Here is a 72089-nt window from a genome sequence, read left to right on the forward strand (position 1 = left end):
CCAGCAGTGCAATTGTGGGGTAGTAGGGTAACACACAGTTTTCCAGAGTGGCTGTACCAGCTCACATTCCCGAAACAGTGCAAGAGGGTTCCCCTTTCTCCACATCCTCTCCAACATTTGTTGTTTCCTGCCTTGTTAATTTTCCCATTCTCACTGGTGTGAGGTGGTATCTCATTGTGGTTTTGATTTGTATTTCCCTGATGGCCAGTTCTACAGAGCATTGTCTCATGTGCTTCTTGGCCATGTCTATGTCTTCCTCTGTGAGATTTCTGTTCATGTTTTTTTGCCCACTTCATGATTCGATTGTTTGTTTATTTGCTGATGAGTTTAATAAATTCTTCAGAGATCTTGTATACTAGGCCTTTATCTGATACGTCATTTACAAATATCTTCTTCCATTCTGTAGGTTGTCTTTGAGTTTTGTTGACGGTATCATTTGCTGTGAAAAAAGCTTCTTATCTTGATGAAGTCCCAATAGTTCATTTTTGCTTTCGGTTTTCTTGCCTTCATGGATGTATCTTGCAAGATGTTACTGTGGCCAAGTTCAAAAAGGGTGTTTCCTGTGTTCTCCTCTAGGACTTTGATGGAATCTTGTCTCACATGTAGATTTTTCATCCATTTTGAGACTATCTTTGTGTATGGTGCAAGAGAGTGGTCTAGTTTCATTCTTCTGAATGTGGATGTCCAATTTTCTCAGCACCATTTATTGAAGAGACTGTCTTTTTTCCAGTGGATAGTCTTTCCTGCTTTGTTGAATATTAGTTGACCATAAAGTTGAGGGTCCACTTCTGCATTCTCTATTCTGTTCCATTGATCGAGGGGTCCCTTTTTGTGCCAGGACCACACTGTCTTGATGACCACAGTTTTGTAGTACAACCTGAAATTTGGCAGTGTGATGCCCCCAGCTATGGTTTTCTTTTTTAATATTTCCCTGGCTATTTGGGGTCTTTTCTGATTCTACACAAATCTTAAAATAATTTGTTCCAACTCACTGAGGATTGTCCATGGTATTTTGTTAGGGATCGCATTAAACGTGTAAATTGCCCTGGGTAGCATTGACATTGTCACAATATTAATTATTCTAATCCATGAGCATGGAATATTTTTCCATCTCTTTGTGTCTTCCTCAATTTCTTTAGAAGCGTTCCATAGTTTTTAGGGTATAGATCCTTTACCTCTTTGGTTAGGTTTATTCCTACATATCTGATGCTTTAGGGTGCAATTGTAAATGGGATTGACTCCTTAATTTATCTTTCTTAAGTCTCATTGTTAGTGTATGGAAATGCCAGTGACTTCTACGCATTGATTTTTGTATCCTGCCACACTGCCAAATTGCTGTATGAGTTCTAGCAATCTTGGGGTGGAGTCTTTTGGGTTTTCTATGTACAATATCATGTCATCGGCGAAGAGGGAGAGTTTGACTTCCTCTTTGCCAATTTGAATGCCTTTTATTTCTTTTTCTTGCCTGATTGCTGAGGCTAGGCCTTCTAGTACTATGTTGAATAGCAGTGGTGAGAGTAGACATCCCTGTGGTGTTCCTGATCTTAGGGGAAAGGCTCCCAGTGTTTCTCCATTGAGAATGTTATTTGCTGTGGGTTTTCTGTAGATAGCTTTTAAGATGATGAGTGAGGTTCCCTCTATCCCTACACTCTGAAGAGTTTTGATCAGGAATGGATGCTGTATTTTGTCAAATGCTTTCTCTGCATCTATTGAGAAGATACTATGGTTCTTGTTTTACTCTTGCTGATATGATGAATCACATTGATTGTTTTAGGAGTGTTGAACCAGCCTTGCATCCCAGGCATAAATCCTACTTGGTCATGGTGAATAATCTTCTTAACGTATTGTTGTATCCTATTGGCTAGTATCTTATTGAGAATTTTTGTATCCATGTTCATCAGGGATATTGGTCTATAATTCTCCTTTTTGGTGGGGTCTTTGTCTGGTTTTGGAATTAAGGTGATGCTGGCCTCATAGAACGAGTTTGGAAGTATTCTATCTCTTTCTATCTTTCTGAACAGCTTTAGTAGAATAGGTATGGTTTCTTCTTTAAACTTTGATTGATTCCCCCTGGGAAGCCATCTGGCCCTGGACTTTTGTGTCTTGAGAGGTTTTTGATGACTGCTTCAATTTCCTCCCTGATTATTGTCCTGTTTAGGTTTCCTATTTCTTCCTGTTCCTGTTTTGGTAGTTTGTGGTTTTCAGAAATGCATCCATTTATTCTTGATTGCTAAGTTATTGGCATATAGCTGCTCATAATATGTTTTTAAAATCGTTTGTATTTCCTTGGTATTGGTGTTGATCTCTCCTTTCTCATTCATAATTTTATTAATTTGAGTCTTCTCTCTCTTCTTTTTAATAAGGCTGGCTAATGGTTTATCTATCTTATTAATTCTTTCAAAGAACCAACTCCTGGTTTTGTTCATCTGTTCCAAACTTCTTCTGGTCTCTATTTCATTGAGATCTGCTTGAATCCTTATTAACTCACTTCTGCTGGGTATAGGATCTATTTGCTGTTTTTTTCTCTAGCTCCTTTAGGTGCAAGGTTAGCTTTTGTATTTGAGTTCTTTCCAGTTTTTGGATGGATGCTTGTATTCTGATGTATTTCCCCCTCAGGACTGCTTTTGCTGCATCCCAAAGATTTTGAATGGTTGTATCTTCATTCTCATTAGTTTCCATGAATCTTTTTAATTCTTCCTTAATTTCCTGGTTGACCCTTTCATCTTTGAGCAGGATGGTCCTTAACCTCCATGTGTTTGAAATCCTTCCAAACTTCTTCTTGTGATTTCAATTCTAGTTTCAAAGCATTATGGTCTGAAAATATTCAGGGGATGATCCCAATCTTTTGGTATTGGTTAAGACCCGATTTGTGACCCGATTTGTGGTCTATCCTGGAGAAAGTTCCATGTGCACTTGAGAAGAATGTGTATTCAGTTGCATTTGGAAGTAAAGTTCTGTAGATATCTGTGAAATCCATCTGGTCTAATGTATCATTTAAAGCTCTTGTTTCTTTGGGAATGTTGTGCTTAGAATACCAATCCATTGTTGAAAGCGCTACATTGAAGTAAACAAGTATAAGTGTATTATTATCTAAGTATGTCTTAACTTTGGTTATTAATTGATTGATATATTTGGCAGCTCCCACATATGGGGCATATATATTGCTGATTGTTAAGTCCTCTTCTTGGATAGATCCTTTAAATATGATTTAGTGTCCCTCTTCATCTCTCACTACAGTCCTCGGGATAAACTTTAGTTTATCTGATATAAGGATGGCTACCCCTGCTTTCTTTTGAGGACCATTTGAATGGTAAATGGTTCTCCAACCTTTTATTTTCAGGCTGTAGGTGTCCTTCTGTCTAAAATGAGTCTCTTGTAGACAGCAAATAGATGGGTCCTGCATTTTTATCCAGTCTGAAACCCTGCGCCTTTTGATGGGGTCATTAAGCCCATTCACGTTCAGAGTTACTATTGAAAGATATGAGTTTAGTGTCATCATGATACCTATTCAGTCCCTGTTTTTGTGGATTGTTCCATTGGACTTCCTCTTAAAGAGGAATTTTAAGAGTCCCCCTTAAAATTTCTTGCAGAGCTCGTTTGGTGGTCACATATTCTTTCAGTTTCTGCCTATCTTGGAAGCTCTTTATCTCTCCTTCTATTCTGAATGAGAGCCTTGCTGGATAAAGTATTCTTGGCTGCATGTTCTTCTCATTTAGGACCCTGAATATATCCTGCCATCCCTTCCTGGCCTGCCAGGTCTCTGTGGAGAGGTCTACTGTTAATCTAATATTTCTCCCCATAAATGTTAGAGATTTCTTGTTTTTTGCTGCTTTAAGGATCTTCTGTTTATCTTTGGAATTTACAAGCTTCACTATTAAATGTCGAGGTGCTGAGCGGTTTTCATTTATTTGAGGGGGGATCTCTCTATCTTCTGGATCTGAATGCCTGTTTCCCTTCCCAGATTAGGAAAGTTTTCAGCTATGATTTGTTCAAATACATATTCTGGACCTCTGTCCCTTTTGGCACCCTCGGGACCCCCAATTAAACATAGATTTTTCCTTCTGAGTCTGTCATTTATTTCCCTTAACCTATCCTCATGATCTTTTTATTGTTTTTCTCTTTTTTCCTGTTTCCCTCTGCCATCAACTTGTCTTCTATGTCACTCACTGGTTCTTCTACCTCGTTAACCCTTGTCTTTAGGAACTCTAGTTTGGATTGCATCTCATTTAATTGATTTTTGATTTCTGCCTGATTAGATCTAAATTCTGCAGTCATGAAGTCTCTTGAGTCCTTTATGCTTTTTTCTAGAGCCACTAGTACCTTTATAATAGTGTTTCTAAATTGGCTTTCTGACATTGAATTGTAATCCAAATTTTGTAACTCTGTGGGAGAGGGGCCTGTTTCTGATTCTTTCTTTTGAGGTGAGGTTTTCCTTCTAGTCATTTTGCCCAGTGTAGAGTGGCCAAAAACAAGTTGTATTGGGAAAAGTAGAAAAAGAGAGAAGAGAAAGAAGAAACGTAAAAGCAAAAGAAAAAAGGAAAAAAAGAGAATAGAAAAATAGAAAAAAAGGGGGGGAGCAAACAGAAATCAAAAAACATAAAACAAGAGGGAGTATCCTCTGATTCTGTATACTGTAAATCCCTCGACTTCCCCTGGAACTTTCCAGTGCTGCTTGGTCAATAATTTGTTTTTCCCCTGTCCGTCTAGCTGGTCTTCTGTGGGAGGGGCCTGCTGTGCTGATTTTCAGGTGTTAGCACTTGGGAGAGCTGCTCAGCCCCCTGCCTGGTGCAGGGCTCAGTGAAAGTTGTTTAACCCGTTTATTCTGTGAGGCCACAGTGAGGCTCAGTGGGGTTTCTTTATCCTGTGAGGTCCCAGGAGGAACAACAACAGTAGCAGCTGGAGTCAGCTCCTGCAGTAACTGAGGAGCTCTCAGTCTGCAGGGGACTGTATGCTCCAGGGGCGGGGGTAGCTGATCTGCTCAGCTCGGGGCCGCCTGGTGGCAGAAGTGTCCTTGCTGTACTGTGCCCTCCTGGCTTCTGTCTGTCCTGGGGGAGCGCTGGATCTTGGGCTGTGTCCCCGGCGCCCTGTGCTCCCGGGCCTACACTTTGGAGTCACGCTCCTGGCCGTGAGGCCCCCTCCACACTGAGTCTCTGCCGGAGCCGCTTCCGAGCTGCTCCCGGGTCCAGTGGGGCGCGCTGCAGCCCTTTAGGGAGCTTGGCCGCAGGGTGTGGCACGCTCTCCCTGGGGCGCAAGTGCTCAGTTAGTTTCCCAGGGAGACTGAGGGCATCCCCGCCCCTCCTGGGATCCTACTCTAACTTCCTCCCTGCGCCTTTCCCTCTGGGAAGGTTGGTGAAGCTCCTGCTTCTCCTGGACCTGGCTCTCCTCCTGTCCTGAGGGCACTCGCCCCAGGGCCTTAGCCCAGCTCCTGAGGGAGGGGGCCCTCCCCTTTGGATGCCTTTTGTTTCTTTATTTCTTTCTTCCCCCGTCTTCCTACCTTGAGAGAAGCGTGAATTCTTCTCACTGTGGCATTCTAGCTGTTCTCTCTTTAAATCTCAAGCCGAATTTGTAGGTTTTCAGGATGTTTTGAAGTTTAGCTAGGTAATTTGGTGGTGACGGGTGACTTGGGAACCCTACTCTTCCGCCATCTTGCCCTGCCTCCCTATCAAACGTTTAAATAAGACCATACCTATTCTACTAAAGCTGTTCAGAAAGATAGAAAGATATGGAATACTTCCAAACTCATTCTATGAGGCCAGCATCACGTTAATTCCAAAACCAGACAAATACCCCACCAAAAAGGAGAATTAGAGACCAATATCCCTGATGAACAGAGATGCAAAAATTCTCAAAAAGATACTAGCCAATAGGATCCAAAAATACATTAAAAGATTATTCACCATGACTAAGTGGGATTTATCCCCAGTATGCAAGGCTGGTTCAACACTCATAAAGCAATCAATGTGATTGATCATATCAAGAAGGAAAAAAACAAGAACCATAGGATCCTCTCAATAGATGCAGAGAAAGAATTTGACAAAATACAGCATCCATTCCTGATCAAAGCTATTCAGAGTGTAGGGATAGAGGGAACATTCCTCAACATCTTAAAAGCCATCTACGAAAAGCCCACAGCAAATATCATTCTCAATGGGGAAGCACTGGGAGCCTTTCCCCTCAGATCAGGAACAAGACAGGGATGTCCACTCTCACCACTGCTATTCAACATAGTACTAGAAGGCCTAGTCTCAGCAATCAGGCAAGAAAAAGAAATAAAAGGCATTCAAATTGGCAAAGAAGAAGTCAAACTCTCCCTCTTCACAGATTTCATGATACTGTACATAGAAAACCCAAAAGACTCCACCCCAAGATTGCTAGAACTCATACAGCAATTTGGCAGTGTGGCAGGATACAAAATCAATGTCCAGAAGTCAGTGGCATTTCTATACACTAACAATGAGACTGAAGAAAGACAAATTAAGGAGTCAATCCCATTTACAATTGCACCCAAAAGCATAAGATACCTAGGAATAAACCTAACCAAAGAAGTCAAGGATCTATACCCTAAAAACTACAGAACTCTTCTGAACAAAATTGAGAAAGACACAAAAAGATGGAAAAATATTCCATGTTCATGGATTGGAAGAATTAATATTGTGACAATGTCAATGCTACCCAGGGCAATTTACACATTTAATGTAACCCCTATCAAAATACCATGGACAATCTTCAGAGATTTGGATCAAATTATTTTAAGATTTGTGTGGAATCAGATAAGACCCCGAATAGCCAGGGAAATATTAAAAAAGAAAACCATATCTGGGGGCATGACAATGCCAGATTTCAGGTTGTACTACAAAGCTGTGGTCATCAACACAGGGTGGTACTGGCACAAAAACAGACACATAGATCAATGGAATAGAACAGAGAATGCAGAAGTGGACCCTCAACTTTATGGTCAACTAATATTCGATAAAGGAGGAAAGACTATCCATTGGAAGAAAGACAGTCTCTTCAATAAATGGTGCTGGGAAAATTAGACATCCACATGCAGAAGAATGAAACTAGACCACTCTCTTTCACCATACACAAAGATAAACCCCAAATGGATGAAAGATCTAAATGTGAGACAAGATTCCATCAAAATCCTAGAGGAGAACACAGGCAACACCCTTTTGGAACTCAGCCACAGTAACTTCTGTAACTTCTTGCAAGATACATCCACGAAGGCAAAATAAACAAAAGCAAAAATGAACTATTGGGACTTCATCAAGATAAGAAGCGTTTGCACAGCAAAGGATACAGTCCACAAAACTCAAAGACAACCTACAGAATGGGAGAAGATATTTGCAAATGGCGTATCAGATAAAGGGTTAGTTTCCAAGATCTATAAAGAACTTATTAAACTCAACACCAAAGAAACAAACAATCCAATCATGAAATGGGCAAAAGACATGAAGAGAAATCTCACAGAGGAAGACATAGACATGGCCATTATGCGCATGAGAAAATGCTCTGCATCACTTGCCATCAGAGAAATACAAATCAAAACCACAATGAGATACCACCTGACACCAGTGAGAATGGGGAAAATTAACAAGGCAGGAAACCACAAATGTTGGAGAGGATGCAGAGAAAAGGGAACCCTCTTACACTGTTGGTGGGAATGTGAACTGGTGCAGCCACTCTGAGAAACTGTGTGGAGGTTCCTCAAAGAGGTAAGTATAGACCTGCCCTATGACCCAGCAATTGCACTGTTGGGGATTTACCCCAAAGATACAGATGCAATGAAGCGCCGGGACACCTGCACCCCGATGTTTATAGCAGTGATGTCCACAATAGCCAAACTGTGGAAGGACAGCCAAACTGTCCATCAAAAGATGAATGGATAAAGAAGATGTGGTCTATGTATACAATGGGATATTATTCAGCCATTAGAAATGACAAATACCCACCATTTGCTTCGACATGACTGGAACTGGAGGGTATTATGCTGAGTGAAATAAGTCAATCAGTGAAGGACAAACATTATATGGTCTCATTCATTTGGGGAATATAAAAAATAGTGAAAGGGAATAAAGGGGAAAGGAGAGAAAATGAGTGGGAAATATCAGAGAGGGTGATAGAACATGATGGACTCATAACTCTGGGAAATGAACAAGGGGTGGTGGAAAGGGAGGTGGGCGGGTGGTGTGGGTGACTGGGTGATGGGCACTGCGGGGGGCACTTGATGGGATGAGCACTGGGTGTTATGCTATATGTTGGCTAATTGAACTCTAATAAAAAAAAAAAAGAAAGCCAAAAAAAAGTTTATTTTCCTTCCTGTCATCATATTTTCAGAAGCTCTTTGGGACACATTGATGCTGTTTAGGACAATGTAGTTTAGGTTAAAGTCATCTCAGAAGCAGAAGCGAGGAAGTGGGATGGGAAGAAGACTAACACTTTAAGGGCCTATTTCTGGTCTCACATCATATTTAGAATTTTGACGTATTCTTTCTTTAGCTACTTACAACTGTTTTGTAAGTGAGGTATCAGTATTTCAGTATTCCCTGTCATAGCTCATTTCTCCCCCAAGCATGTTCTACTATTGGTCATAGAGGCTAAATACATTTTCCAAGGTCACATGCTTGGTAAGAGACACCATGGTTATTCTAATCCAAGGCTATTAGACTCCACAGTTTGGTTCTATCCTGAATCTATGCATACGGGGTGGATAATAACATTTACTTTATTTACTCTAGAACAGGTTTTCTCAAACTCCTCAGTATTGATGTTGTGGGTTGAGAGCTCTTTGTTGTGAGAGCTGTTCTATGCATTGTGGGATTTTTAGCCTCTACCCACAAGATTTCAGTAGCACTCCCTGTTGTGACTATCAAAAATGTCTCCAGGCATTTCTACCTTCTCCTGATGTGGGAAACAAAATCACCACCATTTGAGAACCACTATTCTAGATATATATTTCTGACAGATAGTTGAATACATGGATCTGTAGTCTAGGAGAATGTTCTGAGATGAAGATATAGTTTGTGGCCTTGTAGCACCTGGCAGGTAATAGATGTCCCATAAATCTTTGTTAAGTAAATGCAGATGGCTTAGAGAATTTAGAGACATCAGATCTTTTTCCATCTTTATATCAATTCAACAAACTGAAGTAGGATCATTCTTATAAACTTCATCAAAATCTGCATTTTCAACTTTCATTGCTTAGGTTTTTCTTCCCTTTGTAAAAAAGGAATACATTTGAAGTGGTAGAACATATAGACACTGGTTACACTACCACCAGATATAGCCAGAGGCAAAAGTAGTTTCAATATCAAGATGGCTAAATAAAAAGAATGAAGGTCCATTGTAGTCTACATTTCTGTGCCAGATATCTTGCTAAGTACTTCAATGACATTGACGTATTTGATCTTCACAACAGCCCTTTAAGATTTTTACCATTTATAAAAAAAAAGATTTTTACCATTTATAAATCAGAAATTCAAGGTACAGAGAGTTTCAGAAACTGGTTGTGTTTTACAAGTGAGTAACAGAGGCAAGACCCTAACCAGGACCATGTGGTATCAAAGCCCACTGCTACTAACCATGAAAGTATCCTACCATGTAACAAGTATCTCTAGAGCCTACCTAAGGCCTAGAAATCATGAATTTTTGTTTAATTGAATTAAACTTAGTATAGTAATTGAATTAAGAATTTCAGTTAAACTGCAGCATAACTCTTAAAATAATTCCTTAGACTTACATGAAAAAATATTTCCCCTCTTTAAACTCAACATATTTTTCTGGATGAGGATGGCTTTATTCTATGACCCCAAACTAGCTGGGAGAAGGCTGATCCTCTTCAACAGGTAAGGCCACACAGAGTGAGGTCACTAATGCAAGGTCATCCCAAAGTAATTAAGTGCAGTCTGCCACCAGGACCCAGGAAGATTTGGCTGATATTGCAGGGTCCTGTCCAAAATACACAAAAAGTAGCTTTTGATCCCATGTAATTCCTCATCTTTCAAGGGTTCAAAGGACAAGTGCTCCTCTGAAGTTATTTGCAGGGGGACATAAGGGAGGATGACAGCACGTGGAACAAGATAAAATAGGGTGATGTTTTTCTTCCTTTCCCCCAATTCCTCCAGGGGAGGAGAGTAGAAAACAGCATGTTTCCAGGGTTCTCTCTCTTTGCTCTCTTTCCTTTGCCCCCATGCTTTGTGATAGTAGAAGGTTATAGACAGAAGTCAGGAATATGAGGTGCCCTGAAAGGGGCACAGAAAGATGGATGAATGAGAATGGCAAATCAGGAAACCGAAGCACTGGATCCCATGCTCTGCATGTTGATTTATTCACCAAGCTCTCAGTCTCCATCTGTTTCTGTTTATGGTGTCATCACTCTACCACATAGGAATGAAGTGCACACATGACAAAAAATATCTATTTCCAAGGGAGGCTAACAGGGGTGAAGTGACTGATCCATGAGACATGAACATCACAGAGTTATTATTTTTTCTGGCATTGGGACCTAGGGAGATCTCCTGTCTCTCTTGCTCCAGTGTGCTGTCTAGCAGACAAAGTATTAAGCTTTGATCTTGCCCATCAGGAGCTCAACGGAAACATTCTTATGTAAAACAAGAGGGTAGGATAAGGGACCAGGAAAACACAGGGATGGGGTGGGTGGTGACTTCAGTCTCTTATCCTAAACTCCATGTATGGGGTAGAGGACTCAATCAAATGAAAATGTAAATCATCTTATTCCCTTCTCCCAACCCCATCAAGTCATTCATTGTACCACATAGAAATGACACTGATTCACAGTTAAAATAGAAACGTGCATGTATTTTTCTTGTTTTCTCTATATTCTCCAGATCATGCTGCCCCTCAAATATACTCACACCTGTAGGTCACAATCTCCAGCCTCCGCTGCTTCCAGTAGGGTAAAACTCTCAAGATTCCTGACTCAGCTGATCCACCCTCAGAAATAATGAGTCCCTCTTCTTTTTCCCTTCCAATGTACCACTCAGCTTCTGTCTTCCCAGGCCCACTGAGGCTGGAAGGAAAAGGGGCCGAAGCCCCAAGTCAAGAAGTGACCACCGCTCTGCCCCTACTGGAACATAGGAAGGCACTAAATGCTTCCTGGTGAGCATTTTTCTGAGCTCAGTGGGCCAATTCAGAAGAGCAGGGAGGTGGCAGAATCCACCTGTAGGAGAAGGCGGTTTCTGGGCAAGAACTAGAAATCACAGGTTCTGTTCAGTCCAGCAGTTTTAGACATGAAAAGAGTTAGTTGTAGAGTAAGGTGGTTCATGGGGTAAATTGTTTTTCTAAGAATTAATTTAAGGTCTCCTCGTAAAGTGAGAGGAGCTGTCTTTATTGAGGGCTGGGCAAAGGGCTTCTGAGAAATTATTCCTGCTCCCTGTGAACAGTTGGGGAAGTGGATTGGAAAGAGGGCCCTTGAATGAAGTCTCTCCTCAAGGGTTCTGAGGCAAGAGGAACCTTCAGCACAATCTGCCCAAAGCAAGAGTAAGGATTTGTGGTAAATCCCAGAAGGAGATCACAACATGTGGTAAAGCAGAGGCTGGACACTTTTGATGAAAGCTACAGCACTTCTCTTGCCTCCTGATGTGCTGGTGGAAAAGAATCACAACTATTTTTTCAGTACAAAATGAGGAACACTAAATAAATCAGCCAGCAAACAAAGTTCTTAGGAAAATTAGCAGTAGCTCCTCCACCCAAGGCTGAACTGAAAGCCCAGAGTCTGAGGAGTAGGTCTGAATGCTAGGGTAATAATGGAGGTTTCAGAGTAAACACCATAGGCAGGTAATAATGAAGCCACCCTGTTGCCAGGCCAACAGACATTGAACTCTGGTCAGACTCCCTTTAAACCTCTGGCCGAAATCACCCGTCACTGTGAATTTACACTGAGTGAAGGAGGAGACAACAACGTTAAGGTCTTATGGCCGTGGGAAGGTTCCTCTTCCAATACAAAATGAATTCCTCAATGTTGGCAAAGTGAAGATAGGGCCCTCATTGAGTGAAAAATCCATCCATCACAATGGGTGGTTGGTCAGATATGATTCCCTATCACTGCTTCATGTTGCAGCTAATTCTCTCCCTTCTGCTCCTCATCACATTAGTGTCACGCATGGCCTTTCACGTTTGGAAACAACTTCGGACAACTTAACTCCAGGAGACGCAGCCTCTTTAAGATGAAAGATTCTCAAACTTAGTTGTCATCTGCAGCTCTCAGAAGAAAAGAACAAAGAACACGCTAAAGGGGAGCAGAATATGTAGTTCATCAACATCGCCTTTTGGTATTAAATAGCTGGCTCTGGCTTTGCTCACGAAACCATGGGTCTCCACGCCATTTGACATAAGAGCAGAGAACATAAAGAAACAGCAAATTTGTCTCTGTCTCTGCATATTTTTGTCGTTATATACCTAAGAGTTTCTCATTCTGTACTGCTGTTGTAAGTAACTTTTACTGTGTAAATACTCTACGGTGTGACAGGAATTGTGTTATCTGCTTTTCTGGCATCATCTAATCCTCACCACAAGCCTATGAGGTAGGTTCCACTTTTATGCCTGCTTTACCCAAGAGGAAATAGAGGCTGGAGGGGTTTGTCCACAGCACAGCTGGCAAGGATGGGACTCATACCCAGATCATATGACCCCAAGACACACATTACCAATCCATAGGATATTTCCTGGCAGGTAGAGAGTGTGACAGTTTTCTGTAATGCCTGGGTGTACATCTTGGGGACAAGGGATGATTTCTCTGGCTGCCTCAATTTTCCCTTAGCTTAACATGAACTCCTTTGGGGCTGTAGCCTGGTACAGAGTCAACACAACCAAGCCTCTTAGAATTTCATTATTAACCTCGTGACATATACAGAACAAATGAATCCTTTACGTGTCAGTAAATAATGTTTTATTTTATTTTATTTTATTTTATTTATTTTATTTTTTTATTTTATTTTTTAAGATGTTCTCTGGAGCACATTCTTTTGCAAGTTCTTGTAGGAGTTATTTAAACGATAACACAATGTAAATTCATTCATATTTTCTTCATATGCAATCATGTCACCTACAAATAGGGACAATTTTCTTTCTTCCTCTATTTCTTCTTTTCCAATTGCATGCTTTTCATTTCATTTTCTTGCCTTCCTGCAATGGCTAGAACTTCCAGCACTAAGTTGAATAAGAGTGAAGAGAGCAGACATTCTTGTCTTTCTGCCTATTTTAGGAAAATGACATTAGATATTTCACCATTAAGTACAGTCTTATCCATAGGAATTTGTCAGTATTCTGTATAAAGTGGAGGAAGTTTTCCTCTATTCCTGAGAATTTTTATCATGAAATGGTTTGAATTTTGTCACAAAATGCTTTTTTGTGTCAACTGAAAGAATAGTTTTTTTTTTTTACTTTGTGGATTACATTGGTTGATTTTTTAATGTTGAATCAGCTTTGCATCTAGGAATAAACCCCACCTGGTCCTAGTGTGTGTACACCTCTAGACACCACACATTTTTATATACTATATTCTCATGTTTATTACTCAGTTCAAAATATTTTATAATTTCTTTTGTGAGGTATTCATTGACCCATGAATTATTTATAATTATGTTGTTTAAATTTCAAATTTTAGAGGATTTCCTGATATTTTTCTGTTATTTATTAAATTAATTCAGTGGCCAACAGTGACTGCACTCTATGATTTTAATCCTCTTATATTTTTTGAAACTTGTTTACTTTAAAAATGGTTGAATGTTATTTAATGTTCCATGTTCAATTATAAATAATATTTTTTCTGCTGTTGGCTGAATGGTTCTACAAATTTCAATTAGTCAAGTTGATAGTGTTATCCAGGGTTTTTTTTTTAATTGATAGGGTTTTTTATTATTATTCATGAGAGACACAGAGAGAGAGGCAGAGACATAGGCAGAGGGAGAAGCAGGCTCCATGCAGGGAGCCCAATGTGGGACTTGATCCGGGGACCCCAGGATCACGACCTGAGCCAAAGGCAGGTGCTCAACCACTGAGCCACCCAGGTACCCCTAATTGATTGGTTTTTTTGAGAGCAGTTTTAGATTTACAGAAACAGTAAATTGAAAGTATAGAGAGTACCCATATACACCCTACCCACCCCCAAGATTCCCCTATTATTAACATCTTGCATTAGCATGGTACATTTGTTAGAATTGATGATCTGATACTAATACATTATTATTAGCTAAAGTCCATAGTTTATATTAGGTTTCACTCTTTGTATTGTACATTCTATGAGTTTTGACAAATGTATAATGTCATGGGTCCACATTATGGATACAGAATAGTTTCACTGTCCTAAAAATCCCATGCTCTACCTTTCCAACCTTGTTTTCTTTCCCCTGAATCCCTAGCAACCACTGATGTCTTTACTGTCACCATAATTTTGCCTTTTCCAAAATGTCATATCTTTGGAATCCTATACTATGGACCCTTTCCAAATTGGCTTCTATCACTTAACAATATGCATTAAAGTATCTTCCATGTCTTTTGTGTCTTAATAGCTCATGTGTTTTTATTACTGAATAATATTCCATTTATGGATTAACCACATTTTTTTTATTCATTCACCTATTGAAGGATATCTTGGTTGTTTCCATGTTTTGGCAATTATAAGCTACTATAAACATTTGTGTACAAATTTTTGTGTGCTAATGTTCAGGTTTTTATATCCTTATCTTTTTTTTAAATTTACTTGCTCTAGCAATTATTGAGAGAGGAGCATTGAAAGCCACAACCATAATAGCAGATTTGTCCATTCTATTTTCTGTATTACCAGGATTTGCTTTAAGCATTTTGAAACAATTTATTGAGTGCAACATATTTAGGGTATCTATGAACTTTTGATAAATTAATTTTTCTGTCATAAAAATGACAGAATGATTGTTTTTCTGTAGTAATATTGCTTGTTCTGAAGTATACTTAGTCTAAATGAGTATAACCACTCTGCCTTTCTTATGATTATGGTTTTCTTTGGAATATAATTTTCTACCCTTTGAGTCTCTTCACATTTTTCCTCTTTTCCTGCCTTCATTTGAATTACTTAAACATTTTTTAAAGATTTTATTTATTTATTCATGAGAGACACAAAGAGAAAGAGAGGCAGAGACACAGGCAGAGGGAGAAGCAGGCCCCGGGCAGAGAGCCTGATGTGGGACTCGATCCCTGGACTCCAGGACCATGCCCTGGGCCGAAGGCAGGCACTGAACTGCTGAGCCACCCAGGGATCCCCAACTTAAATATTTTTTAAACAATATCTTATCTCCTCTATTGGCTTGTTACTACAGTTTTATTTTTACTAGTTTCTCTGTTGTCTAAATACTGTATTTCTAACATATTACTATCTACTTCCAAATAATAATTTAGCATTTCATTTATAAATGTAAGAATCTTATAATAAACATACTGTTTTCTTCCCCTTTATTGTGTTATTTTTGTCATATATTTTACTGTTGAAAAAAAATATATATATCAATTCCATACTCTATTTATACTATTTTAGTTTTTTAAATGATCTTTTAAAATATTGCAAATACAGAAAAAATATATTGACGTCCATATATATGTATTTGGTGTTATTTAGTCCTTTGCACATATTCAAGGTTCTATCTGGCATTATTTTCCTTCAGACTTAAGTATATTAAAAAATATATATTTCTTTGGGCACCTGGGTGGCTCAGTGTCTGCCTTTGGTTCAGGTCATGATCCCAGGGTCCTGGGATCAAGTCCCACATCAGGCTCCATGTGGGGTTGAGGATCTCCTGTGGGGAGCCTGATTCTCCCTCTGCCTATCTCTGTGTCTCATGAATAAATAAATATTTTTTTAAAAAATTTCTTGTATTGCTGGTTTACAGGCAACAAAGTGTTTTAAGGTTTTGTTGAATACTGAAGCATTTGATCATTATTTTGAAGGGTGTTTACACAGAATATCTAATTCTAGTTTGACAGTGCGTATTTTTAGTACTTAATTATCTTTCCATTGTTTACTCTGGCTGGCACTGTTTCTGATAAGTAATCTACATGTGGTGATTTTTATCTTTGTTTTCCTTTACATTTTGTGTCATATTTCTCCAGCTTCTTTCAAGATTTTCTCTTTATTACTACTTTTCAGATATTTTGTCATTACATGCTTTGGTGTGGTCTTTTTTAAAGATTTTATTTATTTATTCATGAGGGACACTGAGAGAGGCAGAGACATAGGCAGAGGGAGAAGCAGGCTCCAATGCAGGGAGCCTGATGTGGGACTCCATCCCAGGACTCTGGGATCATGCCCTGAGCCAAAGGCAGACGCTCAACTGCTGAGCCACCCAGGCATCTCAGGTGTGGTCTTATTTTTATTTGTGTTTTCCTATGTAGTTTCAGAGGACTTCTTGAATCTTTGAATTCTTCATTTTCCTCAAATTTGAAAAGTTTCCACCATTAGTCTCTTCAAATATATTTTCTGTTCCCTAATTACAGATATATTAGAAACCTTGATATTGTTCCCTTGAAGCTCTTGATTTTTTTCTATTGCTATGCTGCTGACACAATGATTTTTTCTTCTGTGGTGTGTAATATGCTGTTAATCTGAATGAACAAAAATTTTATTCAGAAACTATATTTTTTAACCTCTAAAAGCTTCACTTGATATCTTTTATATCTGCCATTTCACTCCTCATTATACTAATATTTCCTTTAAATCCTTGGACATATTTATAATAGCTGTTTCTATTGACTATTTTTTCTCAATTATTGGTCATATTTTCCTACCACTTGTGTATTGCTACTAATTTTTTATTAGATACTGGACATTGTACATTTTATGTGTTGACTAACAGAATTGTTTTGTTCATTTAAAAGGTGCTAAAAAATAAAATAAAATAAAATAAAATAAAATAAAATAAAATAAACGGTGCTGGATTTCACTCTGGTAGGCAGATCACCTTAATTGTAGGTTTTACTTTATTATATTATTACTAATATAGATACAATTTGTATAATATACTTTCAACATTCCTTAAATTTACCTTTTCTCTGTTCTTACATTCAATATGAATCTTACATAACCATCTTATAGGTTTGCTTTTACTTAGAATAGCGAGGGACAGAGTGGAGATTTATGTACCAGTACTGACAAGTTCCAACACCTGGACTCTTGGAACCTGAGCTAAATTGTTTCCCTAATACTGCAAATCCTCTCTCATCTCAGTCTCTGTGTTCTTCTTGGCTGATCCCATGCACTTCCACAGTTGTCGCTACAATCTTAACGATGAGGACAACCAATTCTACATCTCTAGCCCAGTATGCTCTTTGGACCTGTGGATGTTTACCTAGTTCCCCTGAATGTCCCAAGGGTACCTCAATGTAAACATGTCCAAACTGTTCCACCGTTAATCAAAATTAACACTGCTTCTCTGCCCCAGGCTTCCTGCTCAATGATGTTCAAGCCCCAGTGCTGGCTCAGTCACAGGTGACCCTTTACTTTCTACTTTTTAAATTTCTCCAATAGATATTCAAGTTTGACTTAAGAGAAAAATCCAGTTATTGTTTTAAAAACAAGTTAGGAGGGATCCCTGGGTGGCGCAGCGGTTTGGCGCCTGCCTTTGGCCCAGGGCGTGATCCTGGAGACCCAGGATCGAATCCCACATCAGGCTCCCAGTGCATGGAGCCTGCTTCTCCCTCTGCCTGTGTCTCTGTCTCTCTCTCTCTCTCCCTCTCTCTGTGTGACTGTCATAAATAATTAAAAAAAAAACAAGTTAGGAGATATTCTTTCCACATAATTCCTATTCATTTTGAAAGTGTGTATGGATCGAAAACATTGAAGGGATGTACCTGCCTTTTTTCTCTCTCATAAAATACACATCCATACAACAAATATCTTTCTTCTATCTTTTAGCTTTTCTTTGTATTTTTACTTCTTCATAGTTTCTCTTCCCTCCTAATTTCGTCTTTCTCATAAAAGATGGATTTACTAAACTGATCTCTCTAGTCCTTAATATCAGAGACTGCATTTTTTTCCTTTGTACCTTTCCTTGTTGGTTTCCAACATCAATTGCCTGAATATCTCCATTATGCCCAGTTTTATTCAATGTAAGAGAAAATAGTTACTTTTAGAGAAAACAATAGGATTAGGATTTGCCACCAAAATCGTTAGAAAATAACATAATTTTTAAATTATATTTCAGAAGATAGGTTAACTGCCTCCAGTTGTTCCAATCATCATTTTAATGGATTTATTATTTGTTTTATTAAGAGGCTGAGAGCACTGATTCTGGAGCCAAACCATTTTGGCTATCTCCAGGTTTTACAAATTACTAGCTATAAAATCTCAGGTAATTTGCTTCACCTCCATGTGCCTTCATTCCCTCCTATATAAAGTGGGGACATTGATGGTATAGCCTTCACAGGTTTCTTTTGGGGAATAAACTTATTAGCACCAATAGCTTAGAACACTGTCTGGAATATGGTGCACACTAAAAGTATGAGTACTGTTACTATTATCATTATTTTCTGCATACTCCAAAATAACATGAGGACATATATATTCAGAATTCTCTTAAGGCAGTAAGATGGAAGTGTATAAAATATTAAAATAACAAACCTGACATCGAAGTAACATAAATATCATTTTATTATTTGTTGTTGTTTAAAAATTTTTTTATTGCCAGGATATTTTTTTCTTCTGTCTTATTTTGTTTGTTTTCTTTTCTTTTCTAAAAAATTCTTTTTATTGGAGTTCAATTCGCCAACATATAGCATAACACCCAGCGCTCATCCCATCAAGTGCCCCCCTCAGTGCCCGTCACCCAGTCACCCCAACCACCTGCCCACCTCCCAAACACCACCCCTTTTTCTATCCCGGAGTTAGGAGTCTCTCATGTTCTGTCACCCTTTCTGATATTTCCCACTCAATTTCTCTCCTTTCCCCTTTCCTCCCTTTTACTATGTTTTATATTCCCCAAATGAATGAGACCATATAATGTTTCTCCTTCTCAGATTGACTTATTTCACTCAGCATAATACCCCTCCAGGTCAATTCCACATCGAAGCAAATGGTGGGCATTTGTCATTTCTAATGGCTGAGTAATATTCCATTGTATACATAGACCACATCTTCTTCACCCATTCATCTTTTGATGGACACCGAGGCTCCTTCCACAGGTTGGCTATTGTGGACGTTGCTGCTATAAACATTGGGGTGCAGGTGTCCTGGCGTTTCATTGCATCTGTATCTTTGGGGTAAATCCCCAGCAGTGCAATTGCTGGGTCGGAGGGTAGACCTATTTATAACTCTTTGAGGAACCTCCACACAGTTTTCCAGAGTGGCTGTACCAGTTCACATTCTCACCAACAGTGCAAGAGGGTGCCCCTTTCTCCACATCCTCTCCAACGTTGTTTGTTTCCTGCCTTGTTCATTTTCCCCATTCTCACTGGTGTGAGGTGGTGTCTCATTGCAGTTTTGATTTGTATTCCCCTGATGGCCAGTAATGCGGAGCATTTTCTCATGTGCTTGTTGGCTATGTCTATGTCTTCCTCTGTGGATTTCTGTTCATGTTTTTGCCCATTTCATGATTGGATTGTTTGTTTCTTTGCTGTTGAGTTGAATAAGTTCTTTATAGATCTTGGATACTAGCCCTTTATCTGATAGGTCATTTGCAAATATCTTCTCCCATTCTGTAGGTAGTCTTTTAGTTTTGTGAATTGTTTATTTTGCTGTGAAGAAGCTTCTTATCTTGATGAAGTCTCAATAGTTCTTTTTTGCTTTTGTTTCTTTTGCCTTCATGGATGTATCTTACAAGAAGTCACTGTGGCCAAGTTCAAAAAGGCTGTTGCCTGTGTTTTCCTCTAGGATTTTGATGGAATCTTGTCTCACATTTAGATCTTTCATCCATTTTGAGTTTATCTTTGTGTATGGTGTAAGAGAACGGTCTACTTTCATTCTTCTGCATGTGGCTATCCAATTTTCCCAGCACCATTTACTGAAGAGACTGCCTTTTTTCCAGTGGATAGTCTTTCCTCCTTTGTCGAATATTAGTTGACCATAAAGTTGAGGGTCCACTTCTGCATTCTCTATTCTGTTCTATTGATCGAGGGGTCTGTTTTTGTGCCAGTACCACACTGTCTTGATGACCACAGCTTTGTAGTACAATCTGAAATCTGGCATTGTGATGCCCCCAGCTATGGTTTTCTTTTTTAATATTTCCCTGGCTATTCTGTGTCTTTGCTGATTCCACACGAATCTTAAGATGATTTGTTCCAACTCTCTGAAGAAACTCCATGGTTTTTTGATAGGGATTGCATTAAATGTGTAAATTGCCCTGGGTAGCTTTGACATTTTCACAATATTAATTCTTCCAATCCATGAGTATGGAATATTTTTCCATCTCTTTGTGTCTTCCTCAATTTCTTTCAGAAGTGTTCTGTAGTTTTTAGGGACTAGATCCTTTACCTCTTTGGTTAAGTTTATTCCTATGTATCTGATGCTTTTGGGTTCAATTGTAAATGGGATTGGCTCCTTAATTTCTCTTTCTTCAGTCCCATTGTTAGTGTATAAACATGCCACTGAGTTCTGGGCATTGTTTTGTATCCTGCCACACTGCCAAATTGCTGTATGAGTTCTAGCAATCTTGGGGTGGAATCTTTTGGGTTGTCTATGTACAGTATCATGTCATCTGTGAAGAGGGAGAGTTTGACTTCTTCTTTGCCAATTTGAATGCCTTTTATTTCTTTTTCTTGCCTGATTGCTGAGACTAGGCCTTCTAGTACTATGTTGAATAGCAGTGGTGAGAGTGGACATCCCTGTCTTGTTCCTATTCTTAGGGAAAAGGCTCCCAGTGTTTCCTCATTGAGAATGATATTTGCTGTGGGCTTCTCGTAGATGGCTTTTAAGATGTTGAGGAATATTCCCTTTATCCCTACACTCTGAACAGTTTTTATCAGGAATAGATGCTGTATTTTGTCTAATGCTTTCTCTGGATCTATTGACAGTATTTTATGGTTCTTGTTTTTTCCCCTGCTGAAATGATGAATCACATTGATTTCTTTACGAGTGTAGAACCAGCCTTGCATCCAGGGGATAAATCCCACTTGGTCATGATGAATAAACTTCTTAATGTATTGTTGGATCCTATTGGCTAGTATCTTGTTGAGAATTTTTGCATCCATGTTCATCAGGGATATTGGTCTATAATTCTTCTTTTTGGTGGGGTCTTTGGTTTTGGAATTAAGGTGATGCTGGCCTCATAGAACGAGTTTGGAAGTATTCCATCTCTTTCTATCCTTCTGAACAGCTTTAGTAGAATAGGTATGGTTTCTTCTTTAAATGTTTGATAGAAAAAAAAAATGTTTGATAGAATTCCCCTGGGAAGCCGTCTGTCCCTGGCGTTTTGTGTCTTGGGAGGTTTTTGATGACTGCTTCAATTACTCCCTGGTTATTGTCCTGTTCAGGTTTTCTCTTTCTTCCTGTTCCAGTTTTGGTAGTTTGTGATTTTCCAGAAATGTGTCCGTTTCATCTAGATTGCCTAATTTATTGGCGTAAGCTACTTATAATAAGTATATAAGATCGTTTATATTTCCTTGGTATTGGTGTTGATCTCTCCTTACTCATTCATGATTTTTATTGATTTGAGTCTTTTCTCTCTTCTTTTTGATAAGACTGGCTAATGGTTTTTCTATCTTATTAATTCTTTCAAAGAACCAACTCCTAGTTTTGTTGATCTGTTCCACAGTTCTTCTGGTCTCGATTTCATTGACTTCTGCTAGAATCTTTTTTAACTCTCTTCTTCTGCTGGGTGTAGGATATATTTGCTGTTTTTCTCCAGCTCCATTAGGTACAAGGTTAGCTTTTGTATTTGAGTTCTTTCCAGTTTTTGGATGGATGTTTGCATTGCGATGTATTTCCCCCTAAGGACTGCTTTTGCTGCATCCCAAAGATTTTGAACGGTGTACTTCAATCTCATTAGTTTCCATGAATCTTTTTAATTCTTTCCTAATTTCCTGGTTGACCCTTTCATCTTTTAGCAGGATGGTCCTTAACCTCCACATGCTTGAAATCCTTCCAAACTTCTTCTTGTGATTTAGTTCTAATTTAAAAGCATTATGGTCTGAAAATATTCAGGGGACGATCCCAATCTTTTGGTATCAGTTCAGACCTGATTTATGACCCAGTATGTGGTCTATTCTGGAAAAAGTTCCATGTGCACTTGAGAAGAATGTGTATTCAGTTGCATTTGGGTGTAAAGTTCTGTAAATATCTGTGAAATCCATCTGGTCCAGTGTATCATTTAAAGCTCATGTTTCATTGGAGATGTTGTGCTTAGAATACCTGTCGATTGTATCAAGTGGTACATTCAAGTCACCAAGTATATATGTATTATTATCTAAGTATGTCTTAACTTTGGTTATTAATTGATTGATATACTTGGCTGCTCCCACATTCGGGTCATAAATATTGATGATTGTTAAGTCCTCTTGTTGGATAGATCCTTTAAGTATGATACAGTGTCCCTCTTCATCTCTTACTACAGTCTTTGGGATAGACTTTAATTTATCTGATGAGGATTGCTACCCCTGCTTTCTATTGAGGACCATTTGAATGTCAAATGCTTCTTCCTTTTTCATTTTCAGGTTGGAGGTGTCCTGAGATCTAAAATGAGTCTTTTAGACAGTAAATAGATGGGTCCTGCTTTTTAAATCCAGTCTGAAACCGTGCATCTTTTGATGGGATCATGAAGTCCATTCGTGTTCGGAGTTACTATTGAAATATATGAATTTAGTGTCATCATAATACCTATTCAGTCCGTTTTTGTGGATTATTTCTTTGGGCTTCCTCTTTCTTTTACAGGACCCCCCTTATTATTTCTTGCTGAGCTGGTTTGGTGGTCACATATTCTTTCACTTCCTGCCTATCTTGGTAGCTCTTTATCTCTCCTTCTATTCTGAATGACAGCCTTGCTGGATAAAGTATTCTTGGCTGCATGTTCTTCTCATTGAAGCCCCTGAATATATCCTGCCAGCCCTTTCTGGCCTCCCAGGTCTCTGTGGAGAGTTCTGGTGTTATCCTAATGCTTCTCCCTATAAAAGAGATTTCTTGTCTCTTGCTGCTTTAGGGATCTTCTCTTTAAGTTTGGAATTTGCAAGTTTCACTATTAAATGTCGAGGTGTGGAGCGGTTTTTATTGATTTTAGGGGGGGATCTCTTTATCTCCTGGATCTGAATGCCTGTTTCCCTTCCCAAGTTAGGGAAGCTCTCAGCTATGATTTGTTCAAATACATATTCTGGACCTCTGTCCCTTTCTGCGCCCTTGGGAACCCCAATTAAACGTAGATTTTTCCTTCTGAGGCTGTCATTTATTTCCCTTAATATATCCTCATGATCTTTTAATTGTTTTTCTCTTTTTTTTTCAGTTTCCCTCTTTGTCATCAACTTGTCTCCTATGTCATTCACTTGTTCTTTTACCTCATTAACCCTCGTCGTTAGGACCTCCAGTTTGGATTGCATCTCATTTAATTGATTTTTAATTTGGCCTGATTAGATCTAAATTCTGCAGTCATGAAATCCCTTGAATCCTTTATGCTTTTTTCCAGAGCCACCAGTAGCTTTACAATTGTGCTTCTGAATTGACTTTCTGACATTGAATTGTAATCCAAATTTTCTAACTCTGTGGGAGAGAGGACTGTTTCTGATTCTTTCTTTTGAGGTGATTTTTTTCCTTCTAGTCTTTTTACTCATTGCAGAGTGGCCAAAAACAAGTTGCACTGGAAAAAAGGAGAAAAAGAGAGAAAAAAGGAAGAAGAAAAAGAAAAAATGTGGGGGGAAACAGAAAACAAAAACAAGGGCGAGTATCCTCTGATTTTATATACTGTATATCCCTCCACTTCCCCTGGAACTTTTTCAGTGTTGCTTGGTCAATAACTTGCTTTTCCCCTGTCCTTCTAGCTGGCCTTCTGGGGGAGGGGCCTACTGTGCTGATTCTCAGGTGTGTGCACCTGGGGGAGCTGCCCAGCCCCATGCCAGCTGTACAGCTCAGTGCGAGTTGTTTATCCTGTGAGGCCCCTGCTCAGTCCCAGGTACAAGGTGACACCAGGAGGAACAACAACAGTGGCGGCGGCCAGCTCTCCAGCTCTAGAGTCAGCTCCCGCAGTAACTACCGCAGTTCTCAGTCCGCAGGGGCCTGGATGCACTGGAGGGTGGGGTCACCTATCTGCACAGCTTGGAGCCGCATGGCAGCAGGAGTGTCCTCACTGTCCTGGGCTCTCCCAGCCTCCGCCTGTCCTGGGTGGAGCGCTGGATCTCAGGCTGCATCCCCCAGTGCCCTGGGCTGCGGGGCCTGCGCCACTGGAATTGTGCTCCTGGGGCTGCGCAGCCCCCTCCTTGTGGAGCCGCCGCCTGAGCCGCCACCCGAGCTGCTCCTGGGGCCCCACAGCGCACACGCTGCAGCCCTTTAGGGAGCTCAGCCGAGGTGTTTGGTGCGCTCTCCCCCGGGGAGCAGGTCCTCTGTTAGTGCCCCTGGGAACCTGAGGGCATCCCTGCCCCTCCTGGAATCCTGCTCGAACTCCCTGTGAGGGCCTTTCCATCTGGGAAGATTGGTAAAGCTCCTGCTTCTCCAGGACTGGGCTTTCTTGTCCTGGGGGCACTTGCCGAGGGGCCTTAGCCCAGCTCCTCGCGGGGGGCCCCTCCCACTTGGATGCTTTTTTATTTATTATTTTTCCCCATCTTCCTACCTTGATAGAAGCGCAAACTCTTCTCACTGTAGCATTCCAGCTGTTCTCTCTTTAAATCTCAGGCCGAATTCGTAGGTTTTCAGGATGACTTGAAAGTTATCTAGGTAAGTTGGTGGGGACAGGTGACTTGGGGACCCTACTCTTCTGCCATCTTGTCCCGCCCCTCTGTTTTCTTTTTAAACAACTATAAATTCAGGCTTAGGGAAGCTTGCTTTGTCTTGGAAAAAAAAAACAGTAACAAGAAAGCTGTTCTATCATTTGTTAACCTGATCTCATTTTAAGAGAGAAATGGTAGTCATCTTGCAAGAGTAAAATTTATACCATGAACGATGCAGGTCTAAGTCTGGTGGCAATAAAAGGAGACAATAGCATTGTTGACAAAATTATAATCTGCTGGTGGCATTTGCGGAAAAGAAGCCCTTGCAAATTTCTAAAGAACAGTAAACTCTGTTAGGAAATTCTAAAGTGTCTTACAGGCCAAAAAGGGAATGAGGTTAGTAAAATGCCTCAACAGAGTTTGAATAAAATACTGGATTAGAGAGTTACTGGAACTTGATTATGTAAAAATAGGGTGGTAGGTTGGGTCATGCTTACAATGTTCTTAAGTTCAAATAAACTACTGTGACAATACACCACTTCACAGGTCACACGCTTTTCCAGGGCTGTTCTTTCCTTTCCTTCAGTAGGTGCTGGCAGAAGGTGTGCTCAGTCGCTTTCCAATATAGATGCCTAGCCCCAAAGCCAAAACATGAGAGAGGAAGAGAGACGGAATGAACACCTTAAGGAATTCTGTGGAAAAAATATCCCCTTTCTTCATGGCTCCACTTTTCCTCATGCTTAAAGAGACAGAGTGTTTGGGGTGTCTGAAGTGGAATTCCTTAGGTGGAATGTTTTCATGTCTCCTGGACCAGTCGGACACCCAGTCTACACTTTTCTTCAAAGCATCAACTTCTTTCTCTCCTTCTGCAGCTGCTTCTTCTGAGAGCTATGGTCCCTGCTAGTGTGCATCTCCACATCAAACATAATCTGCCCATCTTCTTGAGGGGAAGGGCTGTCACAGTGAGAACTGGCTCTTGAGCTACTCTGTCCTGATTCATACTGTGCATCCAAAAGAATCTTCTCCATGTCTCCATTGTGGATAGAGGATGAAGAAGGTACATGTTCTAGCCCCCCATTTTTCCCATTGCCATAATCATTTCCATTGCTGATGTTCATGGGTAGCTCCACCCAGGAACTGTTGAGCCCAGCTGGCGGGGGGCAAAGGCTGTTCACCTTCCTCGCAGTTGTTGTTGTTGTGCGGGGGCAGCGGCTGCTCTACTAAATGAGACAACATTGTCAGGCTACTGAAGGAGCTGCAGCCGCCGCAGGACCGTCTCTGGTTCTCGGGCAGCAACACCTAAAAATCATTTTCAATCACACAACCATTCCCAAATGCCATCAGTGATAAATTCCTTTGTATTTTCTATTTGTATATGCACATTCCCATATATATTTATACACTTTACTTTCTTGATTATCATTGCTTGATCAACATTTAACATACCCCATTGATTGAAATGCTTTTTTGAGATAAGAATAAAATCCATTACATAAAATCTACACATCTATTTCATGATGTATCCCACTGTGAGTAATGTTGAAAGCTTTTTAAAAATAGAGCTTAATATAGAATCAGACAATTTAGGTCACATTACATACACATTGCTAGGATCTCTGACATTTTGGTGTATTCCCTTGTAGTCTTTTTCTAGCCATGTTTGTATCAATATAATTTTATTTCTATTCTACTACTGGTGGTTCTTCAGTCTTATTGTGCTTTAGAATCCATCAGTGGAGCACGATAATAAGGTATGTTTGGGGGCCCAGTTGAAAGTGTGTTTGACTGTGGAAGGAGGCTCGGTGTCCATCGAAAGATGAATGGATAAAGAAGATGTGGTCTATATATAAAATGGAATATTCCTCAGCCATTAGAAACGACAAATACCCACCATTTGCTTCAACATGGATGGAACTAGATGGTATTATGCTGAGTGAAATAAGTCAATCGGAGAAGGACAAACATTGTATGGTCTCATTCATTTGGGGAATATAAAAAATAGTGAAAGGGAATAAAGGGGAAGGGAGAGAAAATGGTAGGAAATATCAGTGAGGGAGACAGAACATGAGAGACACCTAACTCTGGGAAACGAACAAGGGGTGTTGGAAAGGGAGGTGGGTGGGGGGTTGGGGTGACTGGGTGATGGTCACTGAGGGGGGACTTGACAGGATGAGCACTGGGTGTTATGCTATATGTTGGAAAATTGAACTCCAATAAAAAATTTTTTAAGAAAAAGAGTGTTTGATTCATGGAATCTGGGGAAGGGGTGCCTATGTCTGTCTGCATTGTTAGCAAAAGAGACAGGAGATCCTGAAACAATATGTCTGTGTGGCATGCTTCAGAAATCACGAGTACATTCTGACAAGGAATCCCCCTAGACCAAAACTTCAGTCAGACTCCTCTGAACCTTCTTTCTACTAGGCCTTCTCCTTGGTCCTGGTCTTGGCCTGCAAAGCTGTTTTAACAAGTAATTCTGGTTAGCCAAGTGATCTAGAATCTCCTCAACATTAATATCAAATTAAGCTTGATATCTAATCAAGTTCCTCTTTCCCCCCGATACCTAATCAAACTCTTCTTCATAATTTTCCATTCTCTTTCTCATCCTTCCCATTGGCCATAAATTCCCAGCTGTCCTTGTATTTGGTACTGAGTTGAATCTCTCCTCTCTATGCAATAGTCTTGATCCCTATTGCAATAATCTTAAGTCCTCCTTGCTGTTTTTTAACAATTATCTGATGCAAATTTTCTTTTACAATATGATGCAAAATTTTTGTTCATGTTTTAAATTGCTGTGTCATCCTGCCCTTACTACACTCCTTGAGAAATGCAAGTCTTTGCCTCCAGAGAAATGAAGTGAATGAAGAGAATGAAGTTCTTTAGTCAAGGGTAGAACTGAGTTAGGGGAATGAGGATCTCCAGAGTCATAATGGCCACATTAAACATCTATTCAAGACATACCAGGATTTCTACTCCTGACTAAGATAGAGTAACAGAGACTAGAACTACCTTCCAATCTGAAACAAGTAAAAAACTGGATAAAATCTATGAAACAACTATTCTCAAAACAGTGGACATTGGGCAACAAGATCTGTGATCCCTGAGATACTGAGAACATATGAGGTTATTCTTATGATTGTCCAAGCCTACTTCCTGAAGAAAGTTTTCAGGCCACAGTGCAAGGAGTGAAAGTCCAGGGAGACCCCAGTGGTATTCCATAGATTAAGATATGAAGTTAGGAACTAGGGAGGCCAAGGCTATTAGAATTTGCAGGGCAGAGTTATCAAAAACAAAAGATCTCACAAACAAAGAATTTTCATGATCTCCTTAGTGTCCTCTTTGAACAATTATCTAAGTAGTCTATGGCCATACAACCCTATACACATCCAATTTCATCTGAATAATTATCTGAGTACTAGTCATTAAATGCCTGTAAGAAAACTATCACACACCAAGAAGAGAACCACTCTAAAAGGATTAAAAGGAACAATTTAAGGACACATATGTTTAGTAATAATGTATGTTCCTAATAGCCAGACTTGAAGACCTCGTAATTCATGGGACATCAGAGTACTCAGAAGGATTTTTTTCTCATTAGTGGAGTACAATTAACCCTAAACTGCACACTATTCTGATCCAGCCTTACAAAGTTTAAAATCGGGAACCTAAAATATCAAACTGTTTACATGTAATTTAACTGTGTCTCAGAATAAAAACCAATATATTTACAGGGACCCCAAAATATCTAGCACTCAAAAGTTAAAATTAACAATGTCTGGCATCCAAAAATTCCCAGGCATGCAAAGAAGCAGGAAAATCTAAACCACCATGAGGAGAAAAACCAATCAAAACTGACCAAGAACATCCATATGCAGAAGAATGAAACTAGACCATTCTCTTACACCATACACAGAGATAAACTCAAACTGGATGAAAGATCTAAATGTGAGACAAGATTCCATCAAAATCCTAGAGGAGAACACAGGCAATACCCTTTTTGAACTTGGCCACAGCAACTTCTTGCAAGATACATCCATGAAGGCAAGAGAAACAAAAGCAAAAATAAAGTATTGGGACTTCATCAAGATAAAAAGTTTCTGCACAACAGAAGAAACAGTCAACAAAACTAAAAGACAACCTACAGAATGGGAGAAGATGTTTGCAAATGATGTATCAGATAAAGGGCTAGTATCCAAGATCTATAAAGAACTTATTCAACTCAACAGCAAAGAAACAAACAATCCATTCATGAAATGGGCAAAAGACATGAACAGAAATGCCACAGAGGAAGACACAGACATGGCCAACAAGCACATGAGAAAATGTTCCGCATCACTTGCCATCAGGGAAATACAAATCAAAACCACAATGAGATACCACCTCACTCCAGTGAGAATGGGGAAAAATAACAAGACAGAAATCAACAAATGTTGGAGAGGATGTGGAGAAAGGGGCACCCTCTTGCACTGTTGGTGGGAATGTGAACTGGTGCAGCCCCCCTGGAAAACTGTGTGGAGGTTCCTCAAAGAGTTCAAAATAGAACTGCCCTATGATCAAGCAGTTGCACTGCTAGGGATTTACCCCAAAGATACAGATGCAGTGAAACGCCAGGACACCTGCAGCCCGATGTTTCTAGCAGCAATGTCCACAATAGGCAACCTGTGGAAGGAGCCTCGGTGTCCATCAAAAGATGAGTGGATAAAGAGGATGTGGTCTATATATACAATGGAATATTACTCAGCCATTAGAAACGACAAATACCCACCATTTGCTTCAACGTGGATGGACCTGGAAGGTATTATGCTGAGTGAAATAAGTCAATCGGAAAAGGACAAACATTATATGGTCTCATTCATTTGGAGAATATAAAAACTGGTGAAAGGTAATAAAGGGGAAAGGAGAAAAAATGAGTGAAAATATCAGTGAGGGTGACAAAACATGAGAGAACCTAACTGGAAATGAACATGGGGTAGTGAAAGGGGAGGTGGGCGGGGGGTTGGGGTGACTGAGTGATGAGCACTGAGGGGGGCACATGGTGGGATGAGCACTGGGTGTTATGCTATATGTTGGCAAATTGGGCTCCAATAAAAAAAATTAAAAAACAAAAACAAAAAAACTGACCAAGATATGAAAAATATGGTAAAATTAGACAAGGATATTAAAAAAGATATTATAACTGAACTGTATATGTTCAAGAAGCTGCAGGGTGCCTAGGTGGCTCAGCTGATTAAGTGTCTTTTGCTCAGGTCATGATCTCAAGGTCCTGGGATCAAGCCCCAACTCAGGTTCCCTGCTCAGTGGGTAATCTGCTTTTCCCTCTCCCTCTGCCCCTCCACTCATGCTCTCTCTCTCTCAAATAAACAAATAAATAAAATCTTTTTTTAAAAGCTTGAGGAAAGACTGAACATGTTTAGTAGACATATGGAATATAAAAATATATGCTAGACCCACAATGAACATACAGAGATTAAAAACTATAATGTCCGAAATGAAAAACATATTAGACAGTGTTAATGGCATATGAGACATTGCAGAAAAAAAGATTAGTGAACATCAAGTCATGGCAATAGAAGTAATTCAAAATGAAATATTGAAAGAATAAAAGACTGAAAAAATGAACAGAGCATTACCAAGTTATTGGACAACAACATTAATGATTTCTTAAATGGAAATGGTCTAACCCCTCTAATCACATGCAAGAGATCACAATGGATAAAAAGCAAGATTCAGGCCCTAATATCTGAATATTATGGATAAGAGAGGGCTGCTTACACACACACAAAACCACAAACACACACTGGAATAAAAAAGGCCTTTTTGTTAAAAATATAGAACATACCGGGGATCCCTGGGTGGCTCAGCGGTTTAGCGCCTGCCTTTGGCCCAGGGCGCGATCCTGGAGTCCCGGGATTGAGTCCCGCGTCGGGCTCCTGGCATGGAGCCTGCTTCTCCCTCCTCCTGTGTCTCTGCCTCCCTCTCTCTCTCTCTCTCTCTCTCTCTGTCTAAAATAAATAAATAAATAAATAAATAAATAAATAAATAAATAAATAAATCTTTAAAAAAATATATAGAACATACCATGGTCTAAGCATCACTAAGATAGTACTCACGTAAACTAGTACTCTAAATCAAGAAGAAGAATGGGATCCCTAGGTGGCGCAGCGGTTTGGCGCCTGCCTTTGGCCTAGGGCGTGATCCTGGAGACCCAGGATCGAATCCCACATCGGGCTCCCGGTGCATGGAGCCTGCTTCTCCCTCTGCCTGTGTCTCTGCCTCTCTCTCTCTCTCTCTGTGACTATCATAAATAAATAAAAATTAAAAAAAAAAACACTAAATCAAGAAGAAAGTCTTCATGGACACCTCTGTAGGAGACAAGCTGGGATACTGGCACACTGAGGTGTCCAGAAATATCTGCAGTGATATGGCAGGGTGAGCGGGGGTTGAGGGGATGTGGTGAGCCCCAGCAGAGGAAAGGAGTTGGCTTCTAGCATACAGTTTGGATGCTACTTCCAGCAACCAGTAGGATTCTGAAAGACTTGTATCCTTCATACGCTGGTAAATATAAGCAGCAGTTAAACACAGCTCACATGCTCTTTACCTCTCCCGGTTCTCACAGCAGCCCTGGAAATTATTATCTCCATTTTACCAATGAACAAAATAAAATGAGCTGAGGCACTGTCATGGTAATAACTACTAAGTTTGTATTACTAGCTAAATAATTGAGAATTTGAAATTTATTATTGTTTGTTGCTTTTTCAATAAATTTTCATTAAGTGCTTTACTGTCTTTGACACAGTTTTAAAAATCAAATCTTAATATAATTAGAAATTAAATAATACTTATTAAATTAGAAGAAATAGCTAAAAACTTAAAATTATAAAAATAAGTTTATAATTTATACCCATGTGATCTCATTAAAGGAAACAGGGTATTGAAAATAAGATTTAAAAAAAAAAAAAAAAAAAAAAAAAAAAAAAAAAAGAAAATAAGATTTAAATTTTTCCTTAATGCATTTTCTCTTCTGTTCCAAAGCAACAACAACAAAATCCACTTTAGAATGTATATTTTACAATCCAAAACACAATAAAGCTCTTTTCATTTGTGGGAATATGATTATTTTTTAATTGGCATACATCCGAGGATTTTTCTTCATGTGAAATTCACTAAACCGAAAATATTTTCTTCAAGCTTTGCAAGGGAAAGAATAAATCACTGAACAGGCAAATTGTAACTTTTCAAACAATGTTTGGGAGAAAATTTAAAATACAAATAAATATTAAGATTTTTTAATTGATAGGGATGTCATACTTATTTGGTTATGTATATCACTTAGAATGCATCACAACTTGTTACACATGACATAGTAACTATATTACATGCAATCTGCTTGAAAATTTTTAAATAGTCTAATCAAAATCAGCACATTTATTATAAGATATATGTCAAGAAAGGAGACAAAATAGACATGAGATTTAGTCCATTTCATTCATGTATGCTAGTCCTTTTACTACTTATGGGACTTTTGAGTTTCATAGATAAATAGTTCTGTCCTGTTTTATTAAACCTTTTCACTTAATGATCCCAGATTTGCCAACTGAGAGTGGACCGCTAAACTGTGATGACTTATTTTCAGTTTGGAAAGCGGGATCTAATTTAAAGTTGGTCAAATGTGATCCAATCAGTTTTGATGAGTGAAGAACGATAAAAAAAAAAGAAACATAAAAAGCTAAATGTGTCTCATTGGAGGGCTTTGAAAGAGGAAGTATTCCTCCTAGGAGGCTGTGAGACTGGCTTTATCATGACTAAATATAATAGTAAAAAAAACTTATAACTATTTTGTTTGGATAATTGACTTATGGTTTTGCTTATATTCTTCCTTATATTTTCTGCATAATATAATGTGTGTATAATGTGTATCATGACCTTGTATTACATAAATTATAGTAGTACATTTTTATTTTTATTTTTATTTTTATTTATTTTTTTTTTAGTAGTACATTTTTAAATGTTCCTCATAGAAACCTTTAAAATGTGAGAGTGCAAGAAATAAACCACCCACAAAGATCCAGTAATTGTTCTTACATTATTTAAGATAAATTACCATTAAGAAATTTAATGTTAATAATTAAGTTAACAAAATAATAATTAAATGATTGTTTTTAATATTTGCTCTAATATGCACCACACTAGACATTGAGCTCCGGGGTAATTAAGACAAAATCATTAGTGTAAAAGGGCACAGCCTTGCATAGAACTAATAATGACCTAACTTGACCTAACTCATTTAATAACTCATAATAATTATTATAAATTTATTAATAATAGATTCATGGTAATGCATTAACTTAATAGGATATTTGGAAAGGTAAAAAGCAGTACTAGTTTATAGATATTGATTGTTTAATACAATTTGATCTTGGCAAGGTATATTAATTGTATTATCAAATAAGCAAGGTAATTTAGATCACACTGTTTGTAAAATGATGTAATCACTGTATTTCTCCATGCCTATGTTGTCATAACTCAGATGCATCAGAGTCACCTGAGGAACTGTCAAACTAGAAGTTCCTGATCAGGTGATTCAAAAGGTGATAATGAGGGTTGAAAGTGGGAAAGGCACCCAAGTATCAGCATTGTTAACATTTTCCCTAGGTAATTACAATGCAAGTAAGGGGTCTGTGTCTATATAAGGTTTTTTAAAAGAAATTACAGATTTTGGAGGTGCCCAGGTGGCTCAGTCGGTTAAATGACAAACTCTTTAGTTTCATGTTGGGTCATGATCTCATGGTCTTGAGATCAAGCCCCGCATTGGGCTCCACACTATGTGCAGAGTCAGCCTGAGATTCTCTCCCTCCCTCTCCACCTCTCCTCCTGGCTCACTCTCTCTCTCTCTCTCAAATAAATAAATAGAATCTTTTTTAAAAAAGAAGAAATTACAGATTTGGGGTTAGAGACTTTACTTACCATATTCCTTTGGAAATTAATACTTTCCAAGTTAGTAGCTACTTGCCCTAGTACACTTAAGGACAGTCAGTTAGCAACAATATTAAGATGGGTTCATAACTCCATTATAGTTAACCAATCAAAATGAGTTATCTACTATGTCAGGCACTGCACTGGAAACTGAGCTCCAAGATGATTAAGACAAAATTGTCATAAGGACATATACTGGGAGTGCCTGGGTGGCTCAGTTGGTTAAGCTTCTACCTTCTGCTCAGGTCATGATCCAGGCTCCTGGGATTAAGCCCTATGTCATTCCCTGCCCAGCAGGAGAGTCTGCTTTTCCCTCTCTGCCTCTTCCCTCCACTTGTGCACTCTCTCTCAAATAAGTAAATAAAATCTGAAAAGAAGGACATATACTCACATAAAAATTACATCAAATATTTAATACAGTTTTTAAGAACTTACAAAGCAATTTCATGTTTCAGGTATGGAAGGGATAAAAATGGGAGTGTTTCAGCTTTAAAATTTGTCCCAATATAATTTAGACATCTTCTGGGTAAGTCTGTTAAACTGGTTGGGTAGGCCTGCCCAGACTCTCTTTTGAGAAAATAGCCCCAAAGGGTAAAGACACAGGCAAAACAAAGCTTTCAGCCTATTTGCGTTTTGGAGGTTTGAAGTAGTGCAATTCTAGACACACCAGGGTGAGACATCTAGATATGTCTCCTAAGCTAGACCCCAGTGCATTTGTGTGAGTTCTTTGGAGAAGAGGGGCACAAAAATAATACCAAAAAGGGCTATTTTGTTAGGAACCAACAAAAGACAAAGAACCATGTGAATGGTACTCACTTGGATAAATATAACTTTAAAGTGGGGAGAAAGATCTGCTCCAGACTTCTACAGGAGTCAAACCGGACAGGGTTTAGCTCACTAGGGACTCAAGAGAAATCAATGCACTTTTCTTACCTTGAGGACAGAATCAGAACCCAGAAGGGAAAGTACACCTGACACGGCAATAATCAGGGGAGAAGTACTGCAAATATCAGAGGAATGACAAGGTGGAAGCCATCTATTTTTGCCCTTTGGGCTTGTCAGCATGGTGAAAACTCCCTTTAGTCCTTCCCAAGTACCTGACAGACCTGGATAGGAGGCAGCCCAACAGTTTCACACCTCATCTATTCCACTCAGCTGCCCTGGAAGGCAAGCATTATTCCTCCTCACAGGAAAGAAGATTGACTCTTAAAAGCAATGTACCTGTAACAAACGGAGGGTTTATTCATCCAGTTAAAACTGGAAAATTCTTAAAGTTGACTCTTAAAGTTTGTTGAACCAGTATTATATACCTATACTATATTTACACTCCTTGAAAAACTGTTTTTGCTACTAAAACTTCAGATAATAAAAAGAAAAAAGTTACATAGTATTCAACTACAGAGAAACGTGACCCAATTAACACCCTGGAGCATCTGATTTCTGATTTTTTGAGGGGGGGTCATATTATACATATGCTTTTAAATGAGACAATAATAAATGTATAGATTGCTTTTTAATTGCTTTATTAACTTTACACTTTTCCATGCAATTGGGTGACTCTACTGTTGACAGAAACTTAGACTGAGTGCCAAGGCAATCCCCATTTGGAATCTGGTAATACAGAACCCACCTGACACATGGAAATTACATGCGGTTCACAGCAAATGGATCAGTAAAGGTTATCAGGAAAAGGCAAGGAAAAAAAAAAACAATGTGAGTCACAGTATTAATCTCATGGAAAATGGCAGGAGTCAAGGCATAAGGCAAAATTCATCATGATGATCATGGTGATTAGAGAGCTCCCCCATCAGGATACGCAGGCAATTCCTCAACTGCAGCTCCCTAAGTTTTCTCCTGATTTCCCTCATCTCCTCCATGAACATTTCCATATCATCCCCATCTCCACCCATCCCATCATTGACCTGCCTATTGGGGATGGCCCATCGGAAATTAGGAGCAAGTCGACGAGCCTGTCCCCGTCTATTATTTCCTGCAGGTTGGTGGCCTTCTCCCCCTCCCAAAGGGCGGTCTTCCTCTCCATTCTGCATGGGTTGCTCCATTTCTTCGTTTTCCTGGTGGATATTTGCCATGAGATTTTTTTTCCTGGTTGGTTTTCTTTGAACACAAATAAGACAAAGGCAAGGAGAGAGACTGAAAGCTTGGTGTACTGAGCAGCAGGCTCCAGAGATCTGGTACCTAACGTTTAAAAAAAAAAAAATTCCCACCTTAGGAGCTTCAGGCGTCCTCTAGGGGGCCTCCGAATCGAGCCCCTCCCTCCCGCTCTCTCCTTTACCCTCCCTCCCCCAAAGCCCACCATTTTTCCTTTCCCAGGATTCTTTCCCCAAGCTCCGCAGGCACCAAAATGGAGGTGGGGGACAGGGGATGACGTACATGGGAGGAGTCACAAACTCGGCTCTGCACCCGACCCCCACTCTGTCCCCCGCACCGACCTGGGCCTATCCTTGCTGTCTCCTCCTTCTCCCGATTCTCGCCGTGTGGGCGTCGCTGCGACAGTTGACACCTAGGCTCGCAGTCCTGCAAAGGGCCAGCGTGGAGGGAGGGGGGGTGTTGCGAAGCGTTTGGCGCCGACCTGCCACCACCTGGTTCCTTCCGGGTCCCGGGCCCCCCTGGCCGCCCCCTTAAACCCCATCTCCGGCTCTCAACCCTAGCGTCCCCCCACCCCGCCCGGAAGGTTCACTATTTTCCTGCAGGTACTCGGGGGTGATTTCCAGTTGCTCTTAGTTGCTCTGCTGCCCACCCAGCCGCCCCAGCACCCCCACCCCAGGGGGCCACTACGGATGTTCCCAAGAATGCCGGGGGTGGAGAAAGCTGCTGCGCTGATCCAATGAGCCAGCTTCGAAAGTAGGCGGACCGCTGCCGCCCTGGCCTCGCGCACCGGCCCCGGAGCCCTTACCTGCTCCGCTTTCCTCGGGCCTGACGCCAGCCCGCGGGGCGCAGGACACCGGGGAGCAGGTACCCAGACGGGAGTGACGACTGCACCGAAGGCTGCGTCGCTCTGCAGCTCCACGTCACGTGAGCGCCTCACGTCACCATGGAGCTCGCCCCCCAAATCTAGCTGCTTGTGCGGCGCGCCTACCCGCCCCCACGCCTCGCCTCACGCACAGGCGTAGGCAACCCCCTTAGCCGGTTTCTGCACTGAGCCCCAGCGCGCACCGCCGTGTCACTCAGCTTGGTCCTCTACAATTTGAGGCCCGAAAAACGCCTCACCTCCCAGCGGAGGGAGTGTAAACTTCTCAGGAAGGTAACTTCTCAGGTTACCCGGGAGGGTCTGCAATACCCTTCATCCCTCCCACTCCCGCCCCAGGCCTTGAGTTTGAGTTGTTTCGCTTTCTCTTCCTTTCTCGCTGGCCGCACCCCCTCTTTCCCTCATCCACCCTCAGGTGCGCCACCACCGTTGCCCATTGCGTCCCCTGAATTCAGATCCTTCCAGGAAATTTAGAATGAAGGCTGGGGTGGGAAGGGAGCAGGAGTCCTATTAGAGAGGCAAGGAGACAGAGTGAATTCTTCCAAAGAATTTCTCTTTCATTTCCTTTTTTAAAAAAAACCAGCATGCCTCAAAAAATTAAAAATTGCGAGATTTCACTTTTGAAAGAAATGCTTCATCTTGCGGGATGAAAAAGCCTCATTTTTAAAAATTATGCTCGTATCACACAAAATATCTTCTCTGAGTTCCACATGACATTAATATCGCTTTTGAAACACATATCTTGTTTCAAATTTCTATTTTGAAAAAAAAGAGGCATCTTTATGAACATAGTTGGTATTTTCAAAATGATCTGTAAAGTAAATCTTTAGGGAGAAGTCCAGTTGTCAGATATTGGCCTTTTAATGTAAATTTGCGATGTTTTTGATACCATAGTCTTTGAAGAAAAGGAGCCTTTTTACACCCTGCTTTCCTTTACAAACTTTCAAAAACCTCCCCTAACAAATATCTTCGTAGAATGATCACAAGTATACCATATGCAGACGTTAGTTCCAAAGCCATCTGCCTTTTGATGTAAATGTTTCAAAAAATAATAGAAATAAACAGGGTGTATATGAAGCAACTAAACTTGAGACTGAAATTCACCTGGAGTGTAAATGTTCCTGTCTCCACTTTAAAGTAACTAAACAGATTTTATCATAGTTAGAAAACAGATGTCTTTAGGAAAGCGGCATTCATAATAAAAAAAAATTTAGTAAGCGTTGGTTGTGATAAAGGAACCAGAAGAGTTATATGCACTGAAGCAAGACAGGCCAGACAAATGCTTACTGCCTCTGGTTTGGGTTCCAAACTCCTGTGTAATCTCCTACCCTGCTAAATTAGCTGGGACATTGAATAAATGAAGAATATATGCCTAGTGCATACATAGTTTGAGCTTTTTATGCTTTGAAGATATTTTGAGGTATAGCTTGTTAAAAAACAAAATTCAGCCAAGTAAATTTGAAGATTTAATTGAATTTATTAAATGATCCATGAATCAAGAAGCATCCCATCTAGCAAGTGGAGGAGAACTCCACAAAGACTACAGGAAAGGAAAGGTTTTTAAGGGCAGGACAAGGAAGTCATAAACAGAAAAAAAAGGATTATTTCACCTGTAGTTACCTTCATTTGGAGACATGAGGGTTCGTACATGGATTACCTGATTTTGCTTTGGTGGAATGCAGAGGGTTCATGTGACAGAATTACCTTACTGATGCTGACTAGTTAAAGGTTACATTCCTAGGTGGTCAAAACTGCAGTTAGGTTAGATATTAACTTGGTTTGCTACTAACTTGGGGCCTTAACCAAAGTGATGCCATTTGGGGCCTGTGGTTTTCTTTTTAACAAGTTCCAAAAGCTCAATCACACCCAAAATTGTCTTTTAAAGGAGTAGTGATTCTTGAATTCTGTTTCACAGTTTGCAACTCTTCATGCAGATAGTTCTATTAATGACACTGGCTGCAAGGATGCTTATTGAAAGCATGAGCTGTGGTATCAGGCATATCTGGGTTTAAATCATATCTGCTACATACTTGAAGTGTGGCTTTGGGTCAATTACTTTTCAAGGTCTTTGTGCTTCCTCTGTGAAACAGGGATTGTAGAAGTAAATTACATATATTAAGTACTTACCACAGAACCTAATAAATTTTCAATAAAAGCTGGCTCTTTTTTTACCATTATTAGATGGTTTCTAACAAGATTTGAAGAATAGGCAGAGCATAATTCTTTCCTTAGCTGAATCCACTTTTCTTTAAAATCCATGAGGGCCCAAAACATATCTGCTTTATTCTACTTTGCAGACCCAATGACTTATAAAGTTCCTTGTACAAAGTGGGTGATTAGTGAATATTTGTTGACTGAATGCATCCACTAGTAAGGCTAACTAGTTGCTTTTCATTCAGTAGGCTGTATTGCTCTAAGCTTTTATAGCAATACAAAAAAAGCTTTTATGAAAATTAAGAATTACATAGAAAGAATCCCTTGAAAGTAGGAAAGCACTATGATTTAACTATTGGATATAAAGTTTAGCAAGAGGATTTTTATTTTTCACAGTGGCTGAATGCTTTGCTGTTGTCTTTTTGACCCATCTTGACTAAGTCTTTTGTTTGAAACTACCAAATTTTCTTGGATAAAAACATCCATTTGTATATTTCTCCTGATCAGATATATAGGCAGTTGGTTGTAATGAAGTGGTGCTTTAAAGATAGGGGGAAAATGTCCTGGAAATGATGTTATCTTTAGTAAGATGTTGTGACTTGTTGGTTGAGATCTTTTCTTGTCCTTGGAGTTGTCTGAGCAGTTTGAGATAGGTAGCAACCTGTTGAGAACAAAATTTAAAATTTCCCAAGGCTGAATTAGAAAGACATAAGAGTCCTAGTTTGGGACTCATGTGCCCCCAAGGACAGAGAGAGGATGAACTAGTTAGGTGACTCTTACCCCAAATGATAGAAGAATAGTGTGGTACTAGGAAAGAGGAGACTAGGTTCACATTTTGGGAAGTGCAGTGTTTGTAGAAAGAACCCATCCCTTCTCATTATCTCCTGTAATTATGGTAGATGGTGGCACTTGATTGATTCCCTTCCCCAAAGCCAAGAGAGTGGGATCCCAAAAGAATTGTGCATCGAGTTTAGGGATATCTACAAGACGGTAAGTCTTCCTTCTCATTTCTCTGCTCGATATCTGCTTTACCACTGGGATTTTGAGCTGCCTGCAAGCTATAGGACCCCGGAAAAAACATTTTTTAAAGATTTTATTTGTTTATTTGAGAGACAGAGAGAGAGCACAGGAGCAGGAGGGAGAGGCAGAGGGAGAGGGAAATGCAGACTCCCAGCTGAGCAGGAAGCCCATGCAGGGCTCAAGGCTGGATCCCAGGATCCTGGTATCATGACCTAAGCCAAAGGCAGAAGCATAACTATCTGAGCCACCCAGGGGCCCCCCTGGAAAGAATATTTTATTTTATTTTTTTAATAATAAAATTATTTTTTATTGGTGTTCAACTTGCCAACATACAGAATAACACCCAGTGCTCATCCCGTCAAGTGCCCCCCTCAGTGCCCGTCACCCATTCACCCCCACCCCCCGCCCTCCTCCCCTTCCACCACCCCTAGTTCGTTTCTCAGAGTTAGGAGTCTTTATGTTCTGTCTCCCTTTCTGATATTTCCCCCTACCCATTTCTGGAAAGAATATTTTAGAGACATGATGGGTATGGCCAGGTGGAAAAGGGCTAGGATTGAACCCCTACCTAAATTCTCAATTCTGGAGAGGCATGAGAAATAAATCCTACCATGCCTAGAGGCTCTGGAGCTGGAACTGGGGAGGGGAGTTATTGAGATACATCCTTACCAGAAACTGTTATAGAGTAGGGCAAAGAGACCTAGGAATCAAAGGAACGCCTTGTGAAGGTTACCAGCTAGGAGTCACATGCAAGATATGGCCTAATTTTCCAAGGTGCCAATCCTTATCAGCAAGCTCTATGGGAATTAAATTTGAGCTCAGTGATGATTAATCATACAATGACAGCAGTCTTACACTAGGTAGTCCGATAAAGAATTATTTTTGTATCCCCATCCTCCAAGCTCTGAAACCATCTGAGTAAACACAAGGAAGGAAGGTGTGATGGTTAATTTTATGTGTCAGCTAAGCCACAGGGTGCCAATATATCTGGTTAAACATTATTTATGGGTCTGTGTGTGTGTGAGGGTGATTCTTGAAGAGGTTAGTATTTGAATTGATGAACTGAGTAAAACAGATGGCCCTCCCTAATGTGGGTCAGCATCAGCTAATCCAGTGAGGGTCTGAATAGAACAAAAAGGCAGAGGAAAGATTAAATTTGCTCTCTGTCTGAATGCTTGAACTGTGGCATTGATCTTCTGCCCTTGGTATTCCTGATTCTTAGAACTTCTAACTCAGACTGGCATCTACACATCAGCTCTACAGATCTCAGACCTTTGAACTACACCATTGGCTTTTCTGACTGTCCAGCTTGCAAACAGCATACTGTAGGACTTCACAGCCTCTGTAATTATAGGAGTCAAGACCTTATAATCAATCAACCAATCTCTCTATTTATAGATATAAATGTAGATAGATATATAGAAAATATAGATATAGATCTCCTAGAGGTGTGAGGAGGATTCTAAATTACAAGTGAGATTCGCATTTTAAAATACTTAGAACCAAATTTTTAACAGCCCAATAGAGACTATTTTATTAAACAAAATTGACTTAAAAAGTTGAGGAACAGGATTGAGGTGTAGTTAAAGAAGCCCAGTATTGTTAGGAGGCAGTTCAGGCCCAAAGTTGCCAAATATTTCTTTTCTTTTTCAAGAGATATCAGAAATCCAAAAATTTTTGTGATTTTCCCCCAAAAAACTGAGCTGCCAAGTTAAAACTCTGCATTTGTTTTCTCACCTTTTCTCATACTTGTGCAATTCCATTTGGCTGACTTGATAACACATTGGCTTCATGACTATTGTGTGCCTGTGGCTATCACCTACAGCCTTACATGTAGCCCTTCCAAGTTTCTATTGATAGATAACAACTCTCCCAAAATTCACTGATGTAAACTACAACTGATATTTATACTCACAGATTCTGTGAGTCGGAAATTCAGAAAGTACATATCAGGGACTACTCTTCTCTGCTGCAGGACATCTGCAGCCTCAGCTAGGGTGGCTTGGCTCAGGGTACCTTGAAAGGCTGTAGATGACTCAAACAGCTGGATCCTGGAACATCTGAGACTGAGATGGCTTAAGGACAGGTTCATGTGGGACTATCAACCAAAGTTCCCATATATAGCCTATCCAACATGGCCATTTAAGGGCTTTTAAACCAAATCTTCCCCCATAAATAAGGTAGAAGCTACATGGCCTTTTATGACCTAAACCTGAAAGTCACATAGGCTCAATTCTATATTCCACTGGTCAAAACAATCATATCGGGGATCCCTGGGTGGCGCAGCGGTTTGGCGCCTGCCTTTGGCCCAGGGCGTGATCCTGGAGACCCGGGATCGAATCCCACGTCGGGCTCCCGGTGCATGGAGCCTGCTTCTCCCTCTGTCTGTGTCTCTGCCTCTCTCTCTCTCTCTCTGTGACTATCATAAATAAATAAAAATTAAAAAACAAACAAAACAAAAAAAACAATCATATCTTCTTCTAAGATTAAAGGGGAGAGACTATAGATTCCAACTTTTGTTGGAAGGAATGCCAAATAATTGGTAGGCATGTTTTAAAACCATCACACACCTTACTGGTATGTGCCTCTAACCATCCCTTTCTTACCCTCCAGCTAGACAAGGCAGTCAATACGTCAAGTGACACTTATTTGATTACAATTATTAAGTACAAAATAATTTTTGAGTAGGACCTAGAATGGAATTTCCACAGCCTTGTTCCACCTATATTTTTTTGACTTTAAGATTTCTAAGAAATTAATTTTTACTAGAAAAAAGTTTAGGATATTTGTCTACAATTATCCACCTGTGTACTGATTGATTGGATACTAATGGGCAAAGTCACCAGAAAAGATTGGAAATAGAATAAACCGTGAGGCCAAAAGAACAGATTAGAAGGCTTATAGAACATTAGGTTTTATAGTCATGTATTCTATGATTTTGCCTAATTTTGGATTTACAGAGAATGATTTATTAGTATCACCAGTAGTCCTAAGCTTTCACAGATCACGTATTGTCAAAACTCGAACAACCGTGGGGTACCTGGGTGGCTCCATCGGTTAAGTGTCTGCCTTCAGCTCAGGTCATGATCTCAGGGTCCTGGGATGGAGCCCTGAGCCCTGCATTGGGCTCTCTGCTCAGCAGGGAGTCTGCTTCTCCCTCTCCCTCTGCATCTCCCTCATTCTTTCTCTCTCTCTCTCTTTCTGCTCTCTCTTTCTCTCAAATAAGTAAGTAAAACCTTTAAAAAAAACTGAGAACAGCCTTAGAATTATTTTCATTCAAGAGGCTATTTTAGAAACTGGGAAACAAAAAAATTAAGAGGCTTGCCTAGTATACCAAAAAGATAATGGCAGAACTAGAAATAGAGCCACCTATGCTTTCTTGGCTAATACTATTTATTTGTTTGTGTGTATATATATAAACCTTGTATGTTTATATATATTATATATAAAATAAAGGAAATACACTAATATTTTATTTATAATTGCTTTTGGCTTTTGTGGTGATGGATGATAAGCCAAAATCATAAATCTAATTTATGATTATCCACATTTTCCAAGTATTCTACAATAAATTAAGAGAATAAGCAAGAATTTTTTTTAAGATTTTGTTTATTGTTTTGAAAGAGAGAGAGAAACAGAGCATGAGCAGTGGGGAGGAGGCAACTACTTTTCCCCCCCTGCCAGAAACAGAAGGGGATTTTTCTAGAGTATTCATTGTGAGAAGGCTCATACAGCTCCTGGAGGTGAAACTCATAAAAGTGCAGAAGGAACCCCTAAGACTGGACCTATCTGGAGTTTTAACTCTCAGACTTGTCCCCATTGAACTTCTGGCAACTTGTCATTTGTAGTTTAGGTTTTCCTACCTCAATACTAGTTTCCTGGATTAGTTCCAGCAAATTGTGATTTTCTGTATCTGCCAGTCTGTCTCTCCTTTTTGAGGGCAATGATTTGCTTAGTGACCTCAATTCTCTAATGGATCTAAAAAGAGTTTTTGATTTTCAGTTTGTTCAATGTTTTACTTTGTTGTTAGGATAGAGCAATGGCTTCCAAGTTCTTTACATGCCAGACCAAAAAAAAAAAAAAAAAAAAAAAAACAGAAGCAAGAGGGACATTTTATGTGATAAGAGTCAGTCCATAAGGAATGTATAACAATTATAAGCACCAAAATCCATGAAGCAAAAACTGGCAAAAATGAAGGGAGAAATAGATAATTCAATAATAATAGTTGGGAGACTTTAATATCCCCTTTCAGTAATAAATAAACCAAATGGGAAGATCAACCAGGAAATAAAAGACTTGAGGACACTATGTACTAACTAGACCTAATAAATATGTAGAATATCCCACCAAACAACAGCAGAATGCACATTCTTTTAAGTACACATGGCACATTATCATGGTAGACCATGTGATAGACCATAAAACAATCCTCAAATAAATTTAAGTATTAGAAATAATACAAGATATGTTCTTTGACCAAAGTGGAATAATATATTAACAACAAAAAATTAGGAAATTCATGAATATCTGGAAATTAAGCAAAGCACTTTAAATGGCCAGTGCATCAAAGAACAAATAAAAAGGGAAATCATATTTGGCAGGCAGAAAAATACTTTGAAATGAATGAAAATGAAACACAACATATGGCATACCAAAACTTATGGAATGAAACTTTGATATCCTAAGATAGAATATACCAAAACTTATGAGATAGAGCTAACCTATGTTTAGAGGGGAATATATAGCTTCAAATGTCTATATTAAAAAAGAAGAAAGATCTCAAATCAATATCTTAACCTTGTACCTTGAGACACTGGGCAAAAAGTGAGTTAAACATAAAGCAAGCAGAAGTTAGGATAATAATAAGTAGAGCATAAATTAATGAGATGGAAAATGGAAAGATCAGAGAACACTAGTGAAACCAAAGCTGGTTCTTTGAAAAGATGAAGGATATTGACAAATCTTTAGCTATATTGATGAGGGAAGAGAGAGAGAAAGAAGAACTCAATTTACTAGAATCAGAAATGAAAGAAGGGGTCATTGAGGCACCTTGGTGGTTCAGTCAGTTAAGTGTCTGGTTTTGGCTCAGGTTAGGATCCCAGGGTCCTGGGATCAAGCCCTGCATAGCCCTGTGTTGGGCTCCCTGCTCAGTGGGGGATCTGTTTCTCCCTCTCCCTTTGCCCTCTGCCCACTTGTGCACTCTCTTTCTCTCTCAAATAAATAAATAAGTAAAATCTTATTTTTTAAAAAAAGGGTCATTACTACTGACCTTATAGATATGAAAAAGGATTATAAAAGAATAATATGAAATACTGTATGACAGGGGTGCCCTGGGTGGCTCAGTTGGTTAGGCCTCTGCCTTCAGCTTAGGTCGTGGTCCCTGCATTGGGCTCCCTACTCAGCAGGGAGCCTGCCTCTTCCTCTCATCCCCACTTGTGTTCTATGTAACTATCTCTTCTTTCTCTCTCAAATAAATAAAATATTTTTTAAAATGAAATACTGTATGACATTACATTAGATAATATAGGTGAAATGGACCTATTACCAGAAAAGCACAAACAGCGAAAACTATCTCATGAAAAAATAGACAATCTGAAGGGACCTAAAACGAGTGAAGAGATACTACTATTACTACTACTACTACTACTACTACTACTACTACTAATAATAATAAAGCTGCCCACAAAGAAAAGTATAGGCCCACATGGTTTCACTGATGAATTCCACCAAACATTTAAAGAAGAATCTTTCACAGACTCTTCCAAAAAATAGAAAATGAAAGAATATCCCTCTCATTTTATGAGACCACTTTTACCCTAATACCAAAACCAGACAAAGATATTGCAAGAAAAAAAACTGTAGACCAGAATCTCTTATAAACATGGATGCAAAAATCCCTAACAAAACACTAGTAAAACAAACCTGACAACATATAAGAACCATTATACATCATGGCTATGTGAGATTTCTCCCAGAATGTAAATCAGGAACTTCCTCAATATGACAAAAACACCCAGTTGACACCACACTTAATGCTGAAATATGGAATGCCACACATGGGCAGCCCAGGTGGCTCAGTGGTTTAGCGCTGCCTTCAGCTCAGGGCCTGATCCTGGAGACCCGGGATCGAGTCCCATGTCGGGCTCCCTGCATGCTGCATGGAGCCTGCTTTTCTCTCTCTCTCTCTCTGTCTCTCTCTCTCTCTCATGAATAAATAAATAAAATCTTTTAAAAAAAAGGAATGCCACACATAATCCCTGAAATATGTGTGTTCTCGACACTTCTCTTCAACATGGAACTGAAGTTCTAGCCAGAGCAATTAGGCAAGAAGAAATAGGCATTCAGATTGAAATATAAAAAGTAGAACTATATGTACAGATGACATGATATTTTTTGTTGTTATTGTTGTATATATGTTTTTATTGGAGTTCGATTTGTCAACATATAGCATAACACCCTGTGCTCATCTGCTAAAGTGCCCCCCTCAGTGCCTGTCACCAAACACCACCACCCCCGCCCACCTCCCTTTCCACCACCCCTTGTTCATTTCCCAGAGTTAGGAGACTCTCATGTTCTGTCACCCTCACTGATATTTCCCACTCATTTTCTCTCCTTTTCCCTTTATTCCATTTCACTATTTTTTATATTCCCCAAATGAATAACACCATATAATGTTTGTGCTTCCGCAATTGACTTACTTCACTCAGCATAATGCCCTCCAGTTCCATCTACGTCGAAGCAAATGGTGGGTATTTGTCGTTTCTAATGGCTGAGTAATACTCCACTGTATACATAGACCACATCTTCTATATCCATTCATCTTTCAATGGACACCGAGTCTCCTTCCACAGGTTGGCTATTGTGGACATTGCTGCTATAAACATTGGGGTGAAGGTGTCCTGCCGTTTCACTGCATCTGCATCTTTGGGGTAAATCCCCAGCAGTGCATTTGCTGGGTCTTAGGGCAGGTCTATTTTGAACTCTTTGAGGAACCTCCACACAGTTTTCCAGAGTGGCTGTACAGGTCACATTCACACCAACAATGCAACAGGGTGCCCCTTTCTCCACATCCTTTCCAACATTTGTTGTTTCTTGTCTTGTTAATTTTCCCCATTCTCACTGGCGTGAGATGGTATCTCATTGAGGTTTTGATTTGTATTTCCCTGATGGCAAGTGGTGTGGAGCATTTTCTCATGTGCTTGTTGGCCATGACTGTCTTCCTCTGTGAAATTTCTGTTCATGTCTTTTGCCCATTTCATGATTGGATTGTTTGTTTCCTGGGTGTTGAGTTGAATAAGTTCTTTATAGATCTTGGATACTAGCCCTTTATCTGATATGTTATTTACAAATATCTTCTCCCATTCTGTAGGTTGTCTTTTACTTTTGTTGACTGTTTCTTTTGCTTGGCAGAAGATTTTGATCTTGATGAAGTTCCAATAATTCATTTTTGCTATTATTTCCCTTGGCTTCATAGATGTATCTTCCAAGAAGTTGTTGTGGCCAAGTTCGAAAAGGGTGTTGCCTGGATTCTCCTCTAGGATTATGATGGAATCTTGTCTCACATTTAGATCTTTCAAACATTTTGACTTTATCTTTGTGTATGGTGAAAGAGAGTGGTCTAGTTTCATTCTTCTGCACGTGGCTGTCCAATTTTCCCAGCACCATTTATGGAAAAAACTGCCCTTTTCCCAGTGGAAGTCTTTCCTGCTTTGTCGAATACTAGTTGATCATCGAGTTGAGGACCCATTTCTGGATTCTCTATTCTGTTCCATTGATCTATGTGTCTGGTTTTGTCCCAGTACCACACTGTCTTGATGATCACAGCTTTGTGGTACAAACTGAAATCTGGCATTGTGATGTCCCCGGCTCTGGTTTTCTTTTTCAATATTCCTCTGGATATTTGGGGTCTTTTCTGATTCCACACAAATCTTAAGATGATTTGTTCTAATTTTCTGAAGAAAGTCCATGGTGTATTGATAGGGATTGCATTAAATATGTAAATTGCCCGGGGTAGCGTTGACATTTCACAATACTAATTCTTCCAGTCCATGAGCATAGAATATTTTTCCATCTCTTTGTGCCTTCCTCAATTTCATTCAGAAGTGTTCTGTAGTTTTTAGGGTATAGGTCCTTTATCTCTTTGGTTAGGTTTATTCCTACGTATCTTACACTTTTGGGTGCAATTGGAAATGGGATTGACTCCTTCATTTCTCTTTCTTCCGTTTCATTGTTAGTGTATAGAAATGCCACTGATTTCTGGGCATTGATTTTGTATCCTGCCACACTGCAGAATTGCTATATGAGTTCTAGCAATCTTGGGGTGGGGTCTTTTGGGTTTTCTATGTACAGTATCATGTCATCTGCAAAGAGATTTTGACGACTTCTTTGCCAATTTGAATGCCTTTTATTTCTTTTCGTTGCCTGATTGCTGAGGCTAGGCCTTCTAGTACTATGTTGAATAGCAGTGGTGAGAGTAGACATCCCTGTGGTGTTCCTGATCTTAGGGGAAAGGCTCCCAGTGTTTCTCCATTGAGAATGTTATTTGCTGTGGGTTTTCTGTAGATAGCTTTTAAGATGATGAGTGAGGTTCCCTCTATCCCTACACTCTGAAGAGTTTTGATCAGGAATGGATGCTGTATTTTGTCAAATGCTTTCTCTGCATCTGTTGAGAGGATCATATGGTTCTTGTTTTTTCTCTTGTTCATATAATCTCACATTGATTATTTTACAAGTATTGAACCAGCCTTCCATCCCGAGGATAAATCCCACTTGGTCATGGTGAATAATCTTCTTAATGTACTGTTGGATCCTATTGGCTAGTATCTTGTTGAGAATTTTTGCATCCATGTTCATCAGGGATATTGGTCTATAATTCTCCTTTTTGGTGGGGTCTTTGTCTGGTTTTGGAGTTAAGGTGATGCTGGCCTGATAGACGAGTTTGGAAGTATTCCATCTCTTTCTATCTTTCCGAACAGCTTTAGTAGAATAGGTATGGTTTCTTCTTAAATGTTTGATAGAATTCTCCTGGGAAGCCATTTGGCCCTGGACTCTTGTGTCTTGGGAGGTTTTTGATGACTGCTTCAATTTCCTTCCTGGTTATTGGCCTGTTCAGGTTTTCTATTTTTCCTGTTTCAGTTTTGGTAGTTTGTGGTTTTCCAGAAATGTGTCCATTTCTTCTAGATTGACTAATTTATTGGCATATAGCTGCTCATAATGTGTTTTAAAATAGTTTGTATTTCCTTGATACTTGCTGTGATCTCTCCTTTTTCATTCGTGATTATATTAATTAGTATTTTCTCTTTTGTTTTAATAGGCTGGCTAATGGTTTATCTATCTTATTAATTCTTTCAAAGAACCAGCTCCTGGTTTTTGATCTGTTCCACAGTTTTTCTGGTCTCTATTTCATTGAGCTCTGCTTGAATCTTTATGAACTCTCTTCTTCTGCTGAGTGTAGGATTTATTTGCTGTTCTTCCTCCAGTTCCATTAGAAGTGAGGTTAGCTTGTATATTTGAGTTTTTTCCAGTGTTTTTTTAATAATAAATTTATTTTTTATTGGTGTTCAATTTGCCAACATACAGAATAACACCCAGTGCTCATCCCATCAAGTGCCCCCCTCAATGCCCGTCACCCATTCACCCCCACCCCCCGCCCTCCTCCCCTTCCACCACCCCTAGTTCGTTTCCCACAGTTAGGAGTCTTTATGTTCTGTCTCCCTTTCTGATATTTCCTACCCATTTCTTCTCCCTTCCCTTCTATTCCCTTTCACTATTATTTATATTCCTCAAATGAATGAGACCATATAATGTTTGTTCTCCGATTGACTTATTTCACTCAGCATAATACCCTCCAGTTCCATCCACGTTGAAGCAAATGGTGGGTATTTGTCATTTCTAATGGCTGAGTAATATTCCATTGTATACATACACCACATCTTCTTTATCCATTCATCTTTCGATGGACACTGAGGCTCCTTCCACAGTTTGGCTATTGTGGACATTGCTGCTATAAACATTGGGGTGCAGGTGTCCTGGCATTTCATTGCATCTGTATCTTTGGGGTTTCCAGTGTTTTGAGGGGTGCTTGTATTGCGATGTATTTCCCTCTCTGGACTGCTTTTGCTTTATCCCTAAGATTTTGAATGGTTGTATCTTTATTTTCATTAGTTTCCATGAATCTTTTTAATTCTTCTCTAATTTCCTGGTTGACCTTTACACCTTTTAGCATGATGCTCTTTAACCTTCACGTGTTTGCATGTCTTCCAAATTTATTCTTGTGATTGAGTTCAAGTTTCAAATCATTGTGGTCTGAAAATATGCAGGGGACCATCCCAATCTTTTGGTATCGGTTAAGACCTGCGTTGTGACCCAGTATGTGGTCTATCCTGGAGAAAGTTCCACGTCCACTTGAGAAGAATGTGTATTCAGTTGTGTTTGGACATAAAGTTCTGTAAATATCTGTGAAATCCATCTGGTCCAGTGTATCATTTAAAGGCCTTGTTTCTTTGGAGATGTTTTGCTTAGGATATCTGTCATTTGCAGAGAGTGCCGTATTGAAGTCTCCCAGTATTAGTGTATTATTGTCTAAGTATGTCTTTACTCTGGTTATTAAGTGATTGATATACTTGGCAGCTCCCACATTAGGGGCATAAATATTCATGATATTTAGGTCCTCTTGTTGGATAGAACCTTTAAGTATGATATAGTGTCCCCTTTCATCTATAATAATAGATGTCTTTTGGATAAACTTTAATTTATCTGATATGAGGATGGGTACCTCTGCTTTCTTTTGAGGACCATTTGAAAGGTAGATGGTTCTCCAACCTTTTATTTTCAGGCCGTAGGTGTCCTTAGGTCTAAAATGAGTCTCTTGTAGACAGCAGATAGATGGGTCTTGCTTGTTTATCCAGTCTGTAACCCTGTGCCTTTTAATGGGATCATTAAGCCCATTAATGTTCAGAGTTACTATTGAAAGATATGAACTTAGTGTCATCATAATACCTATTCAGTCCCTGTTTGTGGCTTATTTCTTTGGGATTCCTCTTTCTTTTACAGAGTTCCCCCTTAATATTTCTCGCAGAGCTGGTTTGGTGGTCACATATTCCTTCAGTTTCTGCCTATTTTGGAAACTCTTTATCTCTCCTTCTATTCTGAATGAGAGCCTTGCTGTATACATTACTGCATGTTCTTCTCATTTTGGACCTTGAATATATCCTGCCAGCCCTTTCTGGCCTTCCAGGTCTCTGTGGAGAGGTCTGCAGTTAATCTAATAGTTCGCCCCATATAAATTAGGGATCTCTCGTCTCTTGCTGCTTTAAGGATTTTCTCTTTAACTTTGATATTTGCAAGTTTCATATTAAATGTCGAGCTATTTAACGGTTTTTATTGATTTGGGGGGGTGGACCTCTCTATCTCCTGGATTTGAATGCCAGTTTCCCTCCCCAAGTTAGGGAAGTTCTCAGCTATGATTTGTTCAAATATGCTTTCCGGTCCTCTGTCTCTCTCGGCGCCCTCTGGAACCCCAATTAAACATAGACTTTTCCTTTTGAGGCTGTCATTTATTTCCCTTAACCTTTCCTCATGGTCTTGTAATTGTTTTTCCCTTTTTTCCTCAGCTTCTTTCCTTGCCATAAACCTGTCTTCTAGGTCACTCACTCTTCTACCTCATTAACCCTCGTCCTTAAGACCTCCAGTTTGAATTGCATCTCATTTAATTGATTTTTAATTTTGGCCTGATTAGATCTAAATTCTGCAGTCATGAAGTCTCTTGAATCCTTTATGCTTTTTTCCATAGCCACCAGTAGCTTTATAATTGTGCTCCCTAATTGACTTTCTGATATCGAATTGTAATCCAAATTCTGTAACTCTGTGGCAGAGAGTACTGTTTCTTTTTTTTTTTTTTTTAAGATTTTGTTCATTTATTCATGAGAGACAGAGAGAGAGAGAGGGCAAAGACACAGGCAGAGGGAGAAGCAGGCTCCACACAGGGAGCCCGAAGTGGGACTGGATCCCGGGTCTCCAGGATCACACCCTGGACTAAAGGCAGCGCCAAACCGCTGAGCCACCCGGGCTGCCCGAGTGTACTGTTTCTGATTCTTGTTTTTGTGGTGAGTTCTTTCTTGTCATTTTGCTCAGTGCAGAGTGGCCAAATGCAAGTTGTACTGAAAAAAGGAAGAAAAGGAAAGGAAAAAAAAACAAGGGGGGGGGTATCCCCTGGTTCTATATACTGTAAATCCCTCGACTTCCCCTGTAGCTTTCCAGTGCTGCTTGGCCGAGAACTTGCTCTTCCCCTGTCCTTTCAGCTGGTCTTCTGGGGGAAGGGCATGCTGTGCTGATTCTCAGGTGTGTGCACGGCTCAGTGGGAACTGTTTATCCTGTGAGGCCCCTGTTCCATGGCAGCCCCACTCCGTCCCAGGCACAGGGTGACACCAGGAAGAACAACAACACTGGCAGGGGCCAGCTCTCTAGCTCTGGAGTCAGCTCCCGCAGTAACCACTGGAATCTCCCAGTTCACACTGGCCTGGATGCTCCCAGCAGGCGGAGGCACTGTTCTGCACAGCTTGGGGGTGCCCAGAGCCAGGAGAGTCCTCCCTGTCCTGTGCCCTCCATGCCTCCCACCTGTCCTGGGGGGAGCGCAGTATCCCCAGCTGTGTCCCCCGGTGTCCTGGGATCCGGGTCTTGTGCTGCTGGAATCGCACTCCAGGGGCCACGACTCTGGAAGGCAGCAAGGCGCAGCCCCCTCTGTCCGGGGCCACTACCTGAGCTTCTCCCATGCCCTGATGGGGACCGCGCTCTAGCCCTTTACTGAGCTTGGCCCACAGTCTGTGGCGCACTCTCCCCCGGGGCTGCACTTCCTCTGTTAGTGACCCCAGGAGACTGGAGGCTCCACTGCCCCTCCTGTGGTTCTGCCCTGTTTCCTTGCTAAGTGCCTTTCCTTCTGGGAAGAATCTGTTGCGGATTTTTAAAGATCCCCCTTCCCCGGGACTGGGCTCTTCTGTCCTGGAGGCTTTTGTTGCCCCTCCTTAGCCCGGCTTCTTGCGGGTGCTCCTCCTCCACTTGATCCTACCTACCTACCTCGAGGTAGGTAGACCTTTTCTACCTACCTCGAGGTAGGTAGAAAAAACCATCTACCTACCTTGTTAGAAGTGAAAACCCTTCTCTCTGTAACGTTCCAGCTGTTCTCTCTTTAAATCTCAGGTCGAATTCATAGGTTTTCAGGATGATTTGAAAGTTATCCAGGTAAGTTGGTGGGGACAGGTGGGTTGAGGACCCTACTCCTCTGCCATCTTGCGCTAGCTCCCCTAAATTCTTTTTGAGTCAATTTCTGTTTCTTTGCTACCGATGAAGGACAGTGGGATATACGGACCTGCCCCGATGGACCAAGAGGAGGAAGCGACATGATCTTGTATGTAGAACGTTTTATGGGATCCACCGATATACACTAATAGAATAAACAACTTCAGCATAGTTACACGATTCAAGATCAATATACAAAACTCAATTGCATTTCTATACACTTATAATTAACAATATGAAAAGGAAATTAAGAAAACAGTTATATTTAGAATAGCATCTCATCTCCTTAAGGGATCCCTGGGTGGCGCAGCGGTTTGGCGCCTGCCTTTGGCCCAGGGCGCGATCCTGGAGACTCGGGATCGAATCCCACATCGGGCTCCTGGTGCATGGAACCTGCTTCTCCCTCTGCCTGTGTCTCTGCCTCTCTATCTCTCTGTAACTATCATAAATAAATAAAAAAAAATTTTTTTTTAATTTAGAATAGCATCAAAAGAATAAAATATTTATAAATAAATTTAATAAGGGGAGTACAAAATTAATACTCTGAATACTGCAAAATATTATTGAAAGAAATTAAATAAAATGGGGACCAGGCTGGCTTAGCAGGAAGAGCATGCAGCTCTTGATCTCGGAGTTGGAAGTTCAAACCCCATGTTGGGTGTAGAGATTACTAAAAAAATAAAATAAAATAAACTTTGTGATGCCTGGATGGCTCAGTCAGAGCATGCAACTCTTGATCCCAGGGTTGTGGGTTCAAGCCCCACATTGGTTGTAGAGCTTACTTTAAAAAAGAAAAAAAAAGAAACAATTATTTTTTAAGATTTTATTTATTTACTAGAGAGAGAGAATGCATGTGCACAGTGGAAGAGGGAGAGGGTGAAGTAGACTCCCTGCTGAGCAGGGAGCCCAACACGGGGCTCAATCCCAGGACCCCAGGATCATGACCTGAACTGAAGCCAAATTCTTAACCAACTGAGCCACTTGGGTGCCCCAAGAAGAGGCAACTAAATGGGAAAAAAGAATCCCATGTTCTTGAGCAGAAAAATTTAATACTGTTAAAATGGCAATACTCCCCAAATTTATATACAGATTCAATGCAGTCCTTTTCAGAATCCTATTTGATTTCTTTATAGAAATTGATGGAATGTTTCCAAAATTTGTATAGCATTGCAAGGGCCTCTAAATAGCCAACGTAACCAGGAAAAGAATAAAGTACATCACTGCATATCTCCTGTTTTTGAGACTTAACTACAAAGCAATGATAATTAAGATAGTCTGATACTGGTACAAGCTAGACATATAGGTCAGTGGGATTGAATCAAGAGTCCAGAAATAAAACCATGTGTCTGATGACTGTCAACAAAGGTACCAAGACCATTAAATGGAAAAAAGCCATCCTTTCACAAATAATGCTAGAATAACTAGATAGTGACTAGCAACCTAATGATATTAGATCTCTACCTCATGCTATATTCAAAAAAATTAACTAAAAATAAATCAGAGACCTAAATGTAAAAACTAAAATAATACAACTATTTGGGGGAAAAACATAGGGGCAAATTTTCATGACCTTTCATATGGCAAAGAGTTCTTAGATGTGATACCAAAACATGACCAAAAAAAGAAAAACTACATTGAACTTCATCAAAACTAAAATTTTTTAAGCATCAAAGTGCAAGGTCAGGAATGTGAAAAGACAACTCATGGAATGGGGGAAAGTATGTAAAAGTCATATATCTGATAAGGAACTTGTATCCAGAATAAATAAAAACTTATAGCTCAATGATAAAAAGGCAGATATCCTAATTTAAAAATGGGCAAAGGATTTGAATAGACATTTCTCCAAGTAAGATACACAAATGGCCAATAAACACAGGAAGAGATGCTCAACATCAGTTAACAGGCAAAAGCAAACCAAAACCACATTGAGATACCATTTCACCCCTGTTAAAACGGCGAGGATCAAAAAGTCAGATAATAAAAAGTAAGGATATGAGGAAACTGGAACCCTTACACACTGCTGATGAGAATGTCAAATGGTCAGCCAGTTTGGAAAATTAGTATGGCTGTTCCTGAAACAATTAAGCATAGAGTTACTGTATGACTCAGCAATTCAATTCCTAGATATCTACTCAAGAGAAATAATAATATGTGTCCTCACAAAGCCTGTTCATACTAGCACTATGCATAATAAGCAAAAGATGGAAACAGCTCAAATATCCATCAATGGATTAATGAGTAAATACATGTGGCATATCCATACAATAGAATATTGTTCAGCCATAAAAAGAAAGAAGACATACTTGCTACACAATTGATGAGCCTTGAAAACATATGCTAAGTGAATGAAGCCAATCACAAGAGACCACATTTTATATTAGCACAACTTTATGAAATATACAACATAGCAAAGTCTGTAGAGACAGAAAGATTAGTGTTTGCTTAGACCTGGAGGGATAGAGGCATGGAGGAGGGGTCATAGCTAAGGGTATGGTGTTTGTTTCTGACTTGAAAATGTTCTAAAATTGACAATGGTGATAGTTGCATATAACTGAACATAGTAAAAACCATTGAACTATACATTTTAAGTGGGTAAAAGTATATGGTATGCGAATTGTATCTCAATAAAGCTGTTTTTTTATTAAAAAAAAGAAGTAACATCTATTCTGAGATGGATGAGTAGGGGTTATCCATGCTAAGTGTTTGGAGAGTGATTCAAAGAATGTTTCAGTCAAGAAGAATTGTGGGAACCAAGATCAGGCCCCAAATGACATGGAGCTTTGAAGAAATAATGGGAATTCTTTAAGCACGATGTTGTTGTTGTTATTATTTATTAAATACCAAGTGTTGCAGAGTAGAAAATAGAAGCAGGGGCTTTGACCTTAGTCAGACATTTCATTTAATAGCTGCGGGACCTTGGCCAAGACACTTAATTTCTCTTAGCTTCACTTCCCTTTTTTAAAAAGATTTTATTTATTCATGAGAGACACAGAGAGGTAGAGACACAGGCAGAGGGAGAATCAGGCTCCCCACAATGAGCCCAATGTGGGACTTGATCCTGGACCCCAGGATCATGCCCTGAGCCAAAGGCAGATGCCCAACTGCTGAGCCACCCACCCAGGCATCCCTTCACTTTCCTTTTTTATTAAGTAGTAGGCTAATGACTGGTGCAGTCACTCTGGAAAACAGTGTTAAAGTTCCTCAAAAAGTTAAAAGTAGAACTACCCTATACTCAACTGATAAATCATTGCACACTACATCTAAAACTAAGTATGTACTTTATGTTGGCCAATTGAACCTAAATTAAAAAAATTAGAACTACCCTACAACCCAGTAATTGTACTACTAGGTATTTATCCAAAGGATACAAAAATACTAATTCAAAGGAGCCCAATGTTTATAGCAACACTATCAACGATAACCAAATTATGAAAAGAGCCCAAATGTCCATCAACTTATGAATGAATAAAGAAGATGTGATATATGTATACAGTGGAATATTACTCAGCCATCAAAGAGAATGAAATCTTGCCATTTGCAATGATGTGGATGAAACTAGAGTGTATTATGCTAAATGAAATAAGCCAGAGAAAGACAAGTACCATATGGTTTCATTCATACATGGAATTTAAGAAACAAAACAGATGAACATAGGGGAAGAGAAGGAAAAATAAAATAAGATAAAAACAGAGGGGGAGGCAAACCATAGGAGACTCTTAGCTATAGAGAACAAACTGAGGGTTGCTGGAGGGGTGTGGGCAGGGGATGAGCTAAGTGGGTAATATGCATTAAGGAGGGCCCTTGTGATGAGCACTAGGTAGTATATGTAAGTGATGAATCACTAAATTCTACTCCTGAAAACAATACTATACTCTATGTTAACTAACGAATTCAAATAAAATCTTAGAAGGAAAAAAACTAGACCAGTAGGCTAATGATAATGACATCTGGAAAAGGGTTCAGAGTTCATGGAAGAGAAAAAGGACTCTGTAAGTCCAGAAAATATTTTGGCAATTACAAAGCAAGTATCCTTTGGGGCACCTGGGTGGCTCAGTTGGTTAAGCCTCTGACTTCAGCTCAGGCCATGATCTCAGGGTCTTGGGATCAGGCCCCACATTGGACTCCTCACTCAGTGGAATCTGCTTGTCCCTCTGCTCCTCCCCTGTTCATGTTTTCTTTCAAACAAACAAACAAACAAACAAAATAAATATTTAAAATAAAAGCAAAGCAAGGATAATAGAATTACCCATTAGGAAAAATTTGTAAAAAATATTTATTTCTTAAATAACCAGAGAGCAGAGGGTATGGTGAGATATCAAAATACCACTTAAAAAGACATGATTGTTCCCTTTAGTGAGCTAAAGGGCTTCATCTTGATATTTATAGGTACGAGTATGTATGTGTGTGTATATTTTTACACTATGTTTCCTGTCCTTCATTTTTCTCTTAATCATGGCATGGTGAATGTGTAGTACATATGGATCTACTTTATTCCTTTAAAGATTCTTTACCCACACTATACTGAAAATATTGTAAGGAGGTGCAGGCAACATATTTGAATAGACATTTCTCAAAGCAAAGTGTAAAAATGGCCAATAAGTATGCAAAAAGACACTCCATGCCCAAATAAACCCAGTGGTTCAGCCGTTTTTGCTAAGGCTCTTGCAAAACCCTAGTGCCAGAGTATCAAATAACTGCATTTAGACACTGTTTTGAAAGGTCCCACCCTCCCTCAAACTTTACCTTGAACTTTCCTTGTGGAGGGAGCAAATCGTCTCTTCTCTTGGCTTTTGCCTTTTCCTTTTACAGAGTCATGGTGATTATGTATGTATGGGATCAAAGGCTGGTTTTCAAAAACACATGCTCCTGTCAGTTTCTCAGTGAAAATTTTTGCGTAAGATTACTTCTCTCATTAGTATCCTGATACATCTATTGGTCTTGCTCCTCTCCTTTTATTTTGTGCATCATAGTAGCTATGTCTTATGTTAACTTTAAAGTTCTTCATGGACTATTGACTTTTAGTTTCTTAGTTGTTCTTTTCAGTTAATTAGAATTCATTCAAAATCCTATGTATTAAGTAAGAATTACAAAGTTACAAATGCCCTGTTTACACTCTACAGTACAGTGCATTATCTGCTTTATTTAACATGGAATTATAAATCCAAATTTGCTCTATTGAGAAAGGCTTACCATTCACATTAAGATTTATTGCACAGAGAAAACTGTTATGAAATAACAATCCACCTTGGATCAATCCACCTTGGATCCTGATCATCCCTGCACATTTTTATTGGGTATACAAAGAATGTAAGACCCTGACCACTCTTTATGCAGGTAGTCCATGTCTCAGAGTTGTGTTTGCAACAAGCAACTTTGAATAATGAGGTAACATCTTTCCCTGGATACAGAGCAGGCTTGCTTCTGTTTACCATGAAACCAATGAATTCTCCAAACACAGGGTTTTTTTCCTGTTACACAATGCACTGCATGTGCAGACATCCATAAAAGGGCCTGTGTCACCTCATATGATTTGAGGATCATGGAGAACTAGTAAAAACCAGTATGAATCTTTAGCTATGGCTTTTGCCATGAGCAATAATATCTTTTGTTTTTGACCCAGGATTCTAGTGTCTTCTGCCAGTATGCATTAAAGAGTAGCAGGTTAACTCCTTAAATTGTATGTAGGGTATAATCTCAGATCACATAATTCTTTTTATTATTTTTTAATATTTTATTATTCATTTGACAAAGAGAGCACAAGCAGGGAGAGCAGCAGGCAGAGGGAGAGGAGAAGCAGGCTCCCTGCTGAGCAAGAAGCCCAATGTGAGGCTCAATCCCAAGACCCCGGGATCATGACCTGAGCTGAAGGAAGACACTTAACTGACTGAGCCACCCACGCACCCCATCAGATCGTATAATTCTTGACAGGTGTTTCCAGATACTATCCCTAAATCAGTTATACAAGCACAATATTTCCCACTAGGACGATTTTTGCAATGTCTGTGTACTGCCTGTGCTTCATGTCTGTCTTCAAACTGACTCACCTACTTAATTTGAGTACTTTTTTGAAAAGGAAGCTTTATAACACCACCTTAAATCTATACTATCATCTTTTGCCTGAAATAGAGTATTCATTAATATACATTTAAATAAACACATGGCGGAACGCCTGGGTGGCTCAGCGGTTGGGTGGCTGCCTTCGGCTCAGGTCGTGATCCTGAGATCTGGGATAGAGTCCCGAGTCGGGCTCTTGCGGGGAGCCTGCTTCTCCCTCTGCCTGTGTCTCTGACTCTCTCTCTCTCTCTGTCTCTCATGAATAAATAAATGAATCTTTAAAAAATAAATAAATAAACACATGGCTATTACAATTTAATATATTTGTGTACTATCTAAAATCATCCCCACCTCCCCACCAGGCCCTCTACTTTAACCCCAAGCTGATTTCATCCACAGGAGTCATGCCTGTGACAGACTATCATAACTAATGCTTTTAGTTAGTCAATTTTGAGGTCTTATCTTCTTCCGTATAAAAAGTTCTCATCAAACCCTCTTGTGAAGGAAAAAAGGAAGAAAGTAAGTCTAGTGCTCTGACCTGCTACAGAGACAGTCATTATCCTCCAGGTAAGTATATCCAGGACAGCCTGGCCATCAGTTGAGGAAAGTCTAGTGCCTACTTCAATCTGAAGTAGAGAATCAAAGTCAGGAGAGGAGTGTGGCTTGAACGAGCCCTTCTATATCCTACCTGAGCAACACCCCTTGGAGCACCAGGGGATTGAATTCATCCTGTCTTATAAAACTGGAAGTGAGTCCCCGGAAGCTTATCTCACTCCAGTCAGAATCCAGCTCAACCAGTATCCATCAGGCTGTTGCAACCTTGAAGAATAGTCTGGAGTCATGAATTACCCCAAAAGGAGTATTACAGAGGAAAAATAGAATAACACCCAACTGGAAAAACTATGAGCCATAGATAGATATATAGATGTATAGACTGGGATGTAGATACACACACACAGTCTTACATAGGACTTCCACATTTCTGGGTAAGGATGGCAGTATCCCCAAATCTGACTTGAACCTCCCTTTAAAATTTACACAGGTCTAAAGGCATCTGTTGAACTGGTGAGGGGGGCTGCTACCAGTCTTCTGGGAGAGATCACTCATCCTAAGAAAATATTCAGAAGATAAAACTGTAATCTTTAGACCCAAAGAAAAGCAATTCTGACTAAAGCATAACTTCTGTTACACAGACTTGTCTTCTGGTCCAATCCTCAAATTGACCCATTGTGTCAGAGTCTTATGGGGGAAGTTCAGGCCTGTGGTTAAAAATCCCCAGACTATATCATGGCCCAAGTTGCCCTGCATAACTATCTAAACTGATGAGTCAGCCAACTGGGGTTTCTAAAGAAATATGTTGGACTTCACTATTGGAGGATTTCAGAACATCATCAGCAAATAGGTAGGGGCCTGGATGAAAGGGTAGAACTACCCAATATACATGATAATATTAAGGAGAGAATAAAGGGAGGTGGGGCAGGCACAGTAGGAAAGAAACAAAAAGACGGCACTCACCTAACAGTTGCCTGGCTTTATTCTTTAAAAAAAAAAAGAAGATTTTATTTATTTATTCATAAGAGACACAAAGAGAGGCAGAGACATAGGCAGAGGGAGAAGCAGGCCCCCAGCAGGGAGCCTGATGTGAGACTTGATCCTCAGACCTGGGACCCCAGGAGCATGACCTGAGCCAAAGGCAGACGCTCAACCACTAAGCCACCCAGGTGCCCCTCCTGGCTTTATTCTTAAGCACAGGTGAGAACTACTTTCTCCATCATCCCAAATAGCTGATACAGATCCCTTGGGAGTTGGGAATCCTACATGGACAGATAGGGAAAGAAACCTGTAGCACTCATAGTCATTACTTTATTTGGTCCTCACATGATCCCTTAGAGCTCATTATTATCTCCATTTTACAGATGAGAAAAGATATAAAATCTATTCTTCTAGCTAAGTGGTCTGGTGGTAATTTGGAGTTCATATTCACTTCTAAAATTCTATCAACAAATATTAAGTTGATAGAACTTTGGAAAGAAATTGCCTTTAGAAATAAATTGATTAAATTTATGCTGTAGATTACTTCTTTTTTGTTAAAAAACTTTTATTACTTTAACAATAATGTGTGTACATTCTAGAAATAAGGAAAAATACAAAAAAGCAGAATAAAAAAATTACTCATAATCCTACTTTTTGTCTTTCATCCTTCACATGTTTTTTTCCTGTGGATATATGTAATATACAAATGTATTCTTCCTTTCAAAAATATGATATTCACATATTACTTAGTAACCTTTTTTAAATTTTATATCCTGTCAGGAATCTTTTTTTGTACAAATGAGTAAAGCTCTCCTATTAAAAGGCAGAGACTTGTATACTGGTTCAAAATATGATGAACAATGAGATGCAGATTAACAAGAGATGCATCTAAAATCACTAATCTCAAGTTAAACGTAGACAGATGGACAAAGGTATATCAGGAAAATGCAAATCAAAAGACAGTTATATGACAGGGTTAATATCAGAAAAAAATAAAATTAAGGCAAACTACATTAAATAGAGCTAAGGATGGTTTTGGTTAACCTTCCAATGCACGACTATAAGCTTGTTTCTTATTCTCCTTATCTCATCTATTTCATTCACTTCTCTAAGCAATCTTCCTTGCTGAAATGCCTGTTGTGTATATCTTCTTTAAATTCCTGGAGAGACTGAATCAGCTTTTCTCTAAAAGTTCCTTCTGTTTTCTCCTCCTCCTCTGGCTCTTCTTCATCCTCTGGCTTTTCCTCAGCCTTTGGTTCTTCCTCAAGCTTTGGTTCACTCTCATTTTCTGGTTTTCCTTCAATTTTTTGACAGGGTTTCATCTTGTTAGTCTCCTTTTTCCTTCTCTTCCTTTCTTTTTTTCCTGTTTTATTCCTCTTTGAATAAAATTACTTCTAGGAAGCAAGGTGACCATAAGTCAAAAGCGTGGTAAATGGACAACTGCTCTGGACAGAGGTCTCAGCATTTGCTTTCTTTGATTCAGAGCTATCACCAAATATCTTCCACTTGGGAGACTCAATCAGCAATCAGGGGTTCCCTGAACCTGCAGCTCTTACCTCCACTTTCCACTTCCTTACCTCTTTTTTGTCCCTCCCTTCAGCCTTTTTCAAGGCCCTCCCCAACCATTTCTACACACAGGGCAAACCAGAAATCCCTCCTGGAACAGAGTAGGTTGGGAGAACCGGCGGTGGGTAGGAACAGTGGGACCCACAACCTCTGTCCGGCCGGCCCCATTCCACCCCAGGGGCTTTTAAAATATTCCCCTAACCTACCTGTACTGATTGATTAGTTTCTTCCTCCCCTTTTCTAGCTTTGTGCAGTGCTAGGAACGACAGACCTGCAGACCTTCAGACAAACGGGAAATGGCAGGGAAAGAGGGAAGGTTGGAGAAGGGGGGAGGGTGGGGAAGGGGCGAGTGCTCGGTGGGCCGATGGCACCTTGTACCTTTTTCCTCAATAAGGTATTTGGTGATGAAAATTTTCCCACCTTTTGTTTCTCCCACTTCTCCCCCCACCCCACAGTGCAAGTTAGCTTGAATTTCCCATCTGACAGGGAGTAGGAAAAGCAGATTACTTCCAAACTCTATTTAAGACACCAGTGGGGGTTGAGGGGAGAGTAAGTGTTGGGAAAGCAGTCTGAAGTAGCAGAGGATGATTATTTTTAAACAACCACAGGTCTTCTTTTCCTTCTCCTGGGACCCTTAGTGCCTTTCCCAAGGGTCATCATTTCCTGCAGACTTGGAGGTGGGAAGTGGAGAGATGGTTTTGACCATGGCTCCCTCAAGTCTCTGCTCTAGGCCACTCCCACCATAGAAATCCCCAAGCAGCACCCATTTTGACACCAATCTTCAAAATTCCGACAAATTGACTCCTCTTTTCCCTGGCGTCAGGCTCCACCGTCTGCAGGGCTAAAAGAAACCTGGTACCCAGACGGGAACAAGGACCAGACTAGCAGGACTTCTGCACACCTCGACTCTTGGTCACATGATATCTACGTCACCAGAAAGCTCGGGTCCCCAATTTCCATTCCTACCAAAAGCGCGGCAGAAGTGGGTCCGCCTATGCCCCCTTTCTCTTTATACATCTGGCTTGTCATTCTTAGTTATTGTCGCCTATCCCAGATGGCAAAATGTTACTAGCCTTTCTCTGATTACTAGGGAGAGGCTGCATCTTTTCTGGAGCTACTAAACTTTTAAGAATTGTTGCTTCGTGCCTTCAGCTCCCAGGATTAAGAGCTCCTACATCCCTACATCCATCGCCCCTCCCGTAGACTCCATTTCATCTGCAGTCCCGTCCCTGGCTGTTGTGGAATAGGGTTGGTTTGGTAGCAGGTTGTAAAAAAAAAAAAAAAAAAAAAAAAAAAAAGGGCTCTGGGACAAGAGTGATATGAATTTAGCTTTCACTTTATTCTTAATACTTTTAATACTTTTATATTCTTTTTTTAAACAAAAGTAAACATGCTTTTCATAGGCAGAAATGACAAAGACAAAATTACTTTAGTTAAATGAATTAATACATGTAGAATCCTGAGAATAGTTCCTGGCCTATTGTTAAGTGCTCTAAAAGTGCAAGCTATTATTATAATTATATTAGGATTTCATTTGGGGAAAATGATACAAAACTTTAAAAAAAAGAGGGAAATAAAGTAATGTTTGACTACAGAGCCCTGATGGTGATATTTGCCAGGAAGCTGTGCTGCCTGCAGAATCATCAATTGGCAGGTTCACATTATGATCCCAAGTTTCCTCATCTGAAAGGGAATACTAAGGTACATCTTCTAGAACGGAGTTTTGGAATTCTAAATGATACTTAGCTCAAGGAACTCGGCTCATATTATCTTCAACAGATATTGATCACCTTTCAGACCCACTTCAGTCTTCAGTATAAATTGCAAATTTGCAATAAAAATTACATAGTTCTCAGAGACAACATTTAAAAAAATAACAGGAAGAGACATATGTGTATTTTTGTTTTGTGGGAGTTTTGGTGCCCCTTTGTGAGGCAGAATAAAGAGCTCAATAGATTATGTAGAAGAAAAATAACCTTTACCCCCATGTTCTTTTATTTCACTTGCTCTCCTGTCACATTATTCTATCTTCTGGGAAGCATGTGTTATGAGTACCAGAAAACCCAAGATATAGTGGTTTGGGTCTGCCAAACAGAACGCTGGTGTGACAGGATATGTTAGTCCCAGCGCCAGACCTAGACTGTGTACTAAGTTAGCCAAAATAGCCAGTTAGCCCAAAATAGAGAAAGCTTCAAGCAAGAAAAAAAAAAACAAAACCTTGACCTGTGCCTCAAAGGGTACACAGGACCTAGATAAAGGGTGGGAAGAAAGAAGAGTAGTCTCACTGAACCTAGGCCCTGTGGCCTTATTATCACCCTGGCCTGTCTTATGCTGCCTTGCTGGGTAGAAGTCCACTTGCTCCTCCTTAGGGGAATTTAAGTCTATTGATGGTGTCTACTATCTGAAAGCAGGTTCAATGTAACAACTTCTTGACATGTTCTGCGCTCTCTCCCAAGGACTTTTTCTCTTATTTCCAGGTCATAGAACCTGAATTGGCCAAGCTTTCTGAATAGTACATACTGAAGCAATTGCTAAGTATTTAAAATATGCATTGCCTTGAGTGGGTAAATCCATTCTTAGGTACGCATCCCAGGAAAATATTTAATGGTAGTCGCAATGATTTACCACATCAAACTTCATAGACCTGACTTCCTAGCATCAATCCTTTGACTTGGACTTGAATATACAAACAGAAGCCACAAGCCAAAAGCAGAAATGAAGGAACAGAAAGAGAATTGTTCTAGTCAATAGCAGATATGCACCCAAGCATGTGCACATGCACATTCACACATGCGTGTGCATCTTCTCATCAAGAATTCTCCCAGGTAGGAGGGGCAAGATGGTGGAAGAGTAGGGTCTCCAAATCACCTGTCTCCACCAAATTACCTAGAAAACCTTCAAATTATCCTGAAAATCTATGAATTCGGCCTGAGAATTAAAGAGAGAACACCTGGAATGCTACAGTGAGAAGAGTTCGCGCTTCTATCAAGGTAGGAAGACGGGGAAAAAGAAATAAAGAAACAAAAGGCATCCAAGGGGGAGGGGCCCCGCGAGGAGCCGGGCTGAGGCCGGGGCGAGTGTCCCCAGGACAGGAGAGCCCCGTCCCGGAGACGCAGGAGCTGCACCAACCTTCCCGGGAGGAAAGGGGCTCCCAGGGAGGTGGAGCAGGACCCCAGAAGGGCGAGGATGCCCTCGGGTTCCCTGGGACACTAACAGAGCAACTGCGCACCCAGGAAAGTGCGCCGAGCTCCCTAAGGGCTGCAGCGCGCACGGCGGGACCCGGTGGGACCCGGAGCAGCTCGGAGGGGCTCAGGCGGCGGCTCCGCAGAGGGGGCTGCGCGGCCCCGGGAACAGCTCGGAGGGGCTCGGGCAGAGGAAGAGGCTCCGTGCGGAGGGGGCTGCGCGGTTCCAGGAGCAGCTGTGGGGGGGGCTCGGGCCGCGGCTCCGCGGAGGGGGCTGCGGGGTGGGAGCATGAATCCAACAGCGCAGGTCCCGGAGCACAGGGCCCCGGGACACAGCCCAGGATCCGGCCTCCCCCCGGGACAGGCAGAGGCCCGGAGGGCCCAGGACCGCAAGGAAGCTCCTGCCCCGAGCTGAGCAGATCAGCGGCCCCGCCCGGAGCCTCCAGGCCCTGCAGACAGAGAGCTCCGGAGTTCCTGCCGGAGCTGAATCCAGGTTTCCAGAGCTGGCCCCGCCACTAGGGCTGTTGCTCCTGGGGCCCCGCGGGGTAAACAACCCCCACTGAGCCCTGCACCAGGCAGGGGCAGAGCAGCTCCCCCAAGTGCTAACACCTGAAAATCAGCACAACAGGCCCCTCCCCCAGAAGACCAGCTAGACATACAGGTTCCAGGGGAAGTCAAGGGACTTAAAGTACACAGAATCAGAAGATACTCCCCCGTGGTTCTTTTGTTTGTTTGTTTGTTTTGCTTTTTGATTTGTTTCCTTCCCCCACCCCCCTTTTTCTCCTTTCTTTCTTTTTCTTTCTCTTTTTCTTCTTTTTTTCGTTTTTTTCTTCCTTTTTTTTCTCTCTTTTCTTTCCTTCTTTCTCTCTCTCTCTTTTTCTCCTTTTCCCAATACAACTTGCTTTTGGCCACTCTGAACTGAGCAAAATGACTAGAAGGAAAACCTCACCTCAAAAGAAAGAATCAGAAACAGTCCTCTCTCCCACAGAGTTACAAAATCTGGATTACAATTCAATGTCAGAAAGCCAATTCAGAAGCACTATTATACAGCTACTGGTGGCTCTAGAAAAAAGCATAAAGGACTCAGGAGACTTCATGACTGCAGAATTTAGAGCTAATCAGGCAGAAATTAAAAATCAATTGAATGAGATGCAATCCAAACTAGAAGTCCTAACGACGAGGGTTAACGAGGTGGAAGAACGAGTGAGTGACATAGAAGACAAGTTGATAGCAAAGAGGGAAACTGAGGAAAAAAGAGACAAACAATTAAAAGACCATGAAGATAGATTAAGGGAAATAAACGACAGCCTGAGGAAGAAAAACCTACGTTTAATTGGTGTTCCCGAGGGTGCCGAAAGGGACAGAGGGCCAGAATATGTATTTGAACAAATTCTAGCTGAAAACTTTCCTAATCTGGGAAGGGAAACAGGCATTCAGATCCAGGAAATAGAGAGATCCCCCCCCCTAAAATCAATAAAAACCGTTCAACACCTCGACATTTAATAGTGAAGCTTGCAAATTCCAAAGATAAAGAGAAGATCCTTAAAGCAGCAAGAGACAAGAAATCCCTGACTTTTATGGGGAGGAGTATTAGGGTAACAGCAGACCTCTCCACAGAGACCTGGCAGGCCAGAAAAGGCTGGCAGGATGTATTCAGGGTCCTAAATGAGAAGAACATGCAACCAAGATTACTTTATCCAGCAAGGCTCTCATTCAAAATGGAAGGAGAGATAAAGAGCTTCCAAGACAGGCAGGAACTGAAAGAATATGTGACCTCCAAACCAGCTCTGCAAGAAATTTTAAGGGGGACTCTTAAAATTCCCCTTTAAGAAGAGGTTCAGTGGAACAATCCACAAAAACAAGGACTGAATAGATATCACAATGACACTAAACTCATATCTCTCAATAGTAACTCTGAATGTGAACGGGCGTAATGACCCCATCAAAAGACGCAGGGTTTCAGACTGGGTAAAAAAGCAAGACCGATCTATTTGCTGTCTACAAGAGACTCGTTTTAGACAGAAGGACACCTACAGCCTGAAAATAAAAGGTTGGAGAACCATTTACCATTCGAATGGTCCTCAAAAGAAAGCAGGGGTAGCCATCCTTATATCAGATAAACGAAAATTTACCCCGAAGACTGTAGTGAGAGATGAAGAGGGACACTATATCATACTTAAAGGATCTATTCAACAAGAGGACTTAACAATCCTCAGTATATATGCCCCGAATGTGGGACCTGCCTAATATATAAATCAATTATTAACCAAAGTGAAGAAATATTTAGATAATAATACTCTTATACTTGGTGACTTCAATCTAGCTCTTTCTATACTCGATAGGTCTTCTAAGCACAACATCTCCAAAGAAACGAGAGCTTTAAATGATACACTGGACCAGATGGATTTCACAGATATCTACAGAACTTTACACCCTAACTCAACTGAATACACATTCTTCTCAAGTGCACATGGAACTGTCTCCAGAATAGACCACATACTGGGTCACAAATCGGGTCTGAACCAATACCAAAAGATTGGGATCATCCCCTGCATATTCTCAGACCATAATGCCTTGAAATTAGAACTAAATCACAACAAGAAGTTTGGAAGGACTTCAAACACGTGGAGGTTAAGGACCATCCTGCTAAAAGATGAAAGGGTCAACCAGGAAATTAAGGAAGAATTAAAAAGATTCATGGAAACTAATGAGAATGAAGATACAACCGTTCAAAATCTTTGGGATGCAGCAAAAGCAGTCCTAAGGGGGAAATACATCGCAATACAAGCATCCATTCAAAAACTGGAAAGAACTCAAATACAAAAGCTAACCTTACACATAAAGGAGCTAGAGAAAAAACAGCAAATAGATCCTACATCCAGGAGAAGAAGGGAGTTAATAAAGATTCGAGCAGAACTCAACGAAATCGAGACCAGAAGAACTGTGGAACAGATCAACAGAACCAGGAGTTGGTTCATTGAAAGAATTAATAAGATAGATAAACCATTAGCCAGCCTTATTAAAAAGAAGAGAGAGAAGACTCAAATTAATAAAATCATGAATGAGAAAGGAGAGATCACTACCAACACCAAGGAAATACAAACGATTTTAAAAACATATTATGAACAGCTATGCGCCAATAAATTAGGCAATCTAGAAGAAATGGATGCATTCCTGGAAAGCCACAAACTACCAAAACTGGAACAGGAAGAAATAGAAAACCTTAACAGGCCAATAACCAGGGAGGAAATTGAAGCAGTCATCAAAAACCTCCCAAGACACAAGAGTCCAGGGCCAGATGGCTTCCCAGGGGAATTTTATCAAACGTTTAAAGAAGAAACCATACCTATTCTCCTAAAGCTGTTTGGAAAGATAGTAAGAGATGGAGTACTTCCAAATTCGTTCTATGAGGCCAGCATCACCTTAATTCCAAAACCAGACAAAGACCCCACCAAAAAGGAGAATTTCAGACCAATATCCCTGATGAACATGGATGCAAAAATTCTCAACAAGATACTGGCCAATAGGATCCAACAGTACATTAAGAAAATTATTCACCATGACCAAGTAGGATTTATTCTCGGGACACAAGGCTGGTTCAACACCCGTAAAACAATCAATGTGATTCATCATATCAGCAAGAGAAAAACCAAGAACCATATGATCCTCTCATTAGATGCAGAGAAAGCATTTGACAAAATACAGCATCCATTTCTGATCAAAACTCTTCAGAGTGTAGGGATAGAGGGAACATTCCTCAACATCTTAAAAGCCATCTATGAAACATCCACAGCAAATATCATTCTCAATGGGGAAGCACTGGGAGCCTTTCCCCTAAGATCAGGAAGAAGACAGGGATGTCCACTCTCACCACTGCTATTCAACATAGTACTGGAAGTCCTAGCCTCAGCAATCAGACAACAAAAAGACATTAAAGGCATTCAAATTGGCAAAGAAGAAGTCAAACTCTCCCTCTTCGCTGATGACATGATACTCTACATAGAAAACCCAAAGTCTCCACCCCAAGATTGCTAGAATTCATACAGCAATTCGGTAGCGTGGCAGGATACAAAATCAATGCCCAGAAATCAGTGGCATTTCTATACACTAACAATGAGACTGAAGAAAGAGAAATTAAGGAGTCAATCCCATTTACAATTGCACCCAAAAGCAGAAGATACCTAGGAATAAAACTAACCAAAAATGTAAAGGATCTATACCCTCAAAACTATAGAACACTTCTGAAAGAAATTGAGGAAGACACAAAGAGATGGAAAAATATTCCATGCTCATGGATTGGCAGAATTAATATTGTGAAAATGTCAATGTTACCCAGGGCAATATACACGTTTAATGCAATCCCTTTCAAAATACCATGGACTTTCTTCAGAGAGTTAGAACAAATTATTTTAAGATTTGTGTGGAATCAGAAAAGACCCCGAATAGCTAGGGGAATTTTAAAAAAGAAAACCATATCTGGGGGCATCACAATGCCAGATTTCAGGTTGTACTACAAAGCTGTGGTCATCAAGACAGTGTGATACTGGCACAAAAACAGACACATAGATCAGTGGAACAGAATAGAGAATCCAGAAGTGGACCCTGAACTTTATGGGCAACTAATATTCGATAAAGGAGGAAAGACTATCCATTGGAAGAAAGACAGTCTCTTCAATAAATGGTGCTGGGAAAATTGGACATCCACATGCAGAAGAATGAAACTAGACCACTCTCTTTCACCATACACAAAGATAAACTCAAAATGGATGAAAGATCTAAATGTGAGACAAGAATCATCAAAATCCTAGAGAAGAACACAGGCAACACCCTTTTTGAACTCGGCCACAGTAACTTCTTGCAAGATACATCCACAAAGGCAAAAGAAACAAAAGCAAAAATTAACTATTGGGACTTCATCAAGATAAGAAGATTTTGCACAACAAAGGATACAGTCAACAAAACTCAAAGACAACCTACAGAATGGGAGAAGATATTTGCAAATGACATATCAGATAAAGGGCTAGTTTCCAAGATTTATAAAGAACTTATTAAACTCAACACCAAAGAAACAAACAACCCAATCATGAAATGGGCAAAAGACATGAAGAGAAATCTCATAGAGGAAGACATAGACATGGCCAACATGCACATGAGAAAATGCTCTGCATCACTTGCCATCAGGGAAATACAAGTCAAAACCACAATGAGATACCACCTCACACCAGTGAGAATGGGGAAAATTAACAAGGCAGGAAACAACAAATGTTGGAGAGGATGCGGAGAAAAGGGAACCCTCTTGCACTGTTGGTGCGAATGTGAACTGGTGCAGCCACTCTGGAAAACTGTGTGGAGGTTCCTCAAAGAGTTAAAAATAGACCTGCCCTATGACCCAGCAATTGCACTGTTGGGGATTTACCCCAAAGATACAAATGCAATGAAACGCCGGGACACCTGCACCCCGATGTTTATAGCAGCAATGGCCACGATAGCCAAACTGTGGAAGGAGCCTCGGTGTCCAACGAAAGATGAATGGATAAAGAAGATGTGGTTTATGTATACAATGGAATATTACTCAGCTATTAGAAATGACAAATACCCACCATTTGCTTCAACGTGGATGGAACTGGAGGGTATTATGCTGAGTGAAGTAAGTCAGTCGGAGAAGGACAAACATTATATGTTCTTATTCATTTGGGGAATATAAATAATAGTGAAAGGGAATATAAGGGAAGGGAGAAGAAATGTGTGGGAAATATCAGAAAGGGAGACAGAACGTAAAGACTGCTAACTCTGGGAAACGAACTAGGGGTGGTAGAAGGGGAGGAGGGCGGGGGGTGGGAGTGAATGGGTGACGGGCACTGGGGGTTATTCTGTATGTTAGTCAATTGAACACCAATAAAAAATAAATTAAAAAAAAAGAATTCTCCCAGGTAATTTTGATAGACAATAAAGAAAGCAACCTTCATGATTCTTTTAAAACAATTCAAATTAGGCAGCTCCCGTGGCACAGCAGTTTAGCACCGCCTGCAGCCTGGGGTTGATCCTGGAGACTTGGGATCGAGTCCCACGTCAGGCTCCTTGCATGGAGCCTGCTTCTCCCTCTGCCTATGTCTCTGCCTCTCTCTCTCTCTTTCTCTCTCTCTCTGTGTGTCTCTATGAATAAATAAATAAAATCTTAAAAAAATAAAACAATTCAAATTACACCAATGGTGTGTACCATTTATAAATGGAAAGTAACCATTATTATATATGTATGTATATATAATAATTGATTACATATGTTATATATATATGTTATATATAATATAAAAATTATATATGTTATATATAATCAATTATTATCAATATTATGTAATTATGTATATATAATATTGAAAGTTAATATACACAGTACTACATTTCTGTCATAACATACAGATATTTATTTGGGGGCATTTAAAATATAAATATATAATTAAATTGTACCATAACATTTCTAAAGTCCACAAAGTTGATTCCTATAAAATTTCAAG

The 72089-nt window shown here is 40.1% G+C and overlaps 2 protein-coding genes, 1 long non-coding RNA gene and 1 pseudogene across 4 annotated transcripts; 1 reads left to right on the forward strand and 3 right to left on the reverse strand.

The window, feature by feature from the left end:
• Positions 1-11339: 11339 nt before the first annotated feature.
• LOC140627200 (uncharacterized) lies at positions 11340-12384 on the forward strand. Its single transcript, XR_012026064.1, has 2 exons — positions 11340-11927; positions 12114-12384. It is a non-coding gene; the product is annotated as an uncharacterized lncRNA (long non-coding RNA).
• Positions 12385-18616: 6232 nt separating this feature from the next.
• On the reverse strand, positions 18617-30817 carry LOC140627219 (BCL2/adenovirus E1B 19 kDa protein-interacting protein 3-like pseudogene; annotated as a pseudogene).
• A 4481-nt stretch (positions 30818-35298) lies between these two features.
• On the reverse strand, positions 35299-36762 carry BEX3 (brain expressed X-linked 3). Of its 2 annotated transcripts, XM_072815239.1 has the most exons (3): positions 36707-36762; positions 36243-36327; positions 35299-35907 (listed from the first exon to the last, which is right to left on the reverse strand). In XM_072815239.1, the coding sequence occupies exon 3, from the start codon at positions 35880-35882 to the stop codon at positions 35544-35546; it is 339 nt and encodes a 112-aa protein (XP_072671340.1). In that variant the 5' UTR covers positions 35883-35907; positions 36243-36327; positions 36707-36762; the 3' UTR covers positions 35299-35543. The 2 variants fall into 2 exon arrangements, with proteins under 2 accessions (XP_072671340.1, XP_072671339.1); XM_072815238.1 differs by lacking the exon at positions 36707-36762 and having other exon boundaries at positions 35299-35988.
• Positions 36763-61837: 25075 nt separating this feature from the next.
• Positions 61838-62218, reverse strand: TCEAL9 (transcription elongation factor A like 9). Its single transcript, XM_072817513.1, is given in 2 exon segments — positions 61838-61944; positions 61947-62218. Coding segments are annotated over 2 exon segments (312 nt in total). The 5' UTR covers positions 62152-62218.
• Positions 62219-72089: the final 9871 nt, after the last annotated feature.

The sequence above is a fragment of the Canis lupus genome, chromosome X (genome assembly GCF_048164855.1).
Source record: "Canis lupus baileyi chromosome X, mCanLup2.hap1, whole genome shotgun sequence".
Taxonomy (NCBI): Eukaryota; Metazoa; Chordata; class Mammalia; order Carnivora; family Canidae; genus Canis; species Canis lupus.

Excerpts from the sequence above, each read along its gene's own strand:
- BEX3 (XM_072815239.1), bottom strand. The coding sequence starts at position 35,882 with ATGGCAAATATCCACCAGGAAAACGAAGAAATGGAGCAACCCATGCAG.